This window comes from Chamaea fasciata, unplaced genomic scaffold (assembly GCF_029207755.1).
Source record: "Chamaea fasciata isolate MVZ Bird 193981 ecotype frontalis unplaced genomic scaffold, bChaFas1.0.hap1 SCAF_9, whole genome shotgun sequence".
Classification (NCBI taxonomy): domain Eukaryota; kingdom Metazoa; phylum Chordata; class Aves; order Passeriformes; family Sylviidae; genus Chamaea; species Chamaea fasciata.
The window spans coordinates 10,009,593-10,070,540 of record NW_027094094.1 but is presented as its reverse complement, the minus strand read 5'-3'; the positions used below and the strand labels follow the sequence as shown (position 1 = coordinate 10,070,540).

Below are 60,948 nucleotides of genomic sequence, written 5' to 3'. Positions count from 1 at the left end.
ACCCTCGGGAGGTGACACGGGGTGACAAGGGGCAGGACAGGCCTGGCTGTACCTCTGCGTCCTGGGGGCTACTGCAGCCGGGCCCCCGCCGCTACACTGGCACCGCCGGTGCCACCACCCCCGGGGCCGCGGTACCACCACCGCCGGCGCAGCAGCCGGCGCCCCTTTCCAAGGGGTCGTTACAGCTGCGGAGCTGTAACACATCCCGGGGCTGCAGAGCGGCGACCCGCCGGTCCCTCCGCCCCGGGACAAGCCCGGCCCTGCCCCGCCGGCCGCCCCCCCCGCGCCGGGCGCCGCGCAGCCGCCGGCGCTCGCACTCCGCAGGCGCGGCCGGGCCGGGCCGCCCCGCCGGGGCGCGGGGGGGGGCGGGACGGCGGCGGCCCGTGGGGCGACACAGCGGCGGGGCGGGCGGCGGCAGCGCTGGGACCGCGGCGGCCGCCGGGCTCGCCGACAGACGGACGGACGGACGCACGCAGCGCCGCACGGGGAGGCGGCGGGGCATGGGGAAGCGCGGCCGGCCGCGGAGGGAGCCGCGGAGCGCAGGGGTGGCCGGCGGGGCCCGGTGCCCCCTCGGGGACATCTGCAACACGAGCCCCGCGGCGGGCATGGACACCTTCCTCTACAACGTGCAGGTGCTCCTGGAGGCCGCCAGCTACCTGGAGCGGATCGAGAAGGAGAATAAAAGTAAGTGCGGGCTGGCGGCCGTGGCCGCGCGTGTGCGTGACCGCCGGGTGGTCAAGGGGAGTAAGAAAAATAACCCAAACTTTCGGCTGGCTGCAGGGGCCGGCGACGCAGTGACAAAGGGCGCCGGGGCCGGCCTGCACCCCCCGCGGCAGAGGCATGCGTGCGACCCCCGCCGCCACTGGGGAGACCGGGCCCGGGGGGAAAGTTTGGGATGGAGAGTGGAACGGGACGGCACCGGGAGAGGGGTGCGCATCGCCGGTTCTCGGGGAGAGCGGGCTCGGAGTGGCACCGAGAGGGGCCGGGGGGCGGCGGGCCCCGCGCGGAGCCAGAGCCGGTGGCGGAGCCGGAGCGGCGGGGGAGGAGGCGATGACACGTCCCCGCTCCCCCCGCCGGGGCATGGGCAGAGTCACGTAGGCAAGTGGCAGCGCTCGCCAGGTAGCCGGCGGGGAGGAGAGGGCAGGGCAGTGCAGGGCAGGGCAGGGCGACCGTCCGGTGCGGGGCGGTGGCCAGTCGCGCCGCTAGCCTTCTGCTCCGCGGGCGCGGAGGGTGCGCGTAGCCCGCGGCTTTCCCCCGCGGAGCGGTCTCCCGAGCGGCCACGCGAGCCGCGAGGGACGGCGGCACCGCGAGGCAGAAGCGCTTTGGGAACAAAGGGGCGGCCGTGGCCCGCGGCGGAGCGCGGCCGCGGACCCCGCGCAGTGGCGGAGCGCGCTCCAGCGGCGCAGCGCCCGGCGCGCCCCGCCCCCGCGGGCGGACACATGGTTCGCACATGGAGCCAGCGCGCCGCGCTCATTGGCCGCCGCCTCCCGGGGGCGGGGCCGCGGAGCCCGCTCCGCCAATGCGCGGCGCCGGGGTCCCCCGTGTGACGTCACGCGTTGCCGAGCGGGCCGGGGGGGGGGCGCGGGGCCGGGGGGGCTCGGCCGGGGGGGCTCGGCCCGGGGGCTCCGGGGACCTGCCAGCCCGGGGGTGTCACCTGCAAACCTCGCCGGGAGCCCGGGCTCCGCTCCGCCACCGGAGCTTTGCCCTCGTTTTCCTCGGGTTTCTCTGTTACTCTTTGTTTTAGCCTTTATTTTATTAAAATTATTATTGTCTACTTTTTTTTCTTTTTTTTTTTTTAAATTTCTCTGCCCTCCACGCTTTCATGTTTGGGGTTCCCCCTCCCCCCCTGTTTTTTTTCCTCCGCGGAGCATGTGCTGCGTTTTGTTTTCGGTTTAACTTTACAAAGGAATCAGCGGGTCCCTCACCACGCGTCTCCATCGCACCATCATCCTCTCCTCGCCGTTGATCCCCAATGGCAGCTGTAGGTCCCGTGCAGGTGACGAGATAGGGTGCCCTTGTTCTGCGGGAAAAGCTGCGTGCACGCAGCCCTCCAGGGAAAGGGATCCCACTGCGGAGGAGCTGCTCTGCCGCTAAAGCTGCAGCCAAAAGCCCTTGTTCTTTGCCCGCCCAGAACAAATCTAGGCTGCTTTTCTGTTTATGAAAGTTGAGTTAATACTAGGGTGGGATTTTTTTTTTTTCTCGTGTGCTAATTGTTGTTTCGTAATGAATCTGCAAAGCCAAGCGTCTTGAGGAGCTGAGCTGCACCGCGAGCAGCAGCTGCGAGCAGGAAAATGACAGGAGACACCAGCAAGGATTGGGTTTGCATGTGAAAACAGCAGCACCCCTGGTTTGGAAATTGAGTGTGAGACCGCTGGCTTAGGTTTGGTTTTTTTTCTCAACGAGTGCTCTTGTTGTGAAGGGGAACTGTCAAAATCATGGCTTTTTTTCGGGGTGGGGGTAGATAGAATTTTCCTTGCCGTTGAGATGGATGGTATCTGATCTTTTATACGCTCCATTTAAAAATGCATAATTTTATTCGGTTCCTTGTTTGGAACTGGAAAATGAGTAGGACAGCAGGATACAGGATTTTTTTATTGCTAGATTTTTAAAAGAGGTGTTTGCATCTAAACAACTCCATTCCTGAGCACTTGTTTTCACTGAAGCTTTCACTAGTAATTGTTGAGGTTATAATGTTGAAAATCATCACTTTTATTAGGCAATTCTGCAAAACCTTTCAATATTTTAATGTGCAATCAGGACATTTTAGGGTGAAAAGTCCCATTTAACCAAAGGTTCAGCTGGTGAACGTGCTGTTCAGAACGTGACCGTCATAAACCAGGCAGCTTTTACGTGTTGCTCCCAAACAAAGAAAAATGCTGCTGGGATTGGAAAACAATCTCTGAGCATTACTGGCCCTATCTAAACTAAGGAACAGCTGCAGAAGCGGGAGGGTTATATCCTAATGTATATACATCTCCGTTCTCGGAAGGGATTTGCATGCAGAGCTCAGGTTATTGCAGCAAGAGAACGCTGTGCCCTTTCCTCTGCCAGGGCAGGGGTAATTCCTCAATGCACCCAGTGCTGGCAAAGACATTGCTAATGTCTGGTCACTCCTCATTACAGTCTCTGAACTCACAATTTGCAAAAATAGGGGAGGCCAGCTCAAAAAAGTTTGGTGATGGAGACTGCCAGACTCTCTTGCAGTCAGACTTGGTGCTTGCCTGCTTCCTGCACCATGCCCAGGTCATTTGACCACGGTGTTACGCAGGGCTGTAATGAGTTATTTTCGTGTTACTCCCATCAGGAAGGTGGCTGAGTCACAGCCCTGTTGTGCCAGGTGCTGTACATGCAGGGGAGTGACAGTGCCCTGCCCCAAGGAAACAGAGTCTTAAAAAAACAGAGGTGACAGGTAGATGTTTGTCTCTTCCTGGCCAGGATGAGTGACAGGGACAGAGCTGGGTAAAGCACCAGGATGCTGGTTGGGATCAGCATCACATGGTATGGAAGCTGAAGGGCTTCAGTAGTCAAAGGAAGGAATTTAAGGAAGGGCTGGTAAGGTTCTGAGAGCTCAGGTGGTTTTCCTTGTAGTTTTATGGTTTCTGATAAACCACACTCAGTGTCCTAATTAATTCTTCCGGGCCTTTGGTGGCTGTGCCAGGTTATTCACCTTCTCAAAACACTGTCCTCAGCAAGAGCAGATGCTGTTTGGTAGAGGGGCCCTGAGAGGTGGACACAACCTCTTCTCTTGTGGATCCAAATGCTTGGATATCCCAGATATGTTTGTCGCACCTTCTGGTGATAGAGGAGCAACTACGAGGATGTTTTCAGTCTCCAAAACAACCTACCCTTGTCTGCAGGTCAGTGGTGCAAGGCAGACAGCAGAGCCTTCCATTTCGAGGGCAGGACTTTCAGATAAGGCAGGAGTTTCCTACCTGCCTGAAGCTCAGGGAGAAATATAAAGATGATTATGATTTACATTTATACATCCCACATCCTATCATTGTGGTCAGGAATGATAGCAGAGGGGCCATGGGTTGGCTAGGTGGTGTGGAAACAGAACCACAGGGCAGAGAGCTGTGCAGCAGGGTAGGATGCACTCTCAGGGCTATGGCAGGGGGACACTGTTCAGGAGTGGCCTCTCAGCACCACACTTATAGTGTTCACGTATATTTTAAAATATTAGACTAAAAATTACCTGTGTTACAGTACGGTGACAGGGAAGGTTAGAATCCTCTTATCAGACTCCTTGGGTAAGCTGGAGTATTTTAGCTACTGAAGTATAACTGAATTATTTTTACAGTTGAGCCTCTAGGAGTGAATAACTGCTGCCTGCCTTCTTGCTGCAGTTCTCATGGTGAGACCACAAAACCCCGTTCCAACACACCTTGCTAACTGACATGTACAGCTTTCCAAATGACCTGTTTCTAGAAATTCAAGCTTAGTGTCCAAGGAATAGAAACGTCACATGAAGAATGTTACAGTGGCTCTTTTCAGAAATGAAAGTTGTGCTGAGGGCAGCTCTGTTGATAAATCTGTAACCTCTGCAAATGCCACTTCATGAATAAGCATGGCTGAAAATCTGTAGCAGCTGAAATGCTGGAATTTGGAAGATGTTTTTAAAGGGACCTGAAGGAAACTCAGCTGAGGATTAGTATGTGTCAGGCATCCCCTTTGTGTGTGTGGACTCATGTTTTTGTCAGTAGGAGTTGCAAAAACACGTGATGAATCCTTCGGATACGATGACTTATCTGTAATAGGCATGGTGTGTAATACATTCTGATCTCACTACAGATACAGACCTGTGTTGCCATATCCTCTTCCAAAAGCACGAAGGCAATCAAGTCTCTGTAACAGGGGTGACAAGTTCACAAGTCTAATAGAGGTGTGCATGCATGGGATCATGGATCTTGGCCCCTTGCAGGAGACAGCTAGATCTTCTTCAAGTACTGGCTATGTTTGTTGATCTTCTGACCAGCAATAACAAATAGGTGATCTTAGATTTGTCCTTTGCTCCTGAATAATTCTCTCTGAGGGAGAGGACAACTGAGCCTTGGGGATAAGTTAACAGTATGTTCATCATGTGGCTCCTTCCATTGTTTATGTGCTGTTTAGGGTCTTTTTCTGGCAAACCGAAGAGACATCAGAAACCTGTAATTAGCAGTGGGCAGAAGAAGCTGAGACTGCCTTTGGTCTGTGTGCAGAGCTCCCACTGTATCAATGAGAGCTGAACACGTGGCTCAAGGTCAGTGTAGATGGTCTTGGATCATACCATGATGTGATATGTAGAGCAGTGTGGGACCCCTTTATTTATATATTTTTCATCCAACTCACAGTAAGCCCCTTTCATTCCTCCTGGTTCATGACCTGGCTACAGTGATTCATGTGTTAGCCACTTCCAGGTTGGGGTATTTTGACTCATGCTGTTTGGACCTCAGCTTAGAATTCAGAAGGAAGCCACAGCAGGAGAAATGATAGGGCAGAGGTAAAACCATGGAACTGTGCCAGAAGCACCACTGAGAACCGATCACATCCCTTGTCAGCAGAGTATCCTGAGAGCTGGAAAAGCACCTTCTGCCCCTGGCTGAAGAACCCTACCTTCTTGTTATTTAGCTGAAGGACTCTGTATGTTTTTTCTTATGGGAATTCCTCTTTGTTTTGCAGCTGGATCAGTTAAGTGACTTAATCAAAGTCACAGAGTAAGTCACTGGCTCAGTATAAATTCGGGCACAGCACAGGTCGGAAAACAGAGCACATCTCCTGGAGAGAAGGAGCAAGTGGCCCAAAGAGCCAGTAGATCTATGGCTTTTACCTTATTGTTTGGCAGAGCTTAGTCTTTGAATCAGTGTGCACTTTATTCCTGTTCAAACTCTTGGCTATCCCAGAGGTTTGGTTCTGAGAAACATCTGTCCCCAGTGGTGGATGGCTGTCCACCAGATACCAGTGGGAGTGCTGAAATGGATTATCTGATGCCTTGTGAAAGAATGAAGCTCCCGGATGAGAAATGAGGCCATGTCCTGTAGGCACTTGTAGGTCCCTTAGTGAAGGTATTGCAGGCCTTGGAATGGAGTTGAGTAGGTGGGACTTGGATTGTACTCCAGTCTGCTGCTGCAAGTCCAGCAATACTGAACTATTACAGTCATGACTACAAGTGTAGAGACCTGTTTGTTCCAGTGTGTGCAGATATGTTGTTCAGATGTTGTTCCCCTCACTAGAGAAACAGGAGTGGTATGGATCTGCTGTTCCCAGAAATTGGGGGAATCACTGAATCTTTGCACTGTTCTGAGGGTGCCAGAAAATGGTTCCTCCCAGGGATCTCTGTTCATGCTTTGATTGCACAAGTGTTAGATTTCAAGGGTTTGAAAACAATATTAAGAGTTTGGAGGGTTTGTGTGAACAGGGGCAAAGGAAGCGTTTATGACTGTTGCCATCTTGATGTTCCTCCCAGAAAATGGAAATGGCTGGGGACAGGAGGATTTTAGCAAAAGCCAAATACAGAATGAAAAACAAGGCATCTTAGCCAAAGGGATTGCCCTTATTGAAAATAACTTCCACGTTGCAAAGCATTGTGTTATTTCTAAGGTTTGTGTTCAAAGCAGAGGGCTGGGCATTTTGATTTGTGAGACGTGTTCCTGTTCCACCTCTGACTTAGGGTGTGTCTTCATGTGAGCAATTATGCTGCTTACACCTCAGTTTCCCTTCCTGCAGAGTGGAAAGAAAATAGCTGAAGTAATTTCGGGTTTGAGAAGCTTAAAACATTACTTGTGGAAAGCTCTTAGAAAATTTCCCTGATGGAAGTTGCTAGTTTAATGCAAGTGATGGTGATGTTGATAAAAAACAGATCACATCTGTTGTACTTGATGAAAATAGTACAGCAGCATTTCAGATGTAAATATTAATTGATTTCTGCACTGCAGATTTCTTCTTGGATATTTAAATTATTGCTAAGGAGGAGGGAAAGGCTATCAGGGAGATTAACAAATCCATTATTAAGGCTGGAAATGGAGGGTTGCCGAAGTGCCATTTAATAAAATGTAAAAAGCCCCTTTCTAAAGGGCGAAGCAGCAGAACACACAATGAAAGTGAATCACAGCTGCCAGAAGGGATGCCAAGCAGCAAGCACTTATAATCAGAAAACTGTACTTACAGATCATTCGGAGCCACTAAATTAAATGATCTCATTCTCCCCTAAAATACTCTTCCCTTAGCCCCTCCCCAGTGTTGCCTGTGGATTGCTCAACCACGTTTAAAATCTGACTTTGGGGGCTTTTTGGTCAGCAGTTGAATGGCATTGGGCCTCTTCGTGCTATTTACTTTTCACCCACTTTTGTTTCTGTCACACTGGCATTTTTCAGGCTGACCTGCCCACACGAGCACTTGGGATGGCAACTGCAAGATTTTACAGATCTGCTGTGGCTCCATAGTTGACTTTCCACTTCTCTAGGGCTCCTTCTTTGGGGAAATGTCCCACAGTTTATTCCCAAATTTGTCTTTGTTTCACAGAGATTTTTTTTTTCTAATTGTACATTGTTTACTTCAGAAACAAAGACTTGGAAGCTGAGCTGAAGTGGAAATGCAAGAGCTTATCCCACATCATTTCACACAGAACTGATCCTGCTGTTACTTCATTCCAGGGCTGATTTAATTCATCGTGTGTATCAGGGTCCCTCTCCTTCATCCTCTTTTGTTTTGTATCTTGAACTTTACCTTCATAAGGCTGACAATCTGATATGCTCCTAACCTACCCCTTCATTTTCCAGCCATGAGTTTCCCTATTTAATCCCTAGAGTGGCATCACGTATCTCCCAATGTGCCAGCTAGTGGCAGTGGATGCTCACAAGGGCCTGTTTTGCAGTGATTTTGGGGCCTCATCATGAGTTTGGGGGCTTGGAGTTGAGAGGTTTGGGTTTTTTGAAGTTTAGTATTGCTAATCCTGAGAGGCAAATGGCTCGCTGGTTTTGGAAGTAGGTTAAAGGAAGCACAGTTAGAGCCGAGAAACGCTCTTGTGTTAACCTCACTGTTGTGGAGATGTCTGTGCACCTGTGTCCTTTTCCCTAATCCAAGATCTTACGAGTAGTCCTTGAGACTGCTCGAATTTGGAATTTTCCATGTGCTTTTAACAGTCTCCTCTATGGGCAGTTTCCAGTGTAGAAAAATGAGGTAGGGAGAGAGAATACTTCCTTCCCTGAGTTCTCCCCCAGACAAAAGCCAGTCTTTACACATGCTGTGGTCTGGCTGGGTCTAGGTGTATGAGTGGAGACTGGCTTTCCCAGAATGAGGGAGGGATGTCCCTGGAGGGGTCCCAGCTTCCTTTATTTTTCAGCTGTCCCACCTTAAGAGAAACAAAACAAACCAACCCCTAGAGATTCAGAGATGAAAAGGTCTGTGTAAGAACTGAATAGTGGTATTATTTTTACCTCCATCAGCTGCAAGTCTGCAGTTTTCTGAGGAAACCTCAGAAATGGTGAATCAGCAAGTTGTGTGTAGAGAAAAGTTAGCTACCCTGAATCCACTTTTTTCAGGCCTTCTCTAGTTGAGTGCTGCCAACTCTTGCAACTCCATCCCGAGTCTTCTGATACTTTGTGCTCTGCCTAAAGCTTTGCTACCAGACATAAGCCATTGATGGAGAATCTCTGATTTTTGGGGATTTTTTTCAAGGTACTTTTCCATCTCCCATTGTGATGGCGGAATGTTTGCAAAGGCAACCAGTCACGGCCTAAAGGTTCAGAAAATAACCCCCGTCACAACTACAGAACAGTCTTTGGAGGGTTTCTAAGTCAGAATCAGTTGGAGATTCAGATATTTACCATGAATGTTCTGATTCTGATCTTGAATGTTCTCTGAGTGCATTCTTTTTGAGTAAGTCAAATATTTTAGAGACTGGTGTCATACAGTTCTATGTTATCAGGTTTTAAGCTTCGTTCCAGCTAATGCTGAAGTCAGCAAAATTCAGGCTGATAGAAGTGATCCAAGGGTTTGTACCTGCATGAAAATCAGGATGTAAATACATTATTAAAATTCTGAAAAGAATGATCATACTGAAAGGTGTGTGACAGCATTTGTCAAAATGTTGAGATGGGTCACTGTTCCGTCTTGTTAATGTGCTACTTCAAGTACAGCGAGTTTGCTGTCTGTGGTGTCTCTTGTCTATGCTCTTAAATCATCTGTGCACATTGAAAAATGGGTCTTGCTCCTCAGCCTCCCATGAAAAAACAATGTATCAGTCACTCCAGGTGGGAATTCCTGGCACTGTTTTTTTTAGTTACATCTCCACAGATGAGATGTGGAAAGTTTCCGCACTGTGGCTGTGTCGTTTGTAGCCTCTCTGCTTTATCCTTGCCACAGCCCTGTCAGTTCCGTGTGGGTGGGCATGGAGCCTTCACCTGGAGTGCTGTGTCCGGGTCTGGGCCTCTCAGTTCAAGAGAGACATGGAGTTCCTGGAGCAGCTGCAGTGGAGCACCACAGAGTTGATCAGGGGACTGGAGCGGCTCTCTTGGGAGGAAAGGCTGAGGGAGCTGGGCCTGCTCCACCTCAAGAAGAGACGACTGAGAGGGGATCTTATCAGTGTCTGTCTGTTTGAAGGGAGGTGTCCGAGACTGGGCCAGGTTCTTTTCGCTGGTGCCCAGCAATGGGACAAGTGGCAACGGGCAGAAACTGATCCACAGAAGTCCCACCTTAATATGAGGAACTGTGCAAGTAACTGAGCACTGGCGCAGATTGCCCGGAGAGGCGTGGAGTCTCTCCCACTGGAGATGTTCCAGGGCCATCTGCATGCAATCCCGTACGCGGCTCTGGAGTGACCCCGCTTGAGCAGGAAGGTTGACCCACCGTGGTCCCTCCCATCGTGACCCACTCTGTGATTCCGTGACCTGACCACCACCCCCTCGGGCTCTGGCTGGGCACGGAGCCGTCACCTCAGGCGTGGGGACGCACAGCCATTGCCCCGGGAGGGTCGCGCGTGTTTCAGGCGTGTGTCGCAGCCCCCGACACGCTCCGGCGGTGTCTCGGTGTTCCCGGGAACTGCATTTCCCAGCCCGCCCCGCTCCGCTCCGCTCCGCCCGCCCGTGAGCGCCGGGCAGAGGTAAACAAAGTGCTGCGAGGCGGCGGGCGGGGCGGCGGCCGGAGGGGCCGGTCCCGCCGCGGGGCTGCCGGGCCGAGGGGGCCGGGGCTGCGATCCCGGCAGGGCCCGGCGCGGGGCCGAATCCGGGCTGGCCGCGGGGGCAGCGCTGGCGACGGGGCTGGGGCAGGAATAAGCGCTCGCCGCTCCCCGGCGGGAGCATCCCGGAGCGGGTCCTTCCCCCGGCATTTCCTCGCGTGTTCCCTGGCCGCCCCTCGCCCTCCCAGGGGAGCCGCCCCCGGGACGGTGTGACGAGGCTCGGGCGCTGGGCAGAGACGGCGATCCCCGGCGCCTCCCCACCGCAGCCGCCCCCGTGGCCAGCGGGGGAGCCGGGAGCGTGGGGGCGGAGGGCGGCCCGGGGCTGCGGAGCCCCCCGGCCATGGAGCAGGTCCAGATGATCAACATCCAGCGGCTGCTGGAGGCGGCCGAGTATCTGGAGCGAAGGGAGAGAGGTAATGGGGGGAGGATGGGTGCCCTCCGTGAAGGGAGCGGGTCTGGGGTCAGATCCCCACCAGACGGGGAGAGTGACCCCAGAGAAGGGATCAGAGCGACTGTTTGCTGGTGGGATGGTGGCGAATCCCCAGCAGTGAGGGGTTTATGAAGGATAGGGCTGATGAGTCCTCCTGGAGGTGGTGCGTGAGGTGGAAGGGTTTTGCCGAGTGGGGGAGATTGACGTGGATGTGGTTTCTGGGAGGAAAAGGGGGGATTGCTGTGAAAGTTTTCCACTGGGCAGGAGGGATGGTGGTGGGTGGCTCTGGCTCAGCAGAGACGTCAGTGCTCAGTGAAATACATGGCACAGTGAAATACATCTGGTTTGCCTGGTTCAGATAGGTTGGGCAGGAGGAGAGAGAGATGAGGCGCTCTCTGGACTGTCATGGTGTTTTTTAATATATTTTCAGAGTTTGAGTGGTGGTGTCCTTTCTCCAGGGTTGGCAGAGACTTTATACTTCCCTCCCTTCCTTTTCTTTAACTCCCAGTCCACTTCCCTGTGAATATATCCTGTCATTTCCCTCAGCTGTTGTGGTTAAGGGCCTCCCCAGCTAGGCCAACGGGTTAGTGGTGAGGCCTGCCTGCTGACTTCTTTCTTTTTTTTTCTTTTCCTCCTTTTTTTTTCTTTTTTTTCCTTGCTGTTGTTGTGTTGTTTTGTTTTTAATGCCTTGCCTGTTGATTCTCTTGCAGAGTGTGAACACGGCTATGCCTCAACCTTCCCCTCAGTTCCAAGCCCTGGACTCCAAGACCCAAAGCCCACGCGGAGGCTGAGCCGGGCACGGAAATACAGCGGCAGCGGCAGCATTGCCAGCATTGCCACCAGGTACAGTGTGGGCAGGGCTGGCTGCGGGCTCAAAGCTGCAGAAGAAAGTTGGAGGCAGTGGAGAGAAACTTGCTCTCTTGGGAAAATGGGAAGAGTCTGGGCAGCTAGAGGGATTCAGTGCTGTGGCACACAAGTGCAGCGTCCATTCTGGATCCATAGCACTGGAAGAAGAGGGGACACAGGGGAGCTGGATCTGAAGTGGCACAACCAGCTGACACCATGCCAAGTCTCAGATGCTGCACAGGGAAGGGGAATAGGGAGGTCTGTTCATAAGGTTTAGGGAGGAGGTAGGCAATAGCTATTCCCATTATATACAGCTGATGTCTTTCCAACCCAGAAATCACTGCTTTTAAGGGATAGTGCATGTGAAGCCTGGGTGCTCGGGGATTGTAATGACAGGCATGATTCGAAGCTAGAAAATGTTTTGAAATGGATCCCCTACAACAAATGGGAGAGAGGGAGATGACTGACTGTAATGTACAACATGTTAAAAATTCAGTTCAGGAAAACAAAGCTGTCTTTCAGTCTGCCTTTCAGGGCAGTGGGATTTCCCAGCTTTTGATAGCTTGGTAATTGTAGAACTCTGTGTTTTTGACACTTTTCTTATTTTACAATGCCATGTTTCTTGGCTTCTTAAATCTGGAAGAGACAACAGGATTAAGCCTATCGCCTGGTGCTGTGGTTGCATCTGCCTCTTCTCTCTCATTCCTGTTCTTTTTATTTTTGTTTGCTACCTTCTGTAGATTTGTTCAGACCTTATTGAGACATTCTAGGATAGAGAAACTTTAGAAGCATAAAGTATGCCTTTGAAAAGGCATTTGCAAGCTTGCTTTTGCTGCAGCAAGGCCTGTGCAATCCATAAAATGGTGGCAGGTGGCTCAGGTGATTAAGGCTTTCTTAAGGCCATTGGGAAGGACCTGTAAAGGCCTAAGGGAAAGGTGCCTTTGCTTGCAGTGAATCTGCTTCAGCAGCATTTGATAATAAATGTTGTCTGAAGCTATGTTAGGACACCTTGCCGTAGGGAAGTTTTCTTCATCAGGATCAGTGTATCTTGAGCTCTTTGTATGCTGAATGTTTGTGTTTGCTTCCCTACTTCAGCCTCTCCTAATTGGAGGGCAGTTGTAGCTCTTTACTGTTTATCATGAACCAAAGCCCCCAGTCCTGTGACTTTGTGTTGGAAAATGATGACAAATGCTGAATTGAGGTTGGTATTTTTCCCTCTAGGTTTCCCACATACTATTTTTCCATCCCACACCTCTTTGTCTCAAAGGCCTTTGTCATGGCAACCTGCCCTTCTCCAGAGGAGGGCTGGAAGCACATCCCCCTCAGGAACTCCTTAGCACTGAATCCAGCAGCCTGTAGGCTGGAGAGGGATGCAGAGCACTCCCAGTCCCTGGGGCCAGGGTGCTCAGCAGGCCCTGCCAGCACAGAGCCCCAGGCACGGCTCTCCTGGGGCAGCTCTGGTGCTGACACCAGCCCGCTGGGCCCTTGGGCCTGACAGCCTGAATATGTTCATGTGGGGGGAAAGGCAACAGAGAAGCAGAAAAGGTACTTTTTAGTCTTACTTAAATCTTCTTTATACAAGGAATACTGAGGCCAGATTGAATCTTTAGAGTGAGAGCGTTGTTACCCAGAGCATTGCCTCCCCTGGTTGTTTCAGCCTCAGGGAGTGACCAGTGTCAGGTCTGCTCCAGGTAGAGACCAGACTGGGTCTTCTGGGGAGCTCAGACCTTACATGCACATTTAGAAATGGAAGTTTCTTTTAGCACAAGTCGTAGCAGCTTGCACTTGCTGTAGGAGATGGCAGGCCTTCCAGATGGCTGAAGTGCCGGGAAGTGACAACTGTGAAGTTTAGGGTGCCTCCAAATTCACTGCAGTGTCTTTTGTGTGATGCTGAGTATAGCATCAGCCTTGTTTAAGGAAGGCTCTGTATCATCTCTTCTCTTAAAATCAAAGGGGCAATTCAGTAAGTTCTGTCTAGTGGAGTCGGAATGGACTTTGAATTAAATATTAAGTCCCTGATGAGGAACAAAACTTACATTTCGTGTGGGGACAAGAGGTTTTCATAGATTGCTTTTGTCTCAAAATATTTCATTAGTGTAGAGTAATTATGCATTTAGATCTCATGCAGATCTTGTAATTTAACAGCCTCCTGTAAAAATGTCTCTCAAGCAACCTTCGGAAAGTGACAATGTTTTCCTCTTTTTTATTTATACGCTTTTAAAAATTGACTCGTGTACATTGTTGATGGTAGTTACTGAACCAAATAATCCATGATTTTGTGGTGCAGGGTATTTACGAAGCCTAGTTACTTGTTAGATTCATGGTTTAAATTCAGGTATTTCCCTTCAGCATTTGCAGCCCAGACGTGACAGCTATTTTCTCCCAACCGGCTCTGTGCTGTCATTGCACAAGCACCCAGAAAGTTCTGAGGAGCAGACAGCCCAGTTCTGATTGGCAGTGGTGGAGCAAAAATTATTCTCACAGGACTATGGTGGTCTCATAGTCATAGCAAAATAATTCTTTTCTACCCCAAATAGGGGTATGCAGATAAGAGGGGAAAACATTGCTTCATGATTTCTAGTACATGTGATGCAATTTTAAAGAAGGATGTTGTATGTCAGGTTCTCTTTTCCTTTGCTTGTCTCTGTTGTGCAGCCAACAGCATGGAGATTGCTGCAGAGGGCTTCCCTCTGCAATCAATATCTACATGAATATAATGAGTATATACCTAGTGAGTTTGAGTTAAAACATGAATGTGTTTAAAAATACAGTTTTGCTTTAGTCGGGGATATTTTGGTATGGAAAATTATCCACCTGCAGAAAATAAGTGGAGAATCACAGTCATTCTTACCTGGTGTTTTATAACAGACAGGGGAAGGTTTTGGGTTTTTTAACAAATCCTACTTAACACATATATAAAAGCAAAAACCCAAGTTAGCCAACATGTTACATTTGAATTGAATATTGCCTCCTTAAATTTGCTCTTGAGAAAAGTACCTTCTGGTTTTTGGAATGGGATGAAAAATGAATGGAGGTTTGTTACAGCATGTAGTATCCCTTATTTAATGTTACTTTCTTCAGAAGATGTTTCTGGGGCAGAACCTGAGTTCTAAGAAATTGCTAGAGAAGTGAAATAGTCTGTGCTGGGAGTCCAGTTCTGTGGGTACATTAACTTGCACTCAGTGTCACTGGAAACTGCTCTCATGGACCCTGCATATGCAGTTTAATAGACCCAAGTATTTGAAAGGTTCGTTATCGTTAGTTATGATTAGCCTGGCTTGATACTTTTACATTTTGGAAAATAATTTAGAAGACTTTTTAATCAATTTAAATCATTGTGTCAGCAGGAAATAAAATAAACAGTAGGGTTGCTAAATTATTTTCCCCCCAATAATACCGTCAATTTAATGAAGTTAAGATTTATAACAAAATCCGAAATAACATTACAATATTAGATTGTCATTTGTGTTTTGTTTTTACTTAGGCTCTCAGGCATGTAGAAAGCCTGTTATTTTTTGGTCTAATCCTGGGGAAATACCAAGCATCCTCCCAGCAGCACTGGGAGCCCTCAGCTCTCCCAGGAGGCCCATGTTGTTAAGGGTTCTCAAAGATTCTATTGCTCAGTTCCATGCGGGAGGGTTTGATCTCTGTCCAGTTTCTTTTTCCTTTCATTTTCCTCTCTTCCCATTATCCTCCCTTGTGTCTGGGGCTGCTTCCCAAGGCCCTTTCAGACACCTGCAGTCTGGTAGCAGGTTGCTTGCAGAGCTTGGAGTCAGCAGATACGATGAGTATGGTAAGGGATTTCGGACATTATCTTGGAAATCTGGGTGTCTGGGTTTCTTTGCCCTTCTGGCTGTTCTACTGGTGCAGCTTCTCATTTTCTCTGTCCTTGCACTCTTGTCTGCCTGTATGAAACTTTCTTTCCACTTCTAAATCCCATCACTTGGTTTTCTGCCGAATCTTCTCTGTAGGCTTTCGCTCTCATATCCTTTGAAACTCTGTCTGGAGGGTCAATATGGGGACTGTACTGCTGAAACCCTCAGGTATTCTTGGCTTTAAGCTTGGTTTGCTCACAGTGTCCCAGAGCAAGGACTGAGGGGTGGGTAGGTAGGTGTGCATTAGGTACTCCATGTGCCTTAGGTGATGGCTTCATGTGGCACAAGTTCACAAACACAGGTGCAGAAGCTCAAAGGATGTGGCTGCAGGTGAATCTGCAAGTCAGCCTTGGGTGTCTGGTGCACAAGAGAGCTGATTTACCACAGCAGCAGTGCTGTGTACCTCACTGTGCAGGGGAGGAGTAGGGGGGTTGGTGAACATTGCACAGTTTTAATATATCATATCTTTTCTGTCAAAAGAGGTTTCCGCCCTCCACATCGTGCTGCTAGCTGAGTACCTGGCAATTTTCAGTCCTTCCTAGAGGCTCTGGAGTTGGGACAGTGCTGTAATTATGATTTTATTGGGAGAGAGGATGTGCAGATGGCTGAGTGGTTTGCCTGTCTTGTGTAAGGAATTCCTGAAAGAGCAAATCGCTGTGTCAGCTCTCGATCTATTTTTCTGCATAAAGCCCCTACCCCTGTCTTCACGTCCCAGAGACCTGCTCTATGAGACTTTCTGTCCCCAGCTTTTCTGCTTCCTAGTCTCTATCGGTTGTTACTTGTTTCTGGATGGTACTTTGTTTATTTGCTTGTGAGTGTTTTGGGGTTTTTTTAATCCTCTTGCAGTGGATCACACACCACTCCACAGCTAGTGGGAGTTGAGTTTTGACTCGCTGTGTGTAGGTGGATTAGAATCTGGCCCTTGTGTAAAAGGGGGGGATAGAGGCTGCTTTCTGCCTCAAGCCTTGTAGTATCTTGTAGTGAAGCTCTATTCGTGGCTCAGGACCTGGCTTTGCTTCATAGAGTACAAATCCACACGTGTAAAACAGAGAATGTGTGAGATCTGCTGTGCCATGTTTTGGGTTACGCTTCATTTTGATAATGTTCAGGCAGTGTGATTAGTATCTGGAATCTTCATCTGGCTGTTGAAACTTTGTCTGGAACTACTTGGAGACAGGATCTTGCCTCCCAGTAGAGGGTATACCTGAATATGCTGGTTAATTTTTCAAGAAGGGGAAGCTGAACAAAGCTGAGCTGTTAAGGATGGCTTTTCTCTTAGAGATGTTGAGGGAGACTGGCCAGCAGTATGAGTATAGTCAAGTATGACTTCTTTTTGAGAAAGCATAATGACAGTGTAAGTGTTGGGCTGGGAAACTGGATTGGTGGTCCATGCACAAGAGGCAAATCACCCCATATTCAAATCCCACTGTCTTTGTAGGTTTGTCCTGGCATGCAGGTGCTCAGAGAAGGCTGGCAGGTAGGACTGTGCTCACATAACTCTGTTCAGCCTCAGCACATCCCCTCTGCCCATTGGATGTAATTTTCCCCAATGCAGTCTGCAAGTGTAGATAAGCAACTCGCAGTGATGCTGGAGTTTCTGAACCTGCCAGCACTACATCTTGTGAGATCCTGTCACGATTTGGAAAACAGGAAAATACCCCATGTAGGTGAGGTTTTGTATACAGTGTGTTCTCAGTGGTGCTTGGCTTTGCAGGACAGCTGGCGCATTACCAGGGGAAACACGGAAAGTGGGGTGAACCCAGCGAATGGCATGAGAAGCGTAAACCCCACTCCCAGGCGAGGAATGAGGCCTCCAAAAGTGCAAGAGCTGATGTAGCAATTTCCATGGGGGAACCCACTGTGTTCCTCTTTGTCACCTTGTTTATTTTATAACCCTCCAAGGAAGAAGATCCTGCAGAGCTGCAGTTCCTGTTTTCCTTTGTGTATTAGCAATATAGCCGTGTATAGGGATATGTGGGCAGCAGGGAGTCTATGCAGAAACCCACAATTCTAGGCTCAATTTATACTTTGTACTTTCAGTAGTTGTAAAATGTAATTTGTGTTCTCTTTAGACTATCTTAAGTTGTGCAAAGAGGCTTTAGTGTAAACTAGAAGTAGGCCCAGTTGTTGATGTTATCTACAACTGAGCTGTAATTCTCTGCTGCAGCATCTGTCTGTTGTGAAGTGTCACTGTGCGTGGCTGAAGGCTCATGACCCCTTTGTCCTCCCAGATTTGGGGGAATCCTCTACAGGAGTGTGCCGTTCTGCAGCAGTGGGAGTTAGTCAGGGCTCATGCTATTGGTGTGGCAGCACTGCCCAGTTAGAGCTGTGCTGCAGCTGCCATCAGCCAGTTTGCATCACTGATCACAGTGCTGGTGTGATGGCAGGAAACGTCACATTTTGGTTCTTATATTCTCAGGGTCTCTTGAAATGTGATGCTTGTTAGACCCAGCCCCCAGAGAAATTTGGTGTCCTGGGATGGTGGGGAGGATGTTTGGGCCAAAGCTGGTTAACTGTTCCTACAATTCTCTTGTTTTCTCTTTCCATTGTGTTCAGTGTACAGGCAATTCTCTGGTTTAAGTTGTATTCATTCTTTGTCAGTTGTTTTGGGTTTTTTTTCCCATCTCAGCACATTAGTACCCTTTTTATATCTTCTCTGTGTAATGCTTCATCCACGACACATGCAGGGATTTATCCTTCATGCTTTTGTTTAACCTGACCTGGTGCTGTGCTTGGCAGTGAATTGGTTGTCACCTGTAGTGTTGTTTCCATCTGCTCCCCTGTTTGTAGGTAAGACTGACTTTTTTCCTTTCTTGCTCCTGATTGAGCCTTCAAATCCATTTCTATTTCTGACCCAAGCAGACTGGTCAATGTCCTGCTGCTGAGTTAATTGTCTTGCTTGTTGAAGTTCCTGCTGTTCGTCATCTCCCGATCCCTCCTGACAAACTTCTGCCCAGATTCAAAGACTGGCTGCTATCTGTTCTCCTCCTGAGAGTGTTGGCTCTTACTCCCTACCTTCTTTGAACCAACAAAGATAGGATTTGTTTTTGTTGACTTATTTTGGGCTCTCTTGATCAGAGGCTGTGGGTCTCTGGGGCTGTGCACTTGGCTGGCCTTTGCCTGCATCTCTTCTCTATGAGACACTGCCTTGTTGATCAGCTCAGAGAGAACAGGCCTGCTTTTTCCATCTTGCTGGATATATTCCCATCTCTCTTTTCTCTGTTCCCTACTGTACTTTCAGTCCTTTCATTCTCTGATATCAAAGTGATTTCACTTCACTTCTGTTGCTTTATGAATCCAGTTTGAAGTAGCCTTAAATGATTTCCAATATTATCCTAATTACTTGTTTATGCTTTGCTGCTTGGTCTGTGACAAGCAGGCATGTGGACTGAGAGCAATTCTTTTGCCTCAGTTTTGATTAAAGTTCCTCTCCATAAAATAGTCGATTATTTTCTGAAAGCTTCTCATTTATCTCCTACCATCTGTTACACCATCAAGAAGGGAGAAGTTGTGGGAAAGGACCGATGACATTGGGATTGCAGTTGGGACTGTTGCTCCAGTGGTCATTGCCCAGGTGCCTGGGCAGCACTAAAGCAGAGTATAGGCATGGTAAGGAAACATGGCACTGGTTCTGGTTTGCCTTTAACAGTGAGGCTACAAAGTGCAGCAGTTCATGAACTGCTTCACAAGAAGCCTGGCCATCTGGGAGCTGTGGGAGGTAGCCACCTTGCAGCCTTCATGTTAGTTGGTGCTGCTTGTGAGCCAGAACTGTAAGAACAGAAGAAATTGAAGCTCTTGCGTTTTTCTCAGCCTTTCTTTTCCATGGATTTCCCAAATGCTGGCTGAGTGTGTCCCTGTTGACAGAATACAGTCCCAGACATAAGGACATCTGGGTTCTCTTCCTGATTTTCTTACAGCCTGTGGAGTCTTTGTGCCTTAGTTTCCCTAGTGCAACATGTAGCTAACAGTAGTGTTAATGTATTTTCCTGTTTTAAAGTTTATTTCCCCCTGCCTTCATCTGCAGGCACAGTATTGCAGCAGTATAGTTGTAACAGGAGAGATAACTAGCAAGCCTAAATAGAAGTGAAGGAAGTCTGGCCTGGCCCACAGCCATACAAATGCCATCAGTTTCTTTTCAAACAAAGTGCAGTTCAGTCAGGTGGTGTTTACTGAAAAAGCCTCGTTTTCCTCAGTGCATCTGAAGGCAGTTTCTTGAGGGCAGAAGATGCGGGTTTGCAGAGAAGTACATGTTCCCCAAACAGACTGCTGCACTGCAGAGGACACTGCCTAGGCTATTTCTGGAAATGACCATCTTCCTCAAAAGGGTAATGCTATATGTGGGAAGAAGCACAGTATAGGGCAAGGGCCTGGCATGCTGGGCCCTTGGATCATTTCCTCAGTCTGCTGCCGAAAGGCTGCACGATCTGGGCACGTCAGATGACCTACATGGGTCCTACCATCTGCACATTATATGGTTCCCACCATCTGTACGTTGGGGTAATGCACACACTTTTCTAATCCTGTTTTCTGGAAGCAGTGTCGATGTTTTGGAGCCTGTAACTGTTTGAAAGAAAATGAGACTTAAGCTCGTAAGTTTTCTAGGTAGATTTGAAAATTGCCTCCTGTGTCTTTATTCTTTTTCTGTGAAGCACTGCAATGCAGGTACCAGCAACTGGGATACTGGTTCTGATGTGGCCTTGGAAGGTGCCAAGTCCCTGACCATGTAGTGAGACTCACATATCCTGCTGGAATCACATATCCTGGGACCACACAGAGAAGTGTTTGTATTTTTCTGTCTGATTCTGGTCATGTTCTTCTTTGTTCATGGGAGAGCTTGGAAGTGCCACAGTGACATTTTTCTTCAGCAGGTCATGAAATACACAGTTTTGTCAATGTATTAAAAAGAAGGCAAGAATCTGTTTACAAGAATCTCAAACTCCCTTGCATCATGGATCACAGACAGGAATCTTGCCTTGGTGAAGGCAAAAATATTCTTTTTCCTGACATGTGAGAATCTACCTGAATTGCCCAGATTCTAAATTGTTGTAGATGTCATCTGCTGCAAGACCTAGGGGGATGGACTAGGGTTTCTTTACTGAAATGGCTTAGGTACTTCACCAGGTGAACATACAGCAGCCTTTGTCTCTGATCTGTGTGTACCAGCCCCTTTTGATGTGGTTAACTGTGGGCTGGGAAGAGAAGGAAGTGGTTTCTGTAGGACTTTTGCTCACTTGTGGCAGAAGTTAGAAGGCAGACAAATGGAACAATGAATACCACTTTGGAGAACTTGCTTCACTCTTGGCTGCAGTCAGCTGCCCAGTGTCTAGTCAGGAAACCCCTTTCAGGCTGGCTTGTTATGGGAGACCCCAAATTGTCTATTCCTCACACTGATCTTTTCCAAGATAGGAACCTGGGATCTGGACTGTGGAAGTGCCAGTGGTGCACAGCCAGAGGGGGCACCAGCAGGACTCGTGCTCAGAACATGTAAAGTGGCCCTGAAAACCAGGTCCTTGGGGGTCTTCATGGAAGTGCTCAGAGGGACATGAAGATGCAATTCTGATTTCTCTGTTTCTTAGCTTCCAGTTTGGAAAGTGAGGATGCATGACAATAAATGTGCTTGTGAACTGCCCAGCCAGTGCTCTCGGTGAGCCTGTCGGCAAGCCTGTAAGGAAAGCACCAGTTCTGTATTCAGAGCAGGGCTTGGCTTGAGGCCACACGTTGAACAATGAAGAGAAAACAAAATATTGAATAGCTGCTTGTTCAGCAAACCCAGTTCCTCTTGGCTGTGCAGGGCCCTGCATGAGGACAGTTTTCCCCTGGCATTTGGGGCTAGGATGAACATGTAGGTTCTCAGCTGGTGCAGGAAAAAGCCCACACCAGCACACTTGCTCTGAGCCTGCACAGTGGGGAGGGAAGTCAGCTGGGGACTTCTTTGCTGGCCCCAGACTGCAGCACTGAATGCAAACAACATTCCTGCTCTGGCTTGGAAAACCTTTCCCTGCAGAGTGCCACCTTGTGCTGCTTATTAGGATGTTGGTCTGGTTTGGGGGAGCTCAGCTCCTGGAACTGGGATAAACTTGTGGTACTCAGCAAGGAGGAGCTGTCTTCCTGCTCTTTTCTCCCATGTGCTGAAAAAGCAGAACATGCACCAACAGAATAATGTTGCTTCCCCAGCTGAGGGTTATGTCTGATACGTCTGTTGGTTGAGTTTTATCAGTAAATTAATACTGCTTTGTCATTGGCTCCCATTTTAGATTGTTCTCTGGCACTTTGTACAGAGGTGTTAGAGAGTCAGATTAGCTCACTTGGCAGACAATGGGCAAGACATCAAGGCTGGTTTAGGTTTGCGTTGTTGTTGGTTGTGGGCTTTTTTCTCCCTTTTCCACTTACACTTCACAATGGTTACGTGATTTTTTGGGGGGTATTTGACCCCAGAGTCACATGGCATGAGTGTTCATGTTAGCTGTGTCTGGGATGCCTGAGAGCAGCTACCTTATCCTGGGGTTCGGGGAACCCCAATTAAGTACCCTGCTCCGCCACAAGTTTCTTGTGTGACCTTGGGAAAATTATTTGCAATTTCTGTGTGTTGGTGTTGTCTCCCTGCATAAAAAGTGTTATGGAAGACTTAATTTGGAAATGTAGCAAACAGAAATAATGGTTATGGGGAGCAGGTACCAACCAAATTGAGAGAGGCTGGGTTAATGTGGTAGTTGACTTAAGTATATTTACTTCTTGAAAGGAAGTATGCAGTGTACTTCTAAAAGTTGTTTTGACTGAGTCTTGCAGGAGACTTTCCCAATACTGTGTAGAAACCCAGGGGTAGGTGACTTTCTACAGTTGTGAACCACGTGGAAGAGCTCTCTTCCACTCTTTGAGCTGTAAACAGACTGTGGGGCCATTTCTCCTTTTCCAAAGATGAACAAACATGAACAGATGCCAGTACGGCTGCGTTCCCTTCTCTGTTGGAGACGGAGAATGTGAACTTTGGAAGGGGTCTGGCTTGATCCTGGGAAAACAGCTTTGATCAGAGCCATAGGAGGAATCTGATACCGTGTCCATCTAAGAGCAACAGAAAAACTAGCCGGAGTTTGGGGCCACGTTAATCTGGTGCATCTCCATTGACGTCAGTGAGAAGGTGAAACAGTCTGTTCCATCCCCTCACCTCAACTCCTCGTGGAGAAGAATTTACTCTGGGCCTCAAGGCCAGACAGTGGAGGGGATCATGAGGTAGTAATGGCTTGAGATAATTTTTGTCTCTGGTATTACTTGGAAGGAAACGTTTTGTTAGATTTGCTGATCTACAAGGCTGAGGTGATGCTCTTGTTAGACTTGAGGCTGCTACTTGCAAAGGGCATAAGGATGGCAGCAGAAGGATTCCTGCTCCGGCTGTGTCATCTTCTGTTCAGCTGCATCTTGCTCCTCCTCACTGTAAGGAGCTCATGGCAGTGTTGAGTACCAGGAGCTGCTGTGTTCCCAAGGCTCCCCTGCAGCTCTCTGAGGGCCAGACTTCTGGGCCTCCCAGGAGTGAGGTGGGTTCACAACTCCCTTAAAAAGAGCTGTTGAGCATTTCTATCTGGGCAGGAAGAGTTAACTCTTGTGCAGCCTTCATTTGTCTTGCCATTGGGCTGGAAGCCTCACGTGCTGCTACTGGTGAAGGTTCTTTGTGGCCTTCCCAGGCTGGCTTCTGCCCTGGCTTCATAGCCTACTATGGTGTTGATCCACCTGGAACCCTGGCATAACACTGGGATCTTCAGCCAGTAAGTTCTATTTTGTGGACACAGGTGGATTTAAAATGTAAAAAAGCTGTTGATCATCCCTTCTTTTCCATGATTTTATTTTGTCATTTTTGAGGAAGAAGTTACATAAAAGAGAGCAGTAATGTAGTTCACTGGTTTCAGAAGGGTTGGTTATCCTTGGCTTGAGGAATGGAAGAAGGCGGCATTTCCTGCAGGGGAATTTAGTGGCCCAGTGAATGGGTGTCAGCGGAGCCAGAAGGTGGGAAAGGTCTGTAAAATGGAAAAGAATGGGCTTGTGATGATGCATAAGCAGGAGAAGTAGCTGAACCTGAGTGAAGTAAGACAGAAAGCAGTTGGCCTGGTCTGCAGATGAATGTTCTTGTTTTGCTAAACATGATTCAGGTAACTGTACCCTGATTTTCACATGCTGGTGGGATATGTATTTCGTTATTAAACTCCTGATAAAGCTGAGTGGGGTGAGTGAGTTTGGAGAAGCACTGGATCTGTGTAGGCATTAAGGATGTACTGGAAGAAGCCCCTTACTTATGGCCAGCAGCACCTCCTGAGACAACAGTATATCTGTTGTGGTGCAGGTGGAGCTCTTGGAGTCCTGGACTCCTCTGGAGCCAGGAGCTGATGCCAGGTACAGGCAGGAAGATGATCAGGTTCAAGAGAGATGACAGGATCCTTGGGTCTGAATGCCATTTGTGTATTGCATAGGACAGGGGCTTTCAAGGGCTGTGTTCTCCTCAATAGAAAATAGTTACCTCACCGAGAACCTAAACTGAAATGTAGATGTTCTGCAAATGCATGTATTGGCCCATTTATCAATAAAAAATGTGTAAACCAGAAAGGTCAGCCATGTTTAATGTCATATGGCAGCTTTGTGATTTTAATTACAGTAAAAACCCCAGTGACAAATGAATTCAGTGCTCTTTAGAGCTTGTTGCTTTCTGCTGCAGTTAGTTGTGTTGCCTTACTATGCTCGGGCAAAGTTTGGCTGCCTCTGCCATGGTAGAAGAGATTTTATTTAAATAAAGAAAATGGGGTAAAGTGGCAAATTACTTGCAGATTCTCACTTACTGGGAGACATCAGTGTAGCTTAATGTTTCGTCAACACCTCGTTACTGTGTTGGGTAGCAAGGTTGCAGGCAGTATCACTATAACTGGCACAAAAAGGTTGTTGCATTTGACCTTAAGTTAGAATGACTGACAATTTCTGCTTCCCTCTTTCTTCCTATTTTGTGTACAGTTTCAGATATCTGGGGTAAATTGGCATAACCTGAGTTTGTCCTCTTCAAACTTTTTGTTGCTTAAAGTCTTGACAGAGACTGCTCTGCTATTTTTGTTGTTGTTTGCTTGGTTCCTTTATCTTAAGCTTCTGAAACTCATTCTTGATCTTTTTCCAAGCTGTTTTCAAAATGTAATGAACAGGCTCCTCCTCCTTAATAACATTTCTTTAGTTTTTCGGAGTAGTTATCATTTTGGGTGTTTTAAATTGACTGTTAAAAAACTGACTGCTATAGAAACCTGACTTTTAAATGAGGACCCTGCAGACGGTTTGTGCTTGAGCTACTTTTAAATTGCAGCTGACGTTTTGAGCAGTGCCAGTACATGTGCTTGGTCTTTTGTTTTCCCCTCTGAATGCGTCCGTACCCGCCTGGCTCTGGTTTCAGCTTTGCAGGTTCTGCTTCCCCTGCCCACCTGACAGCAGGGATGTGAATTCCCCTGGTTTGTGGTCTGTGCGCAGCAGCAGTGTCCTTGTTTCACTGGGTGACACAGGCTGTGGCTGGCTGTCAGCAGCAGCACAGCGGTGTCACACTGAGCACGCTGGTCACTTGCTGTTGTACAACCAGAGTGTTCCCCGAGTTCTGGTGGTAGTTTTCAGCTGTGGTGTTCATCCTATACCCATCAAAAAGCTGGTGATGGTGCACAAGGATGAGGCCTTGATTTCAGTCTGCTGATAGTCTCTGAGTTCTCAGTTGATAGAAGACCAGCTCACTTAAAGAAATCCTGTTACATTTGTTTCTGTACCTGTTTAAGACACTTCTTTTTCTGAGTTGTATCAGGAGAGGTTCCTCCACTTTTTTCCACTTCACTGACAGCGCTGTCCTTGTTTAACTCCAAATAAATCTTAGTAACACATGCAGCCCAATGAGAGGTAAAAACTTATCTTTAGGAGTTATAGAAAATGAAATGAATAATGAACAGAAGAGACAGGGTTTTTTCCCCTTTGTGTGTTGTCTAAGCAAAAGGAAACTGTCACAGAAAATATGAGTTAGTGAATGATGATAGTGGGCAGCAGTGCTGGACTTTTTTCCTAAATTTGGGTGAAATAAAAAATTAAAACTTTTCCATATGGTCCCCAGTGACTAAGCAAAATATAGGCAGGTAAGAGAAGAAGTTTCCCTGTAGGATTCATTCAATGCTGCTGAGATTCTTTCGTGTGCATTCAGCTTCAGTGGGAAGGTGTTGGGGGGTTGCTTATTTTTTTCCTTGCACAGACGTGGTTAAAAGTCACAGCAAATATTTCCTGACTTGGTGAAAAGCCTGTGACCTCTCTCAGTTGTCTTGTTCATCAGAAGGCAGATAGGTAATAAAGAGTCTCCTGTGTGAGAGGAGTAAGGAGAACCTGCTGTTTTAATTTTGTTCACAGCAGTGGGCCAAACTTTGTTCTCTCAGTGCTGGCCTCAGTAATTGGCTCGATATAATACAGGAATTCAAGCCATTGCATATCTTTGGCCTTCTAACTGCTAATGTCACAGCCAAGAAGAGTGCACAGTCTCCTGCAGGAACATATCGTAAAAAAGAACAATAAGCGTGTTTCAGACTACATATGGGCAGTGGTTCTAAAGGGCCTCTGCTCGGTCCTGGTGGGTTCATTTGGGTTCAGGTTGCCAAGACAAATGGATTTCGCTGGTTTAGTCTTGGAGGCAGATAGGGGAGGGAGGGGAATGTGGGTTTGATTTGTGAGATTTTCTGGACTAAATATTGTGTTCTTATTTCTGATTCCTGGGAACCAGAATGAAGGCATCCACTACTTTTGGGAGGGAATTCAGGAGTTCTCTCAATGTAAAGTGTTTGACTGTAGTGTGCCTTGCCTTTAGGGTATCCCATGTCCTGCTGAGCAGGGTGGCTTGCACAGGTATATGGTAGCATTCCGGTTTTCCTCTGCTCTCAGCCACGGTCAGCTAAGACTCATTTGCCTTGTTTTTTGCAGACATCCACAGTTTGTTCATGATTTTCAATGAGGTTCTAACACCTGTTAGGCGCTCCTCCTTCCTTTTTTTGGAGAAGCATTTAATTATGACAGGATTTCCCTGGGAGCACATCCTCCATTCAGTTCCCTAATTGTAGAATTCTCTGTGGGATTCTCCAGATGGGGGATAGAGGATAATCTTCTCAGAGCTCCGGAAGAAATGTGATGCCAAATTAGAGAAAATAGATCCTTTTTATTAAGCTCTTGGGTTCTTTTTACTCTTATTTTAAGGTGACCTTCTGTTAAAGAGAAATGTTGGACAAATGGCTATCCTATTAAATAATCCTCAACAACCTTACCTGGGTTAGATTAGAAATCCTGAATGGATTTAAACTTTTTTTGCCACTCATTCTGTCATCACAGAGGCAAGGAGAATGAACTTTCCGTTTCCCTTTTGTTTCTAGTTGGTTTCATTTTCAAGCTGCAAAGCTCTAAATTAAGGAATACTGGCAGTGTGTTTGGCATGGTGGGCAGGTATAAAGACAAAGCCCCCTCCTTTGTCGAGTGTCACAGTGTCACTTTATGGGTTGTCACTTCTTGCTGGTGTTGTGGCAGTGCTGTTCCCATCCCCAAGGAGTTTCCAGGCATCCTAAATGTGCTACGCAGTGCCAGTGATGTTTGCAAACATGGCAGTACTGACCGTCCCATTTTGTGCCCAAATGCTGGCCGTGTCTGCTTCTGCTAATTTGGCTAAATCTGGCATGTGATGGCTGAAGGGCTCTAGGGGCTGTCCCTACAGAGCCAGTTCTGCTGGAAGGAAGGTTCCCATGTCTTTGATGCACAAATTAATGCTCCATGAGCTCCTGTGTTAGCAGATTATACCGATATTTTTACAGGGTGAATGAAGAAACCAAAGTACAAAGAAAAAACTTCAGTCCTGTACTGAGCTGGTGGCAGTGCCAGGAGTCTGGTCCCTTGTTCTAATCATTGTCTCTCTCTGGGATTTTGTGTGCATTTAAGTCCCTAGGGGACATTTTCTTTAGCAGTAAGGGTACCAGCTTATGTGCTGGAGGGAAGAAACATCTTGTCAGCAAGGAGGGTGGGGTTATAGATTTTAATGTATGCAGTTGTTTGGCTTTGCACTTTGGTGTGCCAGTGGGGATGTGTGGAGCTTGCAGCAGTTGAACTTTGCTGCTCAAAGGTCAAAGGTGGCTAATCCAATTTTTTTTTTTTTTTTTTTATCTTCCAGGTCTACGCACAACGAACTAGAAAAGAACCGGTAAGTAGCTAATGAGCTGAATTCTCAAAAACGTAGGCCTGGTAAGTGTAATGTGCTTTGACATTACCCATGCAGGTGCTGTTTGATCTGCTCAGACAGCTGTGGGTGACCACACTGCATCATGGAGTTTTAAAAGTTGGGGGGAAGACACACAAAGATCTGAAAAAGAAGCTTTGTTTTTGGTTGGTTTTTTCTCTCTCTCTGAAAAGGCAAGAAGTGACCCAGTTTTGTGACTAATCTGTATGCAGAGTAAATACTGTTCTTCTCCTGACACAGTGAAATCTGATTGGGGCACTTTCCATACATGAGGTTGCTACGGGATCAGGTTTCTTGGGCGCTGGGTACTATGTGTTACCACGAAGAGAAGGGCAGAGCCCTGTGCTGTGCACCCTCTCCCCCCACCCCTGCACTGGGCTGTGATAGTCTCTGTAGCACAGAAGAAAATGCCATTGTCCAGAGGCTCGGAGGTCTGGCTACCGGCGCTCCTGTGGAGACTCTTCTAACCTGTTCTAGGGTTTCGCCTGTTTATCCTTGAATCTGATGTTTTAGCAAGCCCTGCAGTTTTGGTACTTGGCTGCCTCTCCTATATGACTCAACCCTTTTGTAACAGGAGTTAAAGTAAGATAAATACCATTGAGACAAGGGGAGTTAGTTCACACACAGATCAGATTATCGCCTTCCATTCAGGATGCTATAGTTAAGGTTGTGTCAGGGTTTCCATTATAAACTTATCTTGGCTCTTCTGTGGGATTTTAGGGGGGCTGAGGGTGGGTGTCTGTGTTTTTTGTGGCTGCTGTAACAAAGGCAGTGCTCTGGCCAGCTGCTCCTATGAAGAAACCCCCAGGGTGGGAAGGAAAGCTGAGTCTAAATAGGTTGACTGCCTCCTCTTCTCTCTTAGCAGCCATCATTTAACAAGGGATGGGAGGACTGTGAGGATGGCCAAAGACACGCAGAGGCTTTGAGCCAAGTGTGTATTTGCATTCAGACAAGATCTTCCCATGTGGCTTCAAGCGAATTGGAGCTGAGTACCTCATGAATTGTGTTGCCCTCAGTTTCCCCCACATCTGCCTCGCCCTAGCAGCAGCAGCAATGCTGGGAAGCAGCTTGGCCTTTGGATGGTGTGGGTGTTTTCTACCTCCTGGTATTTTTGAGTATCTACAGAGTTGCCATGGTCTTGTCTCTCTGGGTTGATGCAGGGAGGGTTTCTTTATTTGGGTTATGTTGCTCCCTGAGCTTCAGCCTCTCCAGTCTCAGGTTGAGCTGTGTTGGGGAGTGTTGGCTCCTGGGTTTTCCAGTGCCCTCTCTGGTTCTGTTTACCAGCGAGGGAAGGAAAATGCAGTCCTTGGGTCTGACCCAGAACTGAAGGTGCTGTTTTCTCCATGACAACAGGAAACCGTCACTAATCTTCAATGTGCTTATTTGCATATCTAATTGTTAGTGCAAATGCTGCTTGCACTCAGTACAGCTTTAGAGCAGAGCTGTCTGCATCTTTCCCTGTACTAGCCTGGTCCTATCACACTGGCCAAGTTTGCATGGATACGTGATCATCATCTTCTAGCCTGAGGGCAGGCACCAAAACTTCAGATTCTGTGTGGGTGAGATGTTAGCAGCCAGTGTTACATACGTAGTGTCCAGCTAAGGACTCCATGGACTGATGGGGTTGGGATGTGCTGGGTTCCAGTTGTCTGTGTGAGTTGAGGAAGTTTCTGCCTTGGTTCCTTGTCTTTAACTGAGGACAGTAATATTATCTGAGGTGGGGATACCATAAGGATTGACTATTGACCAGCATGTCAAGAAGTTTTACTCATGAGAGGATTGTTATTACTTGAGCTTCTCCTTATGCCACCTTTTCCTGAATATTGACAAGGAGTTTGATTGCTGCAGAATTTGTCCTTCCATTTTCAGTTGGTGTAAATATCTCTCTCTTCCTTTCCTTTTGTCTGTTATTCTCCTTAGTCCCCATCTGCTCCAGGCTGAAGATTCCTAACCGTCAGCCTTCTCAGCAAGTTCTTTCCTCCAGGGCTTCCCATTCCAGGGCACTGTATTCCAGGTCCATCTCAGACATGGTTTTACAAGCCTTTGGTTTTCATCCTTCTGGGAAGAGCACACGTTTGATCACACTGGGTGTTCTGTACAGGCAAACTCCTCTATCTGGAACTTTGGTCAGGAGTCTGATGTTCCTGGTTTGGGGTTGTCTGTCCCTTGATGCAGATGCCATGGCCTGATCAGCTACTCACATCTGCAAACCCAGCTAGTTGCTGTAGTGCCTTTGCTGTGTTTGCAGTGTTCATTACCAATGATTTGGGCAGCGAGTTTCACACTGGAAGTATTTATTTTCAAACTCCACAGCAGTGTTTTCTGAGTGAGGGAGATTGCTTCTTGTGTTCCCCAGCTCCATGTTTTATTTGCTGTGTTGTTAGTTTGTCAGTGTCTCCAGACGTAACTGTTGCAAATATAAAAGCCCTGATACTAATGGCTTTGTGGCTGACAGGTGCTCATTTTCCCTATTATTTGAGATTATTCCTTCTGAATCTCACTGTTATCTCTATTATTGACATACACTATAATTTTCAAAATTGTCCACGATTAGGTCTCTGACTCTGTTTTTCCCCTTCTTGTCTGTGAACAGCAGTCTTATGTTCAGCTAAATTTTGCTTTAACCCATTCAACAATTACACAGAGTTTGTTTCAAGCAGTAGCAAGATAATATTAATATAACAAAACGCTCTTCTCCTTTCTGAATATGTGATTTAGCTTGGACTCAGTATTGCAGAGCTGATGATGTTTTAATGTGTACCCCTTTAATGTAGAAAACCCCCTAAAAACGTTTTTTCAAAATATTAAAGCAATTTTTTAAGGTCTACTGCTTGAAAATATTTCACTCCAGAACACTCCACTGGTTCTGCTAAGGAGTTGTTTGATTTGGTACCAAACATTAGCTGTAGTATTTAAATGACTTCTCTTCTGGCTTTGATTTGGGTTTTTTCATTTTAAAAGATTGCAGTGACATTTATATAAGGGACTTCGTTTGTTGTAAAAGATTAAAGTTAATTTATACTTATTATCTCTCATTAATCCTCACACTGAAGAATTTTATTTAATGAGTACGTGTCTCAGTTTATCTCTGCTCAGGATGAGTCATAGCTTGCATTTAAACAAGAAACCAGCATTCTTCTCATCTGCTTCAATACCTAACTAAAATGATACTTTTTAGTCCTTTAACCGCCTACCAAAAAACCTGATGTGTAAGCAACACTTCATCGTTTTCTGAAAGGAAACAAGATAAAGTGTGCGACTGAAAGATGAACTTTGCAAGTGTAATGTTTTCTCATAAAGGATAACAACTGAAATTTGGGCTAAAGGTAAATGTTGTGTGTTATATCCAGATAGTGGTGTTAGCTGTTGTCTGTGAACATTTTAGACACATGCTGGTGTTAGGAGGATGTGGCCAGTGTGGTATTAAGGGAAGACACGCAGCTCTGAGGTGACTTCTGCTGCTCTGTGAAGTGGCAGTTCTGGTAGACCAACACAGTGGTGGTGTCTGCCAGAAAAGTTATGTCTCCTGACAGAGTTTTGTAATGCTACTGATCAGATTTAAAAAATAAAAACAAAACAAAAACAAACAAACAAAAAATAAACCACCAGCATTTTTCTGTATATCATACATTGTTCTATTAGGTTTTGATGATGATTGCTTTGTAATACAGCAGAAGGAAGGAAAACAAAGCTGAGTAATTGGGTAAAGAATGAGTTATGAGAGCATATTTTTCTTATGGTATCAATAATACAGTTCAAACAAAAGATAGATCCAAGGAGGTAAAGAGACCTTGGGATCACTGAAAATAGAATTGTCTGAAGATCTTGCAGAATTTGTGGCTCTGCTAGAGTACATCATTTAGAAAGAAAAAGGAAAAAGTCTAAAGGAGACAAACTTCTAAAACAAGTTGCTAGAAGTTTGTTTCATGTACAAGTGCAGAGTGAAGTGGTGTAACATCCTTTCTCTCTGATATCTTGCAAGATGATCAGAAGCAAAGAAGACAAACACATAGCAAGGATCAAGTACTGTGGTTTTTAGCCTGACTCTTACCAGAATCCCCCATCTTCAGTGGTTCCTCACCCATTCTTTCTTTGACCTGAGAGACTGTTTATTGCAGAGTGGTTTTCCAAGGTGGTTTCTCACCCAGAGCTGACTGTTGTGCTTGGGTGCCTACCTGAGGTAGTGGATAAGATAAAGAAAAAACCCTACTAAATGTTGAGGAAAGAACCATGACCTGGGTCAGCTTGCGCTGAAACACAGGGGCCTTCTGAGGCTCTGCAGCATTTGCACTGTTTGGTTCTGTTTCTTTAGAACAAGGGCTTTGAGTGTGTCTTAGGAAAAGCATTTAATGTAGGGCTTTTTAATGGTGCAGACAAGCTGTCTAGGCTGGGAAAGATAGAGGGAAGGGAAATGAAAGTATGGTGAATCCTTGCTACTCTGAATAGACAAGGATAATTGTGCTTTTGTAGTGCTATATATACTTGCCAAGGCAATCTGATCAGTGTTTGTCTTGAACCAACTAATCAATGTGGTGTTGAGTTCAGTGCCATTTATCAGGAGAGCTGGAACAAGAAACTAATCCAGTAAATTTCATTTGTTCTCTGGAGTGGGCTTTGTTTTCATGCTAACTTCATGTAGCAAACATTGACAGTACATATTATTTTCCCCATTAATACAACTTGGAACCTGTGATGTTCCTAGCAGCATCCAGCACAGCTGAGCATGCATCTTTCTTTGACGCATCCAAAGGTCAGAGCATGCACTGATCCAACTTGCTCCTTGTGGGAACTGTAGCTAAACTCTCCTGTCTCCAAGGCCAGTGTGGAACAAGAGCTGGAGGTAGTTGGCTGTCTACACCTCTGTTGTTTGGATGACAGATGCCTCTGTTTTCAGCTGGGACTAACAATTTTCAACAGAGCTGCAGCATGTTTCTCTGTTTTGGGAGATCTGGATAACTTATTACAGTGCTGTTCTGTTTTTGTTTAACCTGGAGAGGGTGAAGCTGGTGGGTTTTGGATTAAGGCTGTCAGAGAGCTGTTCTTTCTGGATAGGTTCAGGCTCAGCCAGTGTTATTTAGTGTCAGTTTGCCTTTTGCTGTTTCCTTGCCTTGCTCTGGGAACTCGCCAGTCACGGGTGTCACACTGGGGAAGGCTGACCACCACACTTGCTCATGCAAAGTGCCTCCTTGGGCAGAAGCAGCATTTTGATTCACTTACAACTGAAAGTCTGCAAAGGCTTTGTTTCACATTGGCTGGGTTGCTGAACATTCTGAACTCTGACTACAGCTGCTGCAAAGGGACAGTTAGTCTCCATGCCAAGATTTGAAGGAGACAAAATGATCCACATTTTATTGCAAGTCCTTTAGTACTACTCATATAGGAATTTCTAGTTTCAATATGATTTATTTTTTTATTCAAAGTGATGCAGTGAAGAATGTATGCATGCCTATCATCCTTTCTGCTCCCAGATCTCTGCATCTCCCTTAGGAATCCAATAGCTGTTGAAGAAAGAAGAGGGAAAAGAACAATACTACTATTTTGGATAAACTGTCACAACGAAAAATGTTTTTGTTTCAACAATGTTTCACAATAAAATCACTGTTATAAGCCATTTTTGAGAAACAGATATTTATCACAAAGCCCTTCTTAAATAAGATGTTTGGGGTGCTTTCTGATGTGTTTTTCTCCCATGTTGTAGAAAGAACTGTCAGCACAATCTGCTTGGCCTTGTCATAATGGTCTGATGCTGAGAATCTTTTCATCATCCTGCCTCCCAGAAGGGAGACTTGAGAGGAAACCCCCATCTTGGAAAGAAACATTCTCTGCAGTCAGGTCTCTCTGCACCAAATCAAAGGTCACCAGTCTGATTTGGAGTGCATCATTGCCAGCTGTGGTTCCTGAATCTCTTCCCAAACTTCCATCCTCAGATTTCTACTTGGGTGCACTGCCATAGTTTTCCTTCAGGCTGAACTCTCTCCAGTTCTGTACATTTATGGCTGTCTTCAAAAAATTATGAAGACTGTGCAAATGCCCTCTGTAATCAGTGAGCTTGGACCTCTGACCCCAGGTAGGAAGTCAGGCATTCAGCTTTCCTGGCTCCATTTTCAGTCATGTCATGGCTCTGTACTTATCATCTCACTCCTGAATGGATCTCTGGAGACTTTGCAGGCTTGTTTGTTTTTTGGTGTTTTTTGTTTTTTGTTTTTTTTTCCAGGGTGCTCTTTGAGGTGCTGAGAGCCAGCAGTCCTGATGCAACAACTTTTCTTATTCAAGTGACTAACATTGCTCCAGGGCCTGAAAGCATTGCTAGCTAGAAGCCAGTTGGGAATTTCTGCTGTAGGGAAGATGACATAATAGGAATATAATTTTGAGACAGATCACCTGTTAATGACAAATTTCAGGACCTCGTACTCTTGGGGCAGAAGTTGAAGTTGTATGTGTTGTTCTACATTTGGTACATGTAATAATATAGCCTGTGCAGACTTGTAAAAACCAAAGAAAGTGGGATAGGAAATTAAGGAAACATGCTCTTGTTCTCTTTTCTATATGTGGCCCATTTTTACCAAAGTATGACAGCTTTGATAACCTCTAACCTTGTATTCCAAGGGAAGATGGGAAGAGTGAGATGCCCCCAGGCATCTCCTGGTGTGACATCTCCAGATGAGAAGCAGAAACATGCATAGAGCCGGTGCCTGGATGAAGAAAAGGAGAAAAGACAAGTGTGCATTGACCCATTCCTTTGCTTCATTGATCCACGTCTCCAGCCAGTTGTTTACCCTTTCTGTCTTTCAAAGAAGTTTCCCCTATCCCACCTTCCTTCAAAACTTCATGCTCGCTCCTTGTGTCCCTCTCAGTGTCCTGTCCTTCAGTGATGGCCAGGGCCAGGAGGTGCTGCATGACACCTTCTCCCGTAAGGAAACAGAAGATGGACACAAAGTGGAGGCACATTTGCTGCTTTGGGAGGCACCAGTATGGTCTAACTCCTAGTTTTGGGTGCTGTGATGGTAAATGCAAGTGTATGTCAGGTGTTCACAATCTTGTCTGGGAAAGGAGAGGAGGGCTTCATCTTGCAGTGGTTCTTGCCTGGCTGCAAATTGTGGTGGTCACCCTGAGTATTTTGCATAACTGTGGGCAAGCAGACCTCACAGGTTTCCTCCCAAACAGTGCATGAGGAAACCATAAAACAATTGAATAGGCAAAGGGCAACCAAGGGTCAGGAATTCTCCTCATATGAAACAAGTGGATAACATGGACAGGGCCATATCAGGGCCATGGCAGAACATAGCAGTAGATGGTGTACTCTACCAGAGTTCCTTCTGTCCTTGGGAGTTTGAATTTGTATGGAAATACAGATCATCTCTGCCTAGTGCTCTTTGTGGTTGTTCCTTACAGTGCGTGTGCAAAATTGGAGTATCCTGTTTTTCAGAGTGAAACAGACTGAGTCTGTTAGATGCAGGCTGAATCTCAGATGAAGATTTTGGATTTATCTGAGTCTGGAGGAGTGCAGAGGAATCCCTGCATGAGTCAGGTTTTCAGCCCAGTGTTCCATTAAGAAAGCCTTGGGGCTGTCTTTTGAAGCTGTACTTTATGGGTACACTGCTGCCTGAGCATCACTTCCCATTAGCTGTGTAATAAGATTTTCTGTCCCTCTTGCCTGTTAATTATTTACCTTTGAGAGTACATTCATAAAGCAACATGACTTATTTAGGGGCAAATGAAAAGCTTTTGCAAAGCATGGATGCTTTTTTTTTTTTTTTTTTTTTTTTTTTTTTTTGCCTGGGAGTTGAGTACTTATAAGACTCAGGATGAAGAACAGATTGCTGTGAATGGGAGATTTTGCAAATGAGCATGTTCAGCTCACAAAAGGTGAGGCAGGAAAGGGGATATAGCAGTTACAGAGTGATCTTGTAACTGTCTGTACAAGGGTTTCTGCACAGGAGGGGCTGAGGGAAAGAAGGAGGGTTGGTACAGAAAAGCTTATTCATGAAGCCACCAGTGGAAACAGGACATGAGTTTGAAATGCAGCGTTACTCTTATAGAAGCAGACTCTGTGCACAGTATCAGCGGGTTCACACACGGTCCAGGCTGATAGCAGTTCCTATGGTGAGGGTGTGGTTTTTATCATGGTAGGCAGTAGTAAACAGCTGCACAAAATTTAGTCATGCTTACAAAGTCAAGTGCAGGCTGCTATCTCCGAGTTGTCTGGTTGCTGAGCCAGGGTGGAATATCTAAAAGCATCTGAATCATTTAGAAGCACAGCTCTTAATGGCTCTCGGGTGAATACTTGCTCCCTCACTTGGGCAGTTGTTGCTCCTCTCTAGTTGTCTCTACAGTGCTGTGGTTATGCCGAGTCATTTGGGGAGCAGTGCCAAGGGTTCCTTACTGTCCAGGACAGTGAATAATACAAAAACAAAAGGAGAGCATTTGATAGACACTGCTCTTCTCGGGATTAAGTGGATGTGTTTGTAGGAAAAGGGCAAGAACCCTTCCACGTGGGCGAAGGCTGGCAAAGCCATGCAGCCATCAGGGGGGCTATGTGGAAAGGCAGTTGATGCCAGACTTGATTTTGCTGCTTATCTGTGTACGGGAAGATCTCCCCGTGAGCATCCCAGGAAAGAAAAGGACCAGAACAGGAAGATTCAGAGGGGAGATCAGCCCTGAGGAGTCCACTGTGGCTGTCACTAGCCTTGAAGAAGAGCCTAGTCAGCCAAGAGTGTTCCAGGACCTGACAACAGAGAGCCACCAGCGTTTCCATGTGTTACTGCAATGTGTTCATTTTCTCTTTCTCTCAGAACTGGATTGTGCAGGAGGGATTGCTTTGGCTCTCCCAGGAAGTTCTGGGCAGTGTGTCCTCCTCATTTTCTTCTCAGGAGAGACTTCACTTCAGGAGTGTACTGCTCAAAGACACAACCTGCTGAACACTTGGGTAATTCATTCTAATTTCACATGGTAAAGCCCAGCCCTTAGATGGGAATTGTTCTGCTCCTTCTGGAAACTCAGTGAAATTGTTGAAATGAGTCATTCTAAAAGGAGAAGCAGTGCAGCAGGTTTATTGTAGAAATCAGAGGCTAAAACAGAGGTTGCTTTGTATCTCCCATGTCTTTTATTTCCACCTATATGGCCTTGTTCCCTGGGGTGGGTTGAGTTGTGGGTTGCCCGGTGAGGTTTTGCCCAGCTGTGTGGGAATCTTCCAAACAGCTTGGAAAATACCACTCATTAGCTACACTGGTAATGTCAGGAGGCCAAGCGTGGGGCGAGTCCGCGCGTTTGCCCAGATGCACGGTTACGTGCAGCACACACAAAGAGCTTGCAGTTAAAACCTACTGCCCTTCTCTTTTTAACAGGGGAAGACAGCCCCAGCTGTGTATACAGCTTGGTGTTTCCCTTTGATCTGTGTTTGTTTCCAGTGTTTCTCATAGAGTGGATCCTGGCGCTCCTCAGAGCTGTCTGCCCTTGTCCAAGTCTGCAGCTGTTTAAGTGGAATGCGTGCTAGGGTGCAGCCGGTTTCAGCAGTTTGGGTGGGGGGTTCCTCTTCCCTGCAATCCCTCCTGTTGTTTGCTTTGCTCCTGGTCTTTCCTTGCCAATGTGCACGGCAGGGAGCTGTCTCATTCTGCTAATGGAAACAGTGCCTTGCAGATGCCTCAAGACACACCCTTTTACTTTGCCAGCCTGCTCCCACACGCGTGGCACTAATGCCCTTTGCCAGCTGCAGCTGCCACTCTGGAGAAGATCTTCTACTCTGTCACCCAGGTCAAACCTCAGAGAGGTTTCCAGAGACTCAGCACACTACCCCTGCAGCTGACTCAGGCCCTGTACCTGAAGGAGAGCAAGAAACTGTATTCTTCATGTTTCTGTGGTTTCTGAAGTTTTCTGAAGCTGTCAGGGATGGGAACTGAGAGGGGCCTGCAGCGCTCATTTGCTGCTCTCATCCCAAGGCAGGATAGCTCCATCTTTTGTCTTTTAAAATAATTTTTCTTTCCAAAATAAGCCATGAACCTTTCAGTGTCTGGTTTGTTCCAAGTGGGGTCCTAACCCTTTTCCTGCTGGGAAAATAAAGGGTCAACAAGCACAAGGCAGCTAATCCTCCTACAAATGTTAGTTCACTCAACTACAGCTGTTCTTGGTTTGGGGGAATCAAATTTGTATCCATTTGTGGCATTGAAGACCCAGACAGGGGTCATAATGGTCTTCTCCAGCGGATCAAAAGTTCACTAGGTAGAGCGTCCTGTGCTAAACATAATGATTTTTGGGCCCTATTGAAAGCACTAGAAGTTTTGTAGTTGAGCCGAAGCAAATGGAGCGGTTTGCCTGTGTTACAGATACATTTTGTCTTGCTTCCAGCTCAGGGAAGTTGTTTCCAAGTAGCCAGGTCCATGCTTTTTCCTTGCTTGAGGTTTGAGCCATCTTACATGTCTTGCCCTTCACACACTCCTGCAGGAGAGAAAGAAAATATAAGAAAGGTGCCCAGTTAAAGGGAAAGGACAAGGCAGGGGGTTTGTGTTGTTCTTTCCCCCTGAAGTTTATATTGTTTTAATTTTCTAGGAAATTAACTCGGCTCCTCTTTGGAAGAACTGTATGGAGAAGGAGTTTGTATTAGCACATCACACCAGCTAAACAGGGGCAAGGTGTGTTTCCACTCTCTCTGATGCCTCCTTTCAAAAACTCATTTTTTTCTTTGGTACTTCTGTATGTGTGAGATCAGGACATGGCTCACCTGCTGTCAGTGTGCTGGGAGCTATGCTCTGTTCAGGTTCCCCTCCTGAGTAATATGTATAGGTAACTTGAGTTAAAACCATTTGTCACTTAATGTTAGCAAACTCCTAGCCTCTTAAAATACAGTATTGCTGGTTTTTCTGTGCAAAAATCTATATCCAGTAGAAAAAATCCTGCTAGGGTCTCTTAAGTTCTCCTTCCTACTGCTTTTTTTCCAAACATACATCTAAGAATGACCTTGGCTGGTAATTCATTTTCCCTGGAAAGTTTGAGGTTAAATTTAAAATAATTTTACAAGGTGAAATTACATGCACTGCTTCCCTTGTTCCAGATGTATGCCCTCTATACCTGAAAGGTACAGTAGATATTTGATGACTCCTTAAATCTTTCTGACAGTGTGAAGAGATATTAGATGAAGAGCACATGCTTTCCTTCTGGCATAAAAGATTTTGTGTAAACAAGTATGTCAAATGGTCACATTCTTAGAATATATTTTCATTAGGAATTTTCTTCCATGAGGTAAGCTTCAGAAAATAAATGTATGTGATGGAAAAATCCTTAGTAGCTATAACTTACCTGTGTAATTTTTTAGATTATGTTAATGACAATAATAACTTCTAGTACCAGATCAGAATCTATTCTTGATATTGACAAATTTCCCACTCATGATTTTAAAACCAGGAAATATGTTTTCCCAAATAAGAAGTTAATAGCATCCTTTACTCTTTCTGTGATGTACAGATGTCTGTCGTATCAAGCAAATGCTTGCTTCTTTCAGCTGGTTAATGAAAGTACAAGTTTGAAACCTGACTGTATTTGGAAGGCACCAAAGTCCAAGGTCTCTTTCAGTAGTATTGCAAAGAAACAGAGGCTTTGAGGTACTGTGTGTGCTTTCACTGCTATGACACCCTGTGGACCAGGGGTAGCTTTTCCACTGTAGACAGGAGACCAGTCCCTGGCTGTTCTCCAGCTGCCTGCTGGGAATCTGTCTACTGCCTCGAGTTCTGCCAGGCTCAAGTGCAGGCATGGGTCTTCCAGGGTCTCTGCAGATCCTTGCTAATTCATCTGTTTTCTGGTGTGCACCATCTTTGATTTCTTCTGGAGAGGCGGGAAGGGCCTGGTGGCAGTAGATCTGAGCACGAGAACTTTCCCATTGCCTGGCAGTTTTAGAGGCCATTAAGGATTATGGAGTGAGAGCATCCCTGCTTCTCAGTGTCTGACTTCAGAAGCCTTGCAGGAGCCCAAAATACCTCTTCCTTTCAAAGGCATGGTGCTTAGCCAGGAAACCTCTGAACAGAATAATCAAGAAAAGCTGGAGAGTTTGGAAAATCTTGGCTATCTTTGCCGGTGACCTAATTCTAGCAGTAAAGCTGAAAATCCGTAGGTTGCAGCAAAGCAGGTTAGTGCCTCCTCTGCAAGGAGGCAGGTTTCTGATGAATGGCACAGCTGCTTTGCAGGCATGTTGGCAGCATGCAGGAGGACACTGCACTGACTTGGCGGCCGTGAGCACACTGTGTATCCCTAGAAGGATAATTACAATGGTATTAGTGAGAACCAGGGCACAGGACACCGCTGGCTATTTAAAGAGCAGGTCTATTTTTAACCACCTTTGAACAAAGATGGAGTTTTTATTAGACTGGGCTTTATAATTAACCAGCCTGGGTTGCATGTTGATGTTTACAGCTTACTTTGCATGTTCCCTGATAGTCAAATGCAGGATTGTAACCATATCTTATGGCCAGGGCAGGAAATTGCAATACCTGCATGCTTGGCAGCACATTGAAAAGTTGGTGACTAATGATCTTGTATAGGAGGTACCTACATGTGGCTGTACCAGCGGCACCTGGGCTGTGTTTTTAAGTCAGAAGGAGAACATGATACAGAGCATTTGTGGCCTGTGGTGGCTGTTGGGTTTAGCATGTTGTTGTGAGCACAGCTCAGCCTGAAAGGGGTTTAGCTGGTAACATTGTCTTTTATGCTGCAGTAAAATATAGTTAATTATATTCACCAGGGATTAAAATATTTTCTGACTAATGTCCAAGGTGGATAATAGGAGATCCTCAATATATAAATTCAGGGGGAAGTCTGCTCCAGAGCATCTGTTGCTATTTGACATCTCTTAATAACTGTCCAAACTTCTTGCAAGGAATGGCACAGAGGAGCTGGAAGTAGCAAAGAGAAAGTGTCGGTCGGGCACTGAGGTCAGTGTTAGATCTGTGTGAAAATGAAGGGGTGAGAGAGGATGCCAGGCATTGATTGATTCCATTCCTCTGCTGGGCAGATGGCCACCTATGCTGCTCTCGTCACCTTCTCATTGTGGAGCCCAGGTTACTGCATTTGATCTCTTTCTACTGAGTTGAAGCAGCCCTGTCTCAGCGGTGCCTCTGAAGATCAAAGGGGTTATGAAAGGATGAGCAGTCATGTTACTGAACAACTGTGAGTTCATTCTGGAGGAGGCACCTTCCAAAATGACATAATTTTTCTTACTTAGAGCATCAGTATTCAAAAGTTTTTGACATTGCCTTCTCTAGTTTTGGAAGTCAGGAGATTACAGGTAGTCTCTTTTTTTTTTGAAATTGTTTTATTCATTTAAATGAAGCTTCTGTCTTCTAGCCCTTTACTTCAAAGAAGAAAACCTGAAGATATGCAACAAATAGGACCCAAAGGCCCAGAAATTAGTCCCAGTTATATCACTTCAGCTTCAGAATCATAGTGTTGCTTTAGTATAATTATTTGGGATCTACTTGATTTAGGAATTTTGGGTGCATTCATGGGAACCTGTTTCCATGTCTGTGCATTTAGCAACTGTATATTTGTTCCAAAGAGTTTCTAATCCAGGAGATACTCAGAAACGAGGACAGAAACAAAGCCCAGACAGGCTGAAGGATGGCAGCTAGTGATAGCAGAGCAGAGCAAACAGTGCTGTCAGAGAAGAGAGTGAAAAGGAAGGTAATAGAGACTCAGTGTAAGATGAGAGCAGTCCTACTCCCTGAAGTGCTCTCTGAGTCCCAAGTTTTCAGAAATGCCCTGTTCACAGCTGTGTCCTCAGTGCTGTGGCTTTGAATCCTGGAAGTGGATGCTCTCTCTCGTGTCCACATAACTCAAAGTGTACGTGGGCTAACCCGTGCGCCCACTGAACAATGTGATTTGCATTTAACATCTGCACAGTGTGAACAGACTGATCAGCCACTGGGAGATACAGCTAAAACCATCATACTGCAGCCCAAGAGACCTCTGTCCTGCAGGAAATCCAGATCTTTCAGCCAGATCCCCCATAGTTCACCAACGGATTGGAGGCTGCCTGATTTCACATCCCTCCATCCCTCTTTGAAAACCGTGAAGTAATTAATTTGCCTTCAAAATCGTAACATAATTAGGAAAGCCTCTCAGAAATATTCAGTTTTATACCCAGAAGTATCCCAGGAAACACAGAGATTTTGACAGCTGTGTGATGCAGGGAGAGGTGGAGAGAGCATGTCTGTCTCCAGCCTGCTGTAGTAGACTAGAAAGATCTATGTTGGAATGGACCAGTGGTAGCAACACATCACTTGGCACAAGGTCTGTTGGCCTTGCAGCTTCTGTTTACCAAGAACCTGAAGCTCTTCTGAAGTTGGCATCAGTGATGAGTCTTCCCATCTAGAAGAGTTGGGGGTAGAAGTAATTTCTGTGTAAGGTGCACTTGGCCATATGCTCACAATGCAGTGTAAGGCCCACAGGGCTCAGGGACAGTCAGGGTTTGTAGCATGGACCCTTTCAAAGTGTACAGTGGAGAGTGTGGGCAGTACATTTTCAGGTAAAACCCTTGCTTTGTGCTTACCTTAAGGCTTGTGACTTCTGTTGCAGATGGGGAGAAGGGTTTGTGTGCCCCAAAACTGTCCATTTTTTCCTGAGTATTTCAGTTGCTTGGTAAGATGCTCCCTTTCCCAGGGTACCTGGTTTTGGTTTTGTCACTGAGGTGGCCTTTGGACAAAACCCTGCAGTTTTGAAGTACATCAGTACATTGGTGTTTGTATTTTGTTTCCACTTACGGGCTTGAATCATGACTCTGCTTTTGTATGCACTGTGCCACCCCTTATCTGCCTGGTACGTGGCTTGTCACCAGGCAGAGGTGCAGTGATTTGTGCGACTTTGAAAAACTGCATTGCCTTGGGGTTGGGGTTTTTTATTATTTCTATTATTGTTCTTAGCGTTGTTGGGTCACAGATCTCATCATTTGCGGTTTGTTTTTCCTTTGCCCTTGATTTGAGAATACAGCTGGATGAATGTTCATCTCTAACTTTTGCAGACAGACCTGACATGGTTAAGATGAGGCTGAAAATGTTGCTTGTAGAACTTTTTTGTTCCTTTAAATTCCTGTTCATGGTATGTTGTCAGGTCTTTTCATTGTTCATCTTAAATTTTCTTTTCTTTGTTTATTTTAAATGGTAGATCTTTATGTCTAAAAATTTAAATATATGAAGGATTTTTTTTTTCTCGAGTAATTTTCATGGCACATTTTACTAGCATTTGGAATACAAATACTCTTACATGCCAGGAAGCCATCGTTAGAAATTGACTGGAAACAGGGTCAGATGAGCAAGTATCCTCTTCCAGCTGGGAGCAAACGCATGAAAATAATCACGAGGAGAGACCTGATTTAAAATCCAAAAGCACGGCTTGTCGTGGGTGATTTCACAGCTCAGGTGGAGAGTGTTAACTTTTAGCCGCGTATTTGTGAGCCAGATTTCCTTCTGAAACATGTGTCTGCGGTGCCCCGTGGAATCAGGGTGAGCGGGTGTGTTTATTGCAGGCTGGCCGGGCGCCACCGCCGCGTTCTTGCGTGGCCGGAGGGCTGGCAGCAGTTGCATAACGCGCTGCAGCACCGGCAGCGGGGGCTCTGCCCGATCCTGCCTCCTCCAGCCCGCAGCCAGGTGCCTGGAAAAACCTCTTTCCTCACTGGAGATAAGTGCTCAGTAAAGCAGGGAGCAGATTCCTCGCTGAGAGGGCTGGGGGTCAGGGGCAAGAGTAAGGAGAAAACATCAAGTCGTATGATGGCTGTTGGAGTTAAGCAGCCTCTGACCTGTGAATTGCTTTTAGAAGGAAGCCGTATTTTCCCTGCCCTGTGGTTTTTGCATGTGTTTCTCATTACTTTTATCTGAAAATCATTCTCGTACAGTGAATTATTGATGTGGGGTCACATGCGTTTCTCCAGGAATTGCTTTCTTTAACCAGTGATCCCTCCTGAATTTTTTAGGCAATCTGTTAGGCCCTGAAATCCAAACAAAGTTGGTGGTTTCTAATTTCAGGGTTAAATTAGATTCGACTTTGAAAGGGCTTTGAGGGAAGAGGAGACATATCATAATGTCCTTCTACATGTTAGGATCCTCCTTCTTCTGGTTCTTTCGGTGCTTCTTTTCATTTGGTTCTATTTTTTTAATATCTCACAGAGATCAAGTGTCTGATTTAGCCTCAGTGGAACTTGAGCGTATTTCTAATGTTGAGCACATGCTTAAATCCACTGTTGAATTCAAGCCCTATAGACCTGGAGGCATAAGTACAAAAATATCTGGGAAATGCTTTTCTTTTCCCTCAGATGCTCCCTTCTTTCAACATACAAAATTAAGAATTCAGCATTTTGAACTGCCGCTGGAGGCGACTTGGTCATTTCCTGCTGGGAGGGACGCTTGATCTTTTAAAGATGGGAAGAGAGTTTGTGTGTGTGTGTGTGTGTGTGTGCGCGCGTGTGCGCGTGTCTGTGTGTGTGTGTTTTGCAGATGTTCAGGCCTTGATTCAGCAAAGTCTCTCAGCAGTGTCTGATGGGGAGATAGTGCTGAGTCTGGTAAACCTGCTGCTCCAGAGCTGAGTGTGCGCACATTTGCCTGACTCCTCAACAGAGAAAGTTTCTTTTCTCAGTTTCCATCCCTTCTGCCCATGGTGGAAGCTGGCAAGAACCCTGCACAAATCCCAAACCACTTCTGGCAAAGAAGCTGCTGTCTCTCTGGCGCTGTTAACATGCAGGGATGGCTCGTGTCTGCAGCCGTTTCTGCAGCATTGACCAGAGGAGGATGGAGCAGGCGGTGGGGGTCACCTGCTTGTCAGGGGGTGCACAGGGGCTTGGCTGAGCCCACCAGGACCCAGGGAGGGAAACTGCCAGTGGCCTTACAGCCCTGGGCTGGCCCTTCCAGGTACCCCATCTGGCACTGTTATGGGGGTAGGTTTCCAGCCCCTGTGTAGCCACTTTGTGACCAGCAGACACAAGGCTTGGAGCTGCCAGCACAGGTCCCTCAGCTCTCGGGGGACTTCCCGGGCAGGGAGGAAGCTGGTGGCTTTGTGCCCAGCTTGCTATGGTGCAGAGTGTTGTGCTAGGTTGATTCCTACCCAAACTCCTCAAAAATAGATTCAGAGGTGTGGGGGAGGAAACAGAGACTTTTTTTTTTTTGCACCCACACCTTTTTCTGCAGTGCAGTTTTGATTCAGGCAAAAGAGAGCCCAGTTCCTGCAGTGGGATTTGCATGTGTGTTGTACACTGAGACAGCTGAAGCTATGAGCAAAAAGCACGCATAAATAAAGGCTTCCTCCCTGTGCTTTATATAATCAGAGTGGGTGATGTCATTGGGAGCTGGAGAGGAGAGCAGGCTGTGAAATTACAGCCCTCTGCAGCCAGGCAGAGCCAAGTGCAAGGGGGGGCTGCACAGAGCAAGAGCCATGCTCTCCTCTGATACAGGCTCAGGACGGAGGACCTTGGAGGGGAGCTGCGGGGTAGAAGTAGATAATCCAGATACAGTCAGATAATCCAAATACAGTCAGAAGCTCTTGCACAGGCACACAGGAAAAGCAGGGAGAACAGCCAGTGCCCAGCGAGCAGCACTGGGGCTGCCATTTCAAGGGCCAGCACTCCCTTCCTCCACCTGCAGCTGTCCACAGCCTGTGGATCTGCTGGCAAGCCTATGGGGCTGCTGGGCTTTCTCATCCTTCTTCTGCTTCAGTCTCCTGGCCCATTGCAGCTCCTGGCAGAGTAGAGAGGGCATCCTTGCCCTGCTTGCCCTCCACATCCCAGAGGAACTTGCTTCTAGTCTCCTCCTGGCCTCACACAGAGGAGGAAGCACAAGCACCAGAAGGGCTCTGTCCTCTCCGGAGTGGCCAGGTGAAACAAGATAAATGGTGATCCTCAGCTCTTTGGTACAGGGCTTGTGTTTAGCTCTGGGTTTCTGAAACTTCTCAGGTGTTTTGCTCCTTTTTTGGCCATCCCAGTGCCCCCAACATGGAAATCTCAAACAGGAGTTTTCCCTCTGATTAAGCTTAGCAGGAAGAGGGGACCAGTCTGATCCCGTGGGAAAGTAGAGAGCCCCCTTCTTTCAAGTCCTTCACCGATCTCTCTTTCAACACATCAGGCAGTTACAATGTGCTCAGGATGCTGCTGCAAGAACCTGATTTTTTCCCACTTTGGCAGGAGGAAGGGCTCCAGCTTCTCCCATCTCCCCTGCAGCTAGCATGCAAAAGCTTCAGCCTCTGCTGAAACTGTAATTCTCCTTCTGTCATTTTCTGTCTTCCTCAGAATCAAGAGAGCAAGAGGCAGCAGCCCTTCGCACCAAGCCTGCCTTGTTTCTCTGTTATATAACAATATGGGCTTTTAGACTTGTTTTTCTAGATATTGGCAGATGCGTCAAATATTGGCATAATCCTGTGGTTTGCATGGAAAGCCGTCTGGCTCTGTCTGGAGGCTGCACAATGCTGGTATTTTCATTGAAAACAAGAGCCTGCAGCATTGTCAAAGCCACGTTGCAACAGAGTCCAGGTTAACAAGGGGAAAAGACATTCGCATCATGGCCTGACCTGTGGAATTACAGCTGCCCAGGGGCAGCTCCAGGACTTGATAAGAAAGATTAATGGCTTTGCGATTGCTTTCTCTCTGAAATGGTCTTTCAGTGAAGTCTTCTATGGTGGTTTTCAAAGAATCACAAAATCGTTTAGGTTGGAAAAGACTTTCAGGACCATCGAGTTCAACCTTTGACCGACCACCTCTTTGTCAGCTAGACCGTAGCCCTCTGTGCCACGTCCAGTCCAGTGGGCAGTGACTCCTCCCTGGGCTTTGGAGTTTTATTTCTGCTGCACCCATCAGTGTGGCAGACCTGCAGTGTGTGCTCTGCAGTTTGAGAACCCATCATGGTCCACTGGCGCTGTTGGCAGTTAAGAGAGGTCAGAGACTGTGATTGCATTAGATTTTAAAATTAAGAAGGTAAAGAAGGTATCAAATGCTGCAGAGGGGTAACAGCTGGGGAAGTTGTTCAGTTTGATCTCTCTGAAGGAAAGTAACGTGCTCACGAGACAGGACTGTTTGCAGGCTTGGCTGCTCCTTCCTATCCCAGTGTGGCTCAGCTTAGAGTGTAAAACGGGGAAAATCCAGCGGCAGCACAGAGGTAATGGCTTTGGTGAAACCCCTTCCAAACCTGCCTTCGCTCAGCCAACACGACCTTCCTCTGCAGTGTGCTTGCAGCCCAAGCTGTGTTATGTGCCATTGTGAGCTTATCAGCCCATACCACACTTGTGTCCCGGGCAGGTGGCCCCTCCTGATGCCTGGTGTGCTGGCACAGGCCATCACCCCTGCTGCAGGCCACAGCCTTTGGCCAGCAGCCAGCAGAGCCACGGGCAGGAGTGGCCTCTCTGAAAATGGTCTGCATGAGCCTGGGACAAGGAGTAATCTTCTTCACTCCACTGTGGTCCTGGGGCACAGCGGGAAGGTTTTCAAGTCTGGGGTTTTATTACATGGCTGGACTTTTGCCTGTAGCTTTCAGGTGCTTAATAGGGTTGATCTTGTTCAGTCTGCACATAACCCAGCTTTTGACGTGGCAGATCAGTGCTACCCTTTCGATTGCTGTCTCAGCAGTTCTAACCAGTGCTTGCTCCGGTCCAAAGCTGATCAGTGGTTCCAGGAATTGCAGTTTCTGGTGCAGCACCTTCCCAGTTCCTGGTAAAACACAGTGCTAAGAATCAGCCCAAAGCTCAGGCTGTAGATGGGTTGTGCAGTTCTCTCTGCATTCAGGAGTGGACTGTGATGTCTTTGCCACTGGTTAGACGTTGATTCCTCAAACTTTTTTTTCTCTGTTACACAAGTAATTCAGTTTTTCCCATGGGCTGGGAGCTGCCTCCAGGTCTGTGGTACCTGCCTTTAGCAGATGCTGTGTAGCAGTCTGCTATTAGGTGGAGCCCCCAGATCTGAGCTCTGCTCGAGCTGTGTTTTTAACTTGGGCTGATCCGTAGGTGAAGTGTGTGGCTGGAGCTGGTACTTGTGCTGTGAGGAGACACATGCTGCTCTGTTCTGCAGCTTCATGGCTGTGTTCTGACAGCTCTGACTCGGTGACTTGCCTGTGTGTCCATTCAGGAAGTCTGTGGCATCTCCAAAAATAGGTTTCAAACCCAGAATGGCTTTGACCACAAGATCCTGCTCCTCTTCATTTCTGTGCAGGAAGTCAGTGTCCAATCTCCTGAGGGATGACACGAACTGTAGTGCCAGTGTGAACCAGCAATACTTTTTCATTGCTTACTCTTTTGGTCATCTTGGGACACAGGGGAAACACCCGTAGTGGGTGCACACTCCTGACCAAGCTCTGTGTTGAAAACTGGCTTCCAGGTAGAAAAAAATCCCCCCATGTCAACCATATGGGTTTAATGACAGTGGGGTTTGCCCTAGAGCAAGCTGAGAAGTAAGAGATGAGATTGATGTGATTACTGTTCTTTCAGTCTGATTTTTGGATTATGATTTCCCTTTCCCCACCCCTGTATTTGTTAACATTTAATGGAAAACACGTTTTCTTCAAGGCTCTTGCTGGTCATATACAGCCCTGTGACTGTTATTGAGACAGAATGATGAGCCCTTCGTAAAGAGATTTATGGTAGAAACTGTGAGGAGCTCACAGCTACAGCACGGCCAGTGAACACTCCCCTGTGCTGACAGTTCATCAGCAAAACCCCTGACCCTTCCACCCTTAATCATCCTTGCTTGTCACTGACATAATTGCCTGATTACAGACTCCTCTCCCCCACCCCTTTCAAACTGGGTGCAATAGTGCATTTGAAAAACAAATGGAAATGAACTGTCCATGCTCTTTTTTTCTTTCTTTTTTTTTTCCTTCCCCTGCATTGAGATGGATCAGGCTAAGATTCAGTTTCTTTGTGCATGAACAGGAGCTGGGATAGGCTTTCAAGAGTCTTTTGCACTGGTGTTTCTTGCATGTGAATGGTAAAGCTGATGTCATTGTGTTATTGATTGGGATGACAACTTTGGACATAAATCATTAATGTCTGGGAAAGAGAGAGGGAGGGGAAAAAGGCAACCCACGCTCGATAGTTTTCCATAAATCTGCTGTTCATCCCTGCATATGTGATCCAGAGGAGGAGACAGTGGGAACAGTTTTCCCCTGCAGCCTGAGGACAGTGTGCATTGCCACTGCTGCCTAAACGATTTACCCCAGAACATGTTGCCATATTCTGCAGAAAATGGATCTTATCACCAGCGGTGCTGTTGTGCTGGAGCCTGTCTTTGTAGATGTGAGCCAAGGTCAGAAGTCTGCCCGGGGGAAGTTCTTGGGGTCTCTCATTCTCACAGACCTTGCACCCCACCAGCATTTCAGACCTGGGCCCAGGGAGGAGTAAGAGTGTAGTTCTTGGGAACTACATTCCTCTCGCTCCTTTTATTGTCACCAGGGATTGTTTCAGTGTTTTGATGGACCATTTTTTTCATTGATGATCTTAATTTCATGCAAAAAGAAGGTGTTCAGGTCAGTTCATAGCAAATGTCCCTGAGCTAGCAATGAGCAAGCATGCAGGGGGGGAAGCAGTCATTCAAAACTGCTTTCATGGAAGTTCTCAGCAAAACAGACAGCAAATAGCTCAGAGAGAGTGGAAATCCATGAGATTGTACCATTTTCCTATGTGCCTTTGCCCCTGCATAACGTTCATCCATGAGTCAGATTATCAGTTCAGACAGCAAGAAAATAAACAGTGTCTGTCAGAGGTTAGCAATAATGCAAGTATTGGTGAGCAGCTGATGTTTGAAGTGTAAATAGTTTAGTGGCAGTCTGTGCTGGTACCTGAGGGGAATCTTGTGATGCCTGGAAACAGGGAAACTTGAAAACTGCCTCGTAGGGAGGCAGAAGTGAAAGAGATGACATTCCCTTGCAGAAAGCATGGCTCTGACCCTCCTGTTCTCCCCTTGCAGCCGAGCTCACCTCCGCCTGTGTCTAGAACGCTTAAAAGTTCTGATCCCGCTCGGCCCAGACTGCACCCGGCACACCACGCTTGGGCTGCTCAACAAAGCCAAAGCACATATCAAGGTAAGAGCTGCCTTCCCCTGCTGCTTTCAGCACGGGCTGTTGGGAACTGCAATGCAATTGCTCACCCTTGCTGCCTAGAGTTACCTCTGTTGAAGGAAATGTGATGCTGTTTAAAAATAAATAAATAAATGAAAAGAGCAAGCAAGCCTTGCCCCCTTGGTTAGCCGTTTATCATTGCCACAAGCCACATTGTTGGCAGAGTCCGTAATGAACTCCTTAACTACAAAAATGATGGATTTGAAGAGCAAGGATCTTGTTCTGTATTGTGATTGTTTGTTGACAGCTGCATCTCTTTAAAGAAAAACATACCTACCGTTGAATGACTGCATTTTGATGGGAAATGCAGCTTTTTTTCTCATGTGCTAGTAAGTTTCCACTGCTGAAGCATTAGCACAAACCACAAGAGTGTGAGACAGGTTTGGCTTGCTGGAGTTCCACATGTGAACCTTCCAGCTAGCCCAGTGCTCTTCTAGCTCCACTTTTGGCAAAGTGAGATGTAAAAAGAAAATGCAGCATTGTCAGTATCTGGGTGAGGCTGAAATACTTTGTTGCAGGTCAGGATATAGAGAGGGAAGATGGGTGATGAGGGAGGAAAAGTGTTGCCAAAGGGACAGGGTTAGCCTGAAATGACTCCTCCTTATGCAATGTGCTTGTTGTAGGAAACAAAGAACAGTGCCCTGGTAGGTTTCCCAGCTGTGATCAAAGAAATCTGTAGTAGGTTATGTAAATCACTCACTGAATAAAAAAACTCTTTCTGAGAAATCCTTCTACACCATGCAGTAAGGAACACAGAGCTCCCAGGGCACGTTTTTATGTTGGAGCAGCTCTTAACCAACCCTGGAGTGGATTGGTGCGGGGGTTTGAGGCCCCTGCGTGGGCAGAGGCGGTAATGCAGCTGCTGGATCCCGGACGGAATGACCCACAAACTGCTGCAATTCACTGCGTTTCCCCTGGAGAGGCTCAGTCCTCAGAGACTCTTTGTACTAATGGGTATGATTTATCAGGGCCTGAGAGGTGGAAAGATGTGGGGAGAAGGCATTGTGCTTGGCGACTGTGAGGCAGCTTGGTTCAAGGCACTTGCAGCTCAAATCCTTCTGGGACTGGGCAGGTCTAAGCAAGGCAGGTGGCAGGGCAGTGAAGGTGGGAGGGAAGGAGAAGAGGGTAGAACTAATTATTGAGGTATATTTGATCATGTCAGAAACTTGAAGAGCTTGAGAGGAGAAGCCAACACCAGCTTGAGAACCTGGAACGAGAACAAAGATTTCTAAAGAGAAGACTGGAACAACTACAGGGTCCTCAGGAGATAGAGCGAATACGAATGGACAGCATTGGATCTACCATTTCCTCGGATCACTCGGACTCGGAGCGAGGTGGGTGTTGCTGAACCAGCATGGAATTGCCAGGACTCTGAAGTGAGAGAATGAGATTCATCTGTTTCTTATCTCTTAGCTTTCCCCCCCTTATGGCCTTGGATGTTTAGGTTGGGGATTCTGCTCACACACAGGCATATAAACACACATGCATACGGAGAGTTTAGTGTTTTGCATCAGTTCTAAGTCTGGAAGAATTGTTGTTGCTGTCAACTTGATCTGATTTCTGAGGCATTGAGAGGGATGGTAAAGTTGAGATGCTCTTTGTGATTTTTGGTTTGCTGAATCTCTTGGCAACACAAGGAGGAAAATGCAAGAAGATATTAATAAGACTGGAACCAATGTTTCACAAAACTGCCCCCCGTCCCCTCCTGCCAAATTTCCCAGAGTTCATCCCCTCAGTCAAAACTGGCTAGAGGTACCTGAATGGCTAACTGAATTAAGATTACTTCCTTTAAAAAAAAATCCCTGCAGTGGAAAGAACATTAAGCACAGTAGATGGTTTGATATTTACTGACAGACCTAGAAATGCTGCACAGTTTGGATGTGAGTCTGTAACTTAAAACAAAAGTCCTTTGGTAAATCCTTTGGAAAATTCCTGAACAATATGGGAACCAAGATACCTGGTTAATTAGATCTTTGCTTTTTAAGTCTGTCTTAAAAACAAGATTTCTGTTCCAAAATCCACTGAGCATGTGTGAGAGTAACCCAGATTCCCATGGTAATGCTTTGTAATTTTGTGTGGTCCTGGCTTTGGCTATATAGTGTCAAGCAACTAGCATGTTTAGGGTTAACTTCAGGCTCGTTTTTCTCTCTTGCACTCAATTTTATCTGTTTCTTCCTTTTTTCTAACACTGGGGTATTAGACATTCAAAGAAAGAGGTAGTGGGACAAGCTCAGTGTGTGGGGTGGCTCAGCTGTGCTGACGGTGTGGCTGCCATGTGGTAGAGTGAAACCCCTTTGCCAAATCCCTACAAAAACTCCAAGCTGGTATTAATCTTTTTATAAATCATGACCACAGCCCATCCCATTCCAGGGGGAACACTGGAAGTCTTCCTGCCTCATTCCCTGTGTTGGGGGAGTCCCAGGAGCTCACTGGCATGAAGGGGGCAGTTGGGTGTGTAGTGCTAACCTGTGTGCATTTCTCTCGTTTCCCTTTCTAGAAGAGATTGAAGTGGACGTTGAAAGCACAGAGTTCTCCCATGGAGAAGTGGACAATATCAGCACAACCAGCATCAGTGACATTGATGATCACAGCAGCTTGCAGAGTATTGGGAGTGATGAGGGTTACTCCAGCGCCAGTGTCAAGCTCTCGTTTGCTTCCTAGAACCAAGTGAGACAACAGTGCAGGGTGAATGATTTCACTGGGGTGATCAAACTGGGTCCTAGATGCCGGTATCCTCTTTCAGAATTGACATATTGACAGCTAGGCCTGGAGAGACCTGTATATAAAGCTTTTTGGGTAAAGGAAGCCTCCCCAGAAACCTGTATTTGTTCATTTGGTCATGTTACCAATCCCAATTTCTGCTGGCCAAAAGTTAGGCCAAACACTAGTCCCTTTGCAGTCAATGAAATCCATATGTTTCTGTGGGACCTGGATCTAGACCTTAGTGACGAAACACTTTGTTTTGAATTTATTTGAAATTGTTTGAAAGAGGATACTAGAGACTCATCCCTGTCTTTCTGTCATGAGATCTGAGAAATGTCAAAATTTCTTACGCTGCATTCAGGTTGAACAACCTAATTTAGGCCCTTCTGAAGAGCTTTCATGGTCCTGAAAGGACTGTATCCTACAGTTTATCACAATCTAATGCTGTCATAATCTACTAGGAAATCCAAGAAGGCTTATGTAGCCTAGGAATGACAGTGACGATAATGATTAAGGTCTCATTCTGTGCCCAGAGGGAGAGGGGCAGCGGTATTCAGGGGAGAACACCATTCAACTCAGCTTTCTGTTGGACATCATTTAAACAGTGAGTACCTCTGCAGCGTGGCTAAAGCGAGAGGTACACACCTGTAATCTACCAGCACAGGGTGGGCTGTCACACCTGGGGCTGTGCCAGCGCCAGCAGGTCCCCGGTAGATGTGTGCCCCTCGCGGGCACACGGCCAGCTGAGGCAGAACGAAACCAGCACTCGAGAGGTGACACACCAGACAGTCATGCCCAGATACTGAGCCACTATGACCTTTTTATTTGAAGCGATTTTTTGATAAACATTTGTAAATGTGTTGGGAGGGAAAACACCCCAAGTCTGATGCATCTTTTTAGAGCTTGTCCATATGAAACCTTAGATGTCTTTTATATGAATTTATGCCATGAAAAGATCTCTGTTTTGATGAAGCACTTGACCCAATGGAACGCAAAGATCCTTTTTTTGCCATGCACACAATGGGTGAAGGCTGTGCTAAGCTGGAAGAGGCCAGGTTTGGTGGGGGTTTCTTCAGTTTTCTTTTTAGAATCATTCCCTTTGCTGACTTTTGAAGTTCCAGTCCAGTAGTTAACCTAGTTAAGCTGAGCACGTCTCTCATGTTAATGTAACGTTTTGACTGCACGTCCTGTTCCCAAGGGCCTTGCCATCTTATCTGTGCAGGTGCTGTTAAGAGCTGTTATAGCGAATGTTTTCTAATTTTCTCCAAGACAAGCATTCTAACCTGCACTTTGAGGGCTTTGCTTTTTTATTTTTTTGTCTTTTTAATGGCCAGAATTATTTTGTTTTCCAAGTTTTAAAAACCTTAATAGAGTCTTCACCTATGGCATTGTTTGAAACTTTGTATATCCTTAAGTAATTTAATTACCCCTCATTACTAAGGAAAAAAAGAGGAAAAAAAATGCTTTATAAAATCCATAACTTATTGCTGATTTGAATGGGTTGTTAATTTCAGTCCTTTAGATTTTATTTTATTGTTTTAGATAGGGTGGGGTAAAAAGAGGTAAAATAAAGTAAAAAAATAAAGACAACCATATTTAGCAGTGCAGTGGAATTGTGTTTAAATGTTAGCATATGGTCCCCATTAAAGTAGCACTTTAACGCCATTAAACATTTCTGTATCCGAAATGAGTTGTGTTCTTCCATCTTGGTCATTCCTGTCACTTCAGCTGACTGCTGTTCTTCTTGTGCCCTTCGGTCCCACAGTGACATCCTGAGCCAGTCTCACGTAGACTTCTGCACTGTGATAAGTTGCCTGTGTTTAAATACTCTGATGTTTCCCCCACTCTCCAAAATGTGTCATTCCCTGTAAGAGGCACAACACACATGCTTGAGTAGAGAAATATTTTTTTCCATGGCTGTAATGAATGATTTCTCTTCAGTCTGGGTTTTTTTAAATTAATTTGCTTACAAAGTTTGCATCTGGTTGCAGTTGTTAAACGTGTTTTCACCTGTGTGCATGTAATCCAGTGTCTCAGTCCATCTGTTCTTCTTTCTGGGAGGTTACCTGGCAGGAGCAGGAGTCTGCCACACAGTGAATTAAGCTCTGGGTTACAAATGGAGCCCAAGGGCTTTGAAAGAAGAAATGCTGCCTGGATTTATGTTTGGGATCCATATGATCTCTGGATGACACAAGGCTTGGAACAGTCTGTAGAGTGGTGAAAAGTAGGAAACTTCAGCTCTAGCAAGACCTTATTTATTTATTCATTATTATTCTCCTTGGAAATGTTGACCACTGGCAGTGCTGGTGCTGAGCAGTTGGATGCCAGTGGGATGTTTTCATTTATGGGCCGTTTTCCATAGCTGTCCCAGCACCACCCCTTTCCTGTTATTCCTGTTTGTATTAAATGCCCGCTTGGGAAAGCAGTACCACAGCTGAGAAGCACTGAAGTTCAAGGGATGGAGAATGCTGTGTTCTCCTAGTTGATATAAAACAGTGACATGTCTATGGCTGGAATAAACACGTTTGAAATGTTTGTTTGTAATGCTCTGGGGCAGTTTGGTATCTCCTACCTTTTCTAGTGTTGTGGTCTCAAAGGGGTCCTGATCTCAAGTGCAAGTGAATGGGGAAAATGTCACAGGAGACAAACTTCCATCACCAGCCACCTGCCTGACCGCTCAGCCAGCAGCAGTGGTCCGGCCAGGGGGAAGTCCAGGAAGGAAACAAAACTAAGAGCCTTTCTAATACCTCCAAAGACCTGGGGTTGGTTGCTCTGATACTGGTGGGTTCTTTGTAGCAGGTCCTAGCAGATTTCAGCTAGAGTGTTGATAATTTCTTATGCGATGGAAGCATTCCTCTGACCTTTTAAAGTTGTCCTGCCTTGCTTTATTTCTGCTTTGTGGACTCTGCTTTTTCTCGTCTCACACAGGATCTGCCATCCTCCTCAAATCTCCCTTCGCTGGTCTGATCTCCCGTATTGCAGTGTTCAAGATGACCCATTTTTAGAGAAGTTACTATAATTTTACAAGAATATGGTGACTTTTCCTGCAAAAGCAGAATTGGATGCACTTTCCTGAGGCCGCCTTCCCATGCATTAGGCACACATGCACACACACATACACAGAGCTCCCTCATAAGCTCATTCTGTCAAGTCCTCCCTCTGTAAATTAGATCCCCGGTGGGTCTCTTTGCTGCAGACAAACCCATTAAAAAGACCATCCAGCATTTTCCTTCTTTTGACACTAGTGTATTAGGGAATGTCATCTCGTGTCTGCAGACAAGGTGGAGATGACTATCTGGCTGCATTTGTCACCGTTATCCTGTGGCGAGTTGTCACTTGAAGGTCATTTTAATGTCCGTTCCATTAGCATTGTGTTAGTGACAAAGGTGGTCTCACATCTGTCTGTCTCAAGAAATCTGTAGGTCAATAGGAAGGGGGTTAACTAGACAGACCTATCATTTTCTGGGATTTGTGATTGTGTTTTCCTTTTGTCTGTTTGTTTGCTTGTTTGCTGCCATCTGTTTGTGAGCTCCAGCCGCCTGCTTTTCTTCTTTGTTCTCTTGTACTCGCTGTTCCCTGTTTGTTGTGTTGCCCTGTTGGAGTGGATGAAACATCTGGGTGGAAGTTGGATCCATTGGGTGCTCTAACTGGAGACAGTCATTCTGTTTCCACCCCACCCAGGATCATAAGCTTTCCTTGTGGAATTTTTTCTGACACCAAATGTGCATCGCTGGAGAGAGAAATCAGGGTCACTTCCTGGAAGAGAATGGTAAAAAACTGGACTTCGTTCTGGGATTAGGGAGGTGATAATAATGAAAGACTATATAAAAGCAGAATAAAGTCCTTTTTTTTTTTTTTTCCCCCTGGAGCTTTCTCCCATGGACAGATTGTCCAGTGAGTGAGAAATTCCGTGACTTGATAGTGACTGAAACTCCTCTGCATCAGCAATGCAATCTCTGAATTGTCCTGTGGGACCCTCGGGGAAGAGGAGTGTGTCCTTCTGCCCCTCTGTTCCCCAGTCTGCACAAAATACCTAGAAAACACTGATGTGCTGTCACATTTTCTTGAAATATGCCAACAGATCTGAGTGACATTTGGGAGGATGAATACAGGAGAGTGGTGTCTGCACAGGTAAGGTTTTCCTTTTACTGAAAGGCAGGTGGTTTAACTGGGAATAATACATCAGCACTGGCCTCTGCTTCTCTGCTCATTTCCTCCTGCAGAGAGGACTGATCTATTTAGTTGTTAGGCAGGAGCAGGGCGTCTGTGGGTATTGGTGTTGTGTCTGTGGTACTCAATACCTTTCATGGAGGGGTTCTGTTTGGGATGCTGCTAAAACTAAAGAAGTGTCACAACATGCATGTGTTGAGATCCCATCAAAACTGTTGAGGATCAGGAATCACTGAGCAGCCTCTGAGAAGGGTGGATGTGTTCGAGGTGGGGGCTGGTATGGAACTGAACAGTTGAGTCACACAGTGCTGCTGACCTGGCTGATGCAGCTCAAGGGTGTGAAGTGTCATTTCTTTTGGGAAAGATCTTCAACAGTAACCATGCTGTAAAAGCTGTGGGCAGCAATTTATTTTTTATCACACTGGAAAGTCAGCCCCTTGGTTTGTAGTACCCCAGTGAGGCCTGCAGCAAGTGGTGGGGTGAGCTGGGTTGTTTGGCCTTTAGCAAGTCATCCAACATCTTGGTTTGCAGACTTCTGTGCTGCAGACATGGCATGAAGCTTTATTTAAATACAGCAAGGATACAGCTTCAGCAAGGATTAATTTGGATCTTGAGGGATGTTGCATCAAAGGAGAATAAGCCATGAAGGAATTTAAAGCATTTCATGGTGGTTTTAATATTGTGGTTGCTAGTTAAGATGTACACAGGCCTAGGCCATGATTTGGGCTACCAATGCTCTTGCTGATGCTCCATTCAGCTAAGGTTAGGAAATTCTTTCCATTTAATCCCCTTTCAAAAATATGTCTTAATTAATTGTTTGGGGTCTCCTCCTGGAAGGCTTGATGGGGAAATATGCTTTCCTGTCCCAGAGTGGTGGATAACTACAAAATAGTATCCATCACCCCAGGAAATACCAGTTTCAGCCGGTCAGTCAGACAGGGAAGGTATAAAATGCAGCATCACTCATATTCCTCATGGTAATGTCTCTTTGGGAAGTAACAGCACCTTTCAGTCTAGGTGAGAGCAGGACTTTTTCAGTCAGCACCCACTGTGGGAAGGCTTTGCACTTCTGTACAGACCAAGGAATCATTGCCAGGAGAGTTCAGTGTAGAAAGGGAATTGCTTTACAGAACGAATCAATGCAAGTGCTTTTGTGTAGCAGAGCCTTCAGCTCAAGACCAGAGCTGGCTTGGGTAGGTGGCACCATCATCCCAATGCAAATGTCCCTCCTTATTTTACCATCTAAGTGAAGGTTTTTAGAGCCCAGACAAAGACTGGACCAATTGCAATGCAGAGAGCAGCACCAGATACCAGGCAGCTGTCTTCTTCTAGGGTCTGGCCCAGGAATGTTTCCCTGTTGCAAGAGAGTAGTTGTTTCCCAGGACCCTGCCACAGCTGCTGCAGGTAAACAGAACCTCAAGGGGAAGCACAGAATTTTGCTCCGGGTTTTGCCTTCTAAACATCTCCATGATTGAATTGCAGTCCTCTCAGGTAAAGTCCTTTCTTGTATTTACAAACCTGGGAGACCAAGCAACTACCTGAATGACACAGCATTCACTGGCTTTAGGGAAGGCGAAAGAGAAATGGATTGCCATAGCCATGAGAATTTCAATTTGCTACTGTTGAGGCTTCTAAATACTGACTGGGACAATCCTGGGTCTGAGTCAAGTTTATACTGGTGTAATTTCCATAATGGGTTTCAATTTGCACAGGACTGTGGCTGTACTAGATAAAAGTAAGGCCCTTTAGGAAATGGTTGAAGAGGAAACATGCAGCCCATAATGGTCATTTTGCACAGTACCCTTATCTGACAGGCACAAATCCCTCTTCTCTGACAAATATCTCTTCCATGTCTGTAGCTTGGGGGATTTGAACGCTTTACTTTTACAGTAACTTTCCCTGTCATTTCAGTGTTTTTAAATACTCTCTGCCTATAGCAGGATTTGCTGGCGCTGGGGTAGGTAATTTGTGTACAAAGGCCCAATGCAGAGCATGAGTTCTCAGGCTTCTTGCTGTGTAGACCAGTTAATAAAACTGGAAAATAAATTGTAAAGAATAAACCCAACCAACTAAAACACCATCAGCCACATATTTTGGGTCGACTCAGAATTTGTAATATAAGGAACTCCTGTATTTTGGCAATTACTAGCATTGCTTCACTCAAAATTTATTGTCATTACATGAATTTCTCAAGCCGCTTTACTAAGGCTGTGTTCCAAAGCCAGATTACAATGAACTGGCCCATCCTGCAGATGAGGCAAGAGCATAAAAAAACCTGGTCTGCTATAAGGAATGGCTGTGTGGCCCACACAGCAGTTTCGGTGGGGTGGCTTTTTTGTTCAGGTAAGTTGTTCTCAGATGTTTTCTCTTCATAGATCAGACCACCCTGCAGTGGTCTCATTGTTTCACTTATTCCAGGTAAGGTGTTTCAGGAAAAAGCCAATCAAAACTTTATTCCAGCACTTCTTTGCAGTTAACTGCAAAGTTCATGAGGCAACCCCTGTTAAAAGGGTGACTCAGTGGAAACATACAAGTTTTGCTAAATTTTTTGAAAGGTTCGGCTGTACCAACTTGGACTGGACTATCCCTTGCAGGGGAGGATCACACACCCATTGCATTCTGATGATTCACTTTATTGTTCTCCAGGGCTGGTGAACAAATAAACAGCCCTGGGATGGTCTATTGATTGTATTTATTAAAGTTAAGCAGATGTAGTGCATGTCAGGTAGGGAGTGAGCCTTCTTTTCCAAAGACTATTTTCTGTTAAAAGAACAGGTGGAGTTCAGAATAGGCTTCCTGAAAACTCCAAGTCTGCCTGTTTTAGCATGTGTCAGTTCTGACTTCAGGATGCTGTTTTTGGGTAAGTGAAAGGGACACTCTATCACAGGCACCTGTGAAAGACGACAGGTGACCTTCCTCAACACTGAGCTGTCAGTGTGGCACGACTGTCACCTAGTTAATGTCACTGCTGGGACGTGTCTTTGTTGCTGCAGGCTGCAGTACAAACTCTTTCTGAAATGCAGATTTTATTCTTGACATGTTTTCTATGCAAAACAAAATTTAACCCCCCTGCTACCAGCGAAGATGAGGAATTAAGCAACACCTGCTTCGTCTTGCATTGTGTTGTTACTTCAGAGCCACTTTGGAGTATGACATTTTGTCCACAGCAAATTCTGCTGTACTCACCCCTGTCCTGATGATTTCCCATTATCCTCCCCCCATGAATAATTCCACTTCACCAAATATATCCAGCAGATTTTAAACACTTTATTTAATAAAAGTTAAACATACAAAACTGAAATTAACACACTTTGTATTCATAAAAATCACCTTCTCCCACTATAGGGAGAACCTTTTTCTATGTATGGATTCTAAACTACTGCTTGTAGAGTTTAGCTTGAGTTGTGACTCAGGTAACTGATGGACATTTCCACCAATCAGTGCATCAACAATTGCTGACGTGACCTGATCTAGTTAACAAATTACAAAATGAGCTACATTAACATAATATACAGGGAAATAATGGTCAGGGTTAATGGACAAGACACACATTTTATTTAATGGGGGAAATAGCTGATGTACTCTTGTCCATTAACTCAGCCCTAGATTTTACAAAAATAATATCTACATTGTATACAGGGCTACCCATTAACTTCTTTAAACACATTACGGGTTCAGAGGTGGCATCACTACCGTAAGTGCGAGACAAGGAACAGAGGAAAGCAAATCACAGAGAGAGTACAAAAAAGCAAGAGCTTTTACACGTGGATTCCTGAAGAGAACTGAAGGGGCTCAGCAGCACTGTAATACAGCTGAAGGTACAATGGACACTAGGGCCAGTCAGTTGTGTAAGGACAGAAACTCCCAACTAACCTTTACTCACTGACAACTAACTAATTGGGATCTGGGCATTGGGATCTGCTGTGCCGTGGTTCTCCTTGTCTGGATGGGGCCCAGGCACGGGCTGCCACTGCTGTGACTGTACCAACACACCTACAAGATCTACAAGGAAGGACAGGACAGCTCCTTTCCACAGCACAACCAGTTAACACTCCAGCTCTGATCCCTGGGGATGGGTGGGGATTCTTAAGTACAGTTCCTTGTCCTATGGTTTTCTGGTTACATTTCATTAACTTCCTATTATAATTTGATGAGTATTTATAAAACAAACAAACAAACAAAGAAGAACAACCAACAAGAAACAGCATCTCCTCTGTTTAAATTCAAGCACAAGAAATTTCGACTGGAATTAAGTCAAATTTATTGTTTCTAGAACGTAATAAAGATCCTATCAGCCCTGTTCTGCCCTCATTTACAGCTGTACAAATCGATCTGCAGTGGATTTGTAAGGGAGTTAGTTAAACTTCCTTAGCAATTCCATGTGACATGTAAGCTCTCCCAGAGCTGCAGCAGCTCGGAAATGCTGAGCATGTCACAGACAGCACCGTGACTACAGAAACCAG

At 46.2% G+C, this 60,948-nt stretch overlaps 2 protein-coding genes across 3 annotated transcripts in view; one reads left to right on the top strand and one right to left on the bottom strand.

The window, feature by feature from the left end:
- The first annotated feature begins 368 nt into the window (after positions 1-368).
- On the top strand, positions 369-54,002 carry MXI1 (MAX interactor 1, dimerization protein). 2 transcript variants are annotated; one of them, XM_066190950.1, is made up of 6 exons: positions 369-684; positions 11,294-11,426; positions 27,489-27,518; positions 49,462-49,576; positions 50,775-50,946; positions 52,110-54,002. In XM_066190950.1, exons 1-6 carry the CDS (start codon positions 501-503, stop codon positions 52,271-52,273), a joined length of 798 nt encoding a protein of 265 aa, XP_066047047.1. In that variant the 5' UTR covers positions 369-500; the 3' UTR covers positions 52,274-54,002. The 2 variants fall into 2 exon arrangements, with proteins under 2 accessions (XP_066047047.1, XP_066047048.1); XM_066190951.1 differs by lacking the exon at positions 369-684 and adding an exon at positions 10,116-10,566.
- Positions 54,003-59,732: 5,730 nt separating this feature from the next.
- SMNDC1 (survival motor neuron domain containing 1) overlaps positions 59,733-60,948 on the bottom strand; it is a 9,826-nt gene continuing 8,610 nt past the window's right edge. The window contains exon 6 of the mRNA XM_066190948.1: positions 59,733-60,948. This exon is cut by the window's right edge and continues 483 nt beyond it. The gene's annotated coding sequence lies outside the window, so the exon portion shown is untranslated.

Bases quoted from the DNA above. Each gene is read 5' to 3' on its own strand.
- MXI1 (XM_066190950.1), top strand. From the start codon at position 501: ATGGGGAAGCGCGGCCGGCCGCGGAGGGAGCCGCGGAGCGCAGGGGTG. The intron at 685-11,293 runs GTAAGTGCGGGC...ATTCTCTTGCAG, and splicing joins GATCGAGAAGGAGAATAAAA to AGTGTGAACACGGCTATGCC. The intron at 11,427-27,488 runs GTACAGTGTGGG...TTTATCTTCCAG, and splicing joins ATTGCCAGCATTGCCACCAG to GTCTACGCACAACGAACTAG.